Source organism: Chelmon rostratus, chromosome 19 (genome assembly GCF_017976325.1).
Source record: "Chelmon rostratus isolate fCheRos1 chromosome 19, fCheRos1.pri, whole genome shotgun sequence".
In the NCBI taxonomy this organism is placed as follows: Eukaryota; Metazoa; Chordata; class Actinopteri; order Chaetodontiformes; family Chaetodontidae; genus Chelmon; species Chelmon rostratus.
The window spans coordinates 4,982,315-5,052,745 of NC_055676.1; the positions used below are offsets into that span (position 1 = coordinate 4,982,315).

Sequence of the window (70,431 nt, forward strand, 5' to 3'; positions counted from 1 at the left end):
TCTCTCTTTGTTAGTTCATCCCCAATCCTATCCACCTTTATTCCTCCCCCATTCCAACCATCCATCTGTACTGTACATCCATCTGCGCTCCCTCCCTCCACCACTCTATTCATAAATCGCTCCATACATAGCCCCACTCCCATCCCCACTTTCCCTCCCTCATCTCACCCTTCCTTCCTGTACCCCTCTCGTGCCCACTCCCCGTTTTCTCCCCTAGTTCCCCTTTTCTTCATCCATCCATCCTGTCTGAATAATGCAGTGGCTCCGCAGCTGCACAGCCATTGTCCCTGCTACAGTGTTAATGTTGTGTCCTTGTCACAATTATTGGGTCACTAGCATCCATCACAGCTAATCATTGTCATACAGATACACGAACAAACAAAACACAGTACGGCGAACAAAGGCACGCGCATGTAGAGAACAAAGGCGCACATGGAGCCCAGAAACATGCTGCGGTTTATGACGCTCTTGTTAAATTAAATGACGCACTTTGAAAAGAAAATCACAACAGGCTTTAATTTTAGCCGCTGAAACGGATGCTACATGCAAAACGTGTGCAAGATATGAATGTGATAAATATGTTTGTGTGTGTATTCTTCTTGGCTAAACTATGGGTCATAAAGCATAAGCATCTTAAAGGTGCTTTTTGTTATTGTGTGACCAATAGCACCCCAACTATTAAAATGTCCTTCCAAATCACTGTTATGCTTTAACAGTCAGCTGTTCACCACAAAATCAGTAAATTGTCAGTTCAGCTAGATCATCTGCAACCGTCTTATTATCATGAGAATTGAAGATAAATCCTCACTTTGGGTTTAAGTCACCTCTGTGGTTTGGCTTTGCTTCAGCTCCACGGATCAAGAGAAGGAGGGGGGGTGCTTGTGATGGAGGATGGGCCTTTTGCGGGATTATTTGTTTGATTTTCATCAAACAAACACTTTGCAGTGAAGGACTCAGTGTGTGGGTCTGGACTGCCACACTGAAGAATCTGTGGGTGCGGGGCTGAATGATGGGGGCTAATGTGGATTAGGTTAAACAAACCCATTATAACATGAAAGGTTGTTGATAGCTGGTGTGGGAGTATCAGACATCTCCTCTTAGAGACCAGGGGCTTTAGGGTATTTGTGTGTGTGCGCGTGTGCATGTGTGTATGTGTGTGTGTGTGCTGTGAATGAATCAATAGTGATGAGAACCGGCTGGTTTCTTTTACCTATTTAATTATCCTCCATCAAACAAACATGATAGCACCTTGAGGTCACTTAGACTGCAGTCCTTTACATATACACACACCGTTAGACACACACACACACACTTTAACAGAGAAAGAGAGAGAGTACACAAAAGTACAGTGTCACTTTCATAGAAAATAAGAGAGACTCAAGGTCACCAAAGCTGAGAAATAACACAAATGTATTCAGAAAAGAGCAAAGAAAGCAGCAGGTTCTTTAATTAACCCTGTTCTCTGACCCTTAAAGTTGAGCTGAAATGAAAAATGTCTTTTTAACCCTTTTTGAGCACATCCCTTGTCAGATTCTAACAATATATGGCAAAGAAATACACAGAATCCACCTCTTTGTATTCTTCGATCAAAATCCAATTCCCAGTAAAACAAACTATGACACGTTCTTTCTCAATCTTCAGTTTTTAGCAGCACAGAGGTAAGATACCTTAGTTAGCGAGCCAGTAACAGCACGGTTTGTCAGTGTGTGTTTGACCGTTCCCCTCCATCTGTGGGCCGGATGAGGGGTATGTCTGCCTGCTGTGGTAACAGGGGGGATGAAGGTGTTGAAGGAGGCGAGTAGTCCGACTCTTAATCCCTGTAATTCTCTGTGTTTGTTAAGGCAGTCCCACACATGAGGCCAGTCAAGTAAGATAGCAGTGTTTGATTTCTCTCGTTTCATCCTGTGCTAATAACCAGTTTTAACATCATTGGTTAAGGAATTGCAAGCATGTGCTGATCTCGCGGCACGGGGTGTCAGCTCAAGCACCATGAGGCATAAAGCTTTGTTTATGTCTGTTACAAAGCAACTGAGCAGTTGTCGTCTGCTGTCACCGTCTGACTCGGCATAAATAATAAAGTCTTCCTGGTTGAAATCAAAATATTTATACTGATGATGACTTGCCAGCAAGGAACCGAAGCACGGCGCCTGGATGCTGCAGCTGGGAAGGAGCAACATGGCTGCGGTCACTGTCTGACAGGCAGCTGTGAGAAGTGTGTGTGTGTGTGTGTCTCACTCACTCACTCACACTTTCTGGCATGATTACATAACAGGAGATCTGCAGTGAAATCCGTCTGCATTGTGCATGTGTGTGTGCAGCATGCGAACGCAGCTGAGAGCAGGTTTGTGCATGGTGAGCCCCGTTGCATATGTGTGACCTAGAAACGTCGAGCGGTCTCTCATGGCTTCATTAAGGCATAAACCGAAAGTTCAGAATCTATAACCTTCAAATTATCGTCCTACTCGCTCTGTGCCACTGTGTGAGCCTTTTTGTGTGTGCTGTTGTTGTTTTGTTTTGTTTCATTTTCCTGATAAATTGTCAGACCAAGCTTGTCACGGTTTTCTTCATCACTTTCTCCACTAACTTTTTTTTTTTTTTTGTCATTCTCCCTTATAGAGTTGCAGGATCTGAAAGCATTTTTCCAAACTCTGAATTCCCTTTTCAAAACGTTTTTGTTTGCTTGTTTCTCAACACAGAAACACACGCCTCCACTGCTTCATTTAAACATCAGGGCATCAGTTTTAATTATTTCATTATTATTAGTATGGAACGTGGCTATTTTACAATATCCACAAGCCTAAAATGCAACATTCATTGCATCATTTGACACCTGTTGCACACACAGAACATCCAGCACAGACAGCTGGAGTCAAGGTGGAATATGTCAGACTGGGGACTGAATCCAATAAATGTGCAGAACGTGCTGACATGAGGAAATCTGACAGTGATGCACCGTGACACGTCTTGACATCTGTTTTGACATCGCCAGTGTGCAGGCTTACAGAGAATAATGGCTGCTGGTGTCTTAAAATCTGTCAAACGCAACAAGTCCTCCAAATTAAATAACAAAACACTATATTTGAGAAGTATTTATGCTGTTTTGGTTAGGTTTGGTGAGGTAGGTAGAAGCACCAAAACAACTTGGTTAGTGTTATGGAAACTTCATGGTTTGGTTAAAATTACTTCTTCATGAAGGTTTGGGGACCTTTGTCGACATGGTTACAATAAAGACCGCTTGGCCGGAGTCATGGCATTCCAGCATTAGCTGTTGGCAGGAAACTGGAAAGGAGCAGTGGTTTCACGAGTTTAAGTCCGAAGACCTTTCCGTCCACGTGGCTTCCTCCCTCTGTGGCTCTAAAACACCACAGCACTTCCTCCTTGGCTCCCAACCGACAAGGCTCATGCTTCCTCAGGCTGCTAGAGGCCCTTGTCACTGAAACATACTGGATTGGGAATTTGTTAGTCATATGCCGGCAGTGTGCGCTGCCCTTCATGTCAGCGTTGCTTCAGAGGAGAAGCTCAGTCGGGGAGCAACAAACAAATTCAGAACGCTTCGTTGCCGCAATTAAAATCAAGAAACTGACTGCGAGACGGTTGCTGAATTCACCCAAAACCGATGCAGAGCAGAGGTTTGGTATTGCACAGAGAGGGGAGACAGTTCGGAGAGGTCAGGACCAACACGTCCCATCATCCAAAACTGACTCACAATCTGAAAGTAAACCGATTAAAACTGTTTTATCACATTTCTAAATGTTAGTGGTGCACGTTTTTATGGAGCCACGCTTTTAATTTCTGACACATTTGATGCTTTTTTTTTTCTTTTTCTTTTTTGGACTGAAGATTCAACCATGAGAGTTTTGTCGCTTTTCAAGCTTCAGAAGTGCACCGATGCCAGTCACCAAATGTTGTCTGTGCAGGAAATGAACAGGACTTTTGCGGCTGGGACGCCACAGTGGATGCCTGGAATAACACCTGCTCTTTTGCAACTCTATAATAGAGATAAGGAAGGCAGTACAGGAGAGTTATCAGTTCCAGGACCACTGCAGCATTCCGCTGCCTCTCTCTCCCTCGCCCTTCACTTATTTTTTTCTCCTTTGCCGAGTCCCGCCTCATCACCTCTCTTTCTCTCTTCCCACTCCTCTGGCGTTCTCTCATCTTCCTCCCCCCTGCTGCATCCTCTCCCCCTCTCTACCTCGCTTCCCCTCCTCCCCACATGTCTGTCTGTTCGAAACTGGAGCAACGTCTTAATCGAGGCTCGGAGACGTGACGGGAATTTCTAAGCAGCCCCGGCTCTGCGGTACAGACACAAACACACACACACACACATTCTGCTTGGCAGCCAATTAACAGCCTGCGATCCAGAGCCAAAGGAATAGCTGCATGTTGATGAGCTGGCGGCTCGACGTGTGTGTGTGTGTCTATGTGTGTGTTTGTGGTGAGCCGGTGGCCGTCAGAACCACTTACACAGATAGAAGGATATCTCTTTTATGTGTTCAGGGGAAAGAAGGGGATTATGGCGCATTAAAAAACATCTCTGTGAGGGACAAACTAAGACAGGAACAAGGAAGTGGGACTTTGTGCCTGAGATTCTCTTTGTTTGTGTGTGTGTGTGTGTGTGTTTGATGCTTACCCGGCAGCATCTATATATACGCGTGTGTTTGTGCGTGCGAGCAGCATTAGGGGAACAATGCGGATGATTTACATGAAGCTGAGTCTTGCTTTCTCCTCCCCATCCTCCTCCTCATCCTTCCTCACCTTTCGTTCTCCTCCTCCTCCTCGCTTCTACCATGCCTTCACTTCGGGGAGTTCATCCAAAGGTGAACGCCTGACAAAAAAGTGCATCTCTCCCCTCCTCAAAAAAAAAAAAAAAAAAAAAACTCATATATTCTCTTTATGTGTCAAAAATATTGACACCAGCCCTGACACAATATCCCCGAGCAGCAAAGCACCGTGTTTGCCAGTCCAGGTTTCATCATCCATCTTTTTCGTCTTTTTTTTTAAAGACAGAACATGTTGAAAAGAAGACTTTGGGTTTAAATCCAGCCTTCTGCGTTGTTGTTGGTGCCCTACTTCCCTGCACAGTCTCCCATATCAATCTTTGCTGCACACTCTCAGGATAAATAAATCCGCAAAACTTTCAGAGGAAAGGCATAAACTACTATTAACATGTGACTAATTAAAATTCAGCTCCATCACAATTACAGCACACTGTTGTCACACAACATTACAAGACAGCTAAACATCCATTGAGAATGGCTCTTCTGTGCAGTGCTATTTTTTTTCTTTTTAATTGAAATCTCTTTTAAAACATATAACAAGTGTTATTGTGTCTTTGTGTAACTTAGTTTTACACCCATGCATTCAAATTAGGTAATTCACATTATGCTCTTTTTCGATGTAACCTGGACAGCACACTGTACAGTCAGTGCAGTGTGATCACTTCATGCATAATACTAAACCACTGTCACAAAAATAAAAATAGAGTGAACGAGCTACATAATTAATTGAACATTCATGTATGTAAAGTCATGTGTAGCGATGCACAGTGAAGCTTTTTTGATGTGTGTTCGCAAATTCATTTTTGTATTTTTTCCAAACTAGGATGACAACTGGTGGCAGTGTGCTGAGATCGCATGAAAGTTGTTTGGGGGCATCATTTTGTTGGTCAATATTTGTGGAAGGAAATTCTGCCATCTAGTGGAGAGAAGTGTTAATGACAGCGGAGGATGATAGAAACGAAGTGCAGAGCTCAAGAACCTTGGATGGTCTCATGCTGAGTTGTTATTCCTTCAGATGAAAACGAAGTTAAAAGACTAAACATCCACTGAAGAAGCTGTCTCTCATGGATTCAGGTCTTAGCTCAGATGTAGCTGTTGGTGGGTGAGTGTGTAGTCAGCCTTTCACCAAATTTCTGTTGTCATTGGTGGATTTATGACAGGAAGAAGAAAAGATCTTGTCCCTACGGAAAAGATGATTTACAGATCCCTCTTACTGTCTCCTGCATTCCTGAAATTCACTTTTTCTTTGTTCTTCCCACCAGTGAAACACAATGACGAACCTCTTATAATCTTCCATCTCTAAACCACTTTTGAGAGTGTGTAATTTTTGTACACACACATATAGACACACATTCAAACTTAAAAATACACAATATAATGCTGATTCTGACAATGACATAGAGATGAGCAAACGACATGATTAGATTATCTTTACAAATAATCATCTAACAGAAACGTTCCTGAGGGACACTCAGGAAAGAAACAGCATAATGCCTGAAACAGTGTATATTTCAAAAAGTATGTTTTCTTAACTGCTTATCTGAAACCAACACACATATACTTAATTTGTGCTGATGACTCTTTGCTTAACATTATTTCACACAGCAAACTTCCTGATCAAACAGGAAACTTCCAGTGACGTCTGCTCTCCAGAGTAACAGCTCCACCCAGTGGAAAGTTGTGGTAACGACTGGAAAGTTCCTGAAGATTCTGGAGCTCCTCCAGTCAGAATATAAAAGCTGGGCCAGTCCCACTGCTGAGACAGAAAACAACACAGAACAGACACTTCAACAGTGTTTCATCTCACAACAAGAGGACTCGACACTGAACAGGGTGAAGATGCTGTGCTCTCATGGATTCCAGTCTGCCCTCAGTCCATTCATGGACGTCTACTGGCCTGTACGCAGTCTGTGGCCAGAGGTCAAACCTCTGCTCCACCAGCAGGATCTGCTGCAGAGAAACCTGCAGGAGCTCTGCAGCAGTCTGGAGCTGATGGACAAACTTCAGCACGGGATCCCAAGGGAGACACAGCCTTTCCAAACCGGCCAGGCCGTACGACCGCTCTCCTACCAGCTGGAGAAAGAGGGAGAGCTCTTTGGCCTGACCCTGGACGCTGCAGGCTTTTCCCCAGAGGAGCTGTCTGTCAGGCAGGTGGGCAGGAAGCTGAGAGTCAGCGGGAAGACGGAGAAGAAGCAGGAGGACGAGAAAGGCTTCTGCTCTTACAGACGGCAGGAGTTCAGACGGGAGTTTGAGCTCCCAGAATGGCTGAACCCTGAAGACGTCGCCTGCTACCTGGCTCCAGACGGGAAGCTCCACATCCAGGAGGCCAAAGCTCCGCCTGCTGAGGAGGCGGACAGAGAGCTGACTGTCGAGAGGAGCTCGGAGGAGAAAACACAGCAGCAGAGTGTGTGTTCACAGACAGAAGACAGCAGCACAGAGACAGACAGCAGCGCACAGGACACACCTGAAAACATGGACTCAGCTTCATCTCCTAACCATGTAGCTTAAATATGTGTTTCATGCATGTTTTAAACAGTGATCATATAAGCTTCTGTATTTGTATGTATATAAATATGATAAATAAATATGTATTAAATTGAAATCATGCTTGTTTTATTCTTATTTAACATAAAATAAATCTGTTTATACTATACACTATAGGTGCTATGAATAATAATAGACCCGACATGACTTGTAGTATTGGCTGATTGTGAAAGTTTGTCTCAGCTCTCCACTGGATAGAGCTGTTACTCACGAAATTTCTGTAGCTACAGAATACAGACAGTTAGCAAATCTTTACCGAAGTCAAATCAATATGTGGAGAAAATTCTATCTTACATCACTCATCACCAGTCAGTACATCAGCACATCTAATAACGTGACAGCATTTCAGATGATATTAATACCTCACTGAAAGCGGTAACAGGAAACAGGAAATGTCAAACAGGAAAATAAGAATGAATGTTGACTGAAATCATACTGCAAAATGTAACCTCTCAAATCATCCTTGGAAATTTTTACTTTGACATAACAGGATGAACTAAATGGAGACTCCTTTTGAAGAGGATGTGAAACGTTTGGAATTTAAAACTTGAATCTCTCAAGCATATAAAACACAACAGGAAATAAAGTGGAAGTTATTACAGTAAATATAATCGTAAATCTCAACATGAAGGTGAATAGATCAAAGTTATAGAAAAATTGTCTTGTCACCAAAAACATAATGAATGTAATTTATAAGTAATTTTTAAAGTAATTGAATGACAATTAAAAAAAACATTGTACGTTTCAATACATTCATTGATCATTTTTAAACAAATACAAAAGCTCATTTTACCATTATTTAAAACATGCATGAAACACATATTTAAGCTACATTGTTAGAAGATGAAGATGAGTCCATGTTTTCAGGTGTGTCCTGTGTGCTGCTGTCTGTCATCTGCATCTCCAGTTTGTCCATCAGCTCCAGACTGCTGCAGAGCTCCTGCAGGTTTCTCTGCAGCAGATCCTGCTGGTGGAGCAGAGGTTTCACCTCTGGCCACAGACTGCGTACGGGCCAGTAGATGTCCATGAATGGACTGAAGGCAGACTTTCATTTCTTTCATGTTGCTTTGAAAACTGATACGTTTTAACTGCCATGGTTATGCTGTAGCTGACAAATGCTGACACAAGGTCTTTAACTCTTTATTTGCCCACTGTAGCCGACTATTCATGCAAATTTACAGCAAGTCCTCACCCATTCACAATGAAAGCATTAAATCTACTTCTTTCACAGAAGAGGAGCCTCTGAAGCCTTTTAAGTGGGACTGACTGTGTGAACCCAAATGCAGAAACAGGAGCTGAGACAAGGAGCAAGTGCAACGAGGAATCTATCAACACAACACATAATAGATGGGCAGCAGAGTCCCTTGGCCAGGCGAGAGCAGAGGCTGAGGTGCCGAACGCTGTTTTCCATTCGTCACCTTCACAATTGCAGACGAGGTGCTCTGCGTTGCGCCAACACCTGGGTTGCAACAGTAGTAAAGTCACCTTTGTGAATTTTTTCCACATACTGATTTCAATTCAGTAAAGCTTTGCTAACTGTCTGTATTCTGTAGCTACAATGTTCTTTTCACTTTCTATTTCACAGCTCTATCAGGTGGAGATCGCTGGCAAACTCTCACAATTATCCAATACTCTGAGTCATGTTGGACTAATGAAGTTATTTATAGCACCAAAGTAGAAATTGATGAAACTTCTCTTTATTTTCTTTTAAATAAACATATAAATAAATGTATATGTTAATTTTCTTCCCCGTACCAAAATATGTGCAAAGGAATTTAAGTTTGAAAAATGAAAGAAAACCATGATTTCAATTTAAAGCATATTTATTTATTATACTCATTCAAGTACAAAAGCTCATTTTACCATTATTTAAAACATGCATGAAACACATATTTAAGAGACATTGTTAGAACTTGAAGCTGAGTCCATGTTTTCAGGTGTGTCCTGTGTGCTGCTGTCTGTCTCTGTGCTGATGTCTTCTGTCTGTGAACACACACTCTGCTGCTGTGTTTTCTCCTCCGAGCTCCTCTCGACAGTCAGCTCTCTGTCCGCCTCCTCAGCAGGCGGAGCTTTGGCCTCCTGGATGTGGAGCTTCCCGTCTGGAGCCAGGTAGCAGGCGACGTCTTCAGGGTTCAGCCATTCGGGGAGCTCAAACTCCCGTCTGAACTCCTGCCGTTTGTAAGAGCAGAAGCCTTTCTCGTCCTCCTGCTTCTTCTCCGTCTTCCCGCTGACTCTCAGCTTCCTGCCCACCTGCCTGACAGACAGCTCCTCTGGGGAAAAGCCTGCAGCGTCCAGGGTCAGGCCAAAGGGCTCTCCCTCTTTCTCCAGCTGGTAGGAGAGCGGTCGTACGGCCGGGCCGGGCGTCTCCAGTTTGTCCATCAGCTCCAGACTGCTGCGGAGCTCCTGCAGGTTTCTCTGCAGCAGATGCTGCTGGTGGAGCAGAGGTTTGACCTCTGGCCACAGACTGCGTACAGGCCAGTAGACGTCCATGAATGGACTGAAGGCAGACTGGAATCCATGAGAGCACAGCATCTTCATCCTGTTCAGTGTCGAGTCCTCTTGTTGTGAGATGAAACACTGTTGAAGTGTCTGTTCTGTGTTGTTTTCTGTCTCAGCAGTGGGACTGGCCCAGCTTTTATATTCTGACTGGAGGAGCTCCAGAATCTTCATGAACTTTCCAGTCGTTACCACAACTCTCCACTGGGTGGAGCTGTTACTCTGGAGAGCAGATGTCACTGAGCCCTTCCTGTGTTTTCAGGAACTCTCCTGCATTTGCAGCGGTTTAGCACTAGATGTCATTCAAACTCATTAAATTAAAATATCCATTTAACCCAAATATTGACTTACGCCCAATGCTGTCTCCTTTTGCTTGATGCTAGTTTGGCTTTTATTTGGTCTTTTCATTTAAGTACAAAGACAGAAACACTACTTCTAGAATGAGGAGAACTCACAGCCATCACAGTACCACTAATTCTAGTACTACTGTTCAAAGCAGCTTGCATGCAGTAGTTATATTGAATTAGAATTGCATTAAAAATTAGTTCACCTTATCTCCATCTCTCCATTTCCTTATTAGTGCTCAGCAGGTCAGTAACCATCGTCTTATGGTCCTTAGCTTATCCTCTTCTGCAACCACATTACTCTGAAGCCACTGTCTGCCTATTCCTACCTAAATCAATGACAGAGACCAGACAAGAATAGGCTTTAATACAATCAAGAGAAGAGAAGAGAAGAGAAGAGAAGAGAAGAGAAGAGAAGAGAAGTACTTGTTTTCAAAGCATATTTCACCTTTGTAATTTTAAAACTACTGTTCATAATTAACTGTTTTAAAAGTCTTCAGTGAGGACACAGCGGCGCTCTCTTTTTGTTGGTGTCTTTCTGCAACAGCTTTCATTCTCTCTGGAGGAGATCCATCTCCTGGAGTCTCATTTCCCTTCTCCTCCTGGTCTGCCAGCAGGTTAAATGAAGACACTTCTTGTATTTTCCCTTGTAACCTTGTCTTGGCTACTACAGATGCATGTAGTTAATATATATGCTCTTGCCTTGCTAATGGTTAGAAAATGAATAATTTCCCTTTACAACATCTGCCTCCAAAAATTGCATAGCCCCCCGTGCACCCTGTAGAAACAGCCAAATAACTAAAAGCATATTGCATAAGTAGAAATTCACATCAGCTATCTTTGTTAGAGAACACATGCACAAACACAAACCAGTGCACTTTACTGCTGCAGCCAAGGCTGACGTAGAGTATCGAACACTCTGTCTAATATCTTTTTTTATTGCTACACACACACCTGTCGATTTCGATCGTGTACTGTAGCATGACGCAGCTACCTGCCCGATTGGATACAAAGGTCTGACTTTAAATGTGCTTGCAAGACTGGTGGATTCTGGGCTGCATCATTCTGACCCGATATCTGCCCCCTTGAAGAGATATTATGATTGGAGGATTTCTATCTTACTTCTCATTCTTGTTGTAACAAGAACATGATTTGATTTAGATATTAAATTTATAACAGACAGGGTTTATAAAAGCAGAAACCAAACAAATGGTTGTGTTCGTCTCCAATAGCAACCACATCCCTTACAATGTAAACACAACATCTTTCAATTAGTAGTTTGCTGGATAACATTACCCAAGTCAGTCATATTCATTTTTTCACGACATAAAATCGATAATATATAATAGACAAAAACCATCATTGCAGAGTTTTGTCTTTATTAACAACTAGGAAAAGAAAAGTAATCTCTCAGCCCACCTTTAAACTCAGCAACATGTTGTGCAATAACAAAAATGAATTCACTTTTATTGTTCCAAAAACAGACAACACAATTCTTCTGTACACTGCACCCTCCTTAGCTAACCACTGTAAAAGTCAAGCATTGCTAGGAATAATCATCATTATTTAAGTTAAAAATCAGTTTCATCAAGATCAGTTGCATTTAAAAATTGTGAGAAATTTAAATATGTATTCTTAGTCTGATCTGCTGACTTAAAAAAAAAACATGATTTAAAGAAGCGAGAACAGAAATGAACATTCACCAGTGAACGTCTCACAAACATGCCTAGACTAATCTTTTCAATCGTTTTGAAACAGCATGCACAATATCATAATTTCTTTCAAAGGTAGTAAAATAAAACTTTTACATTGAAAGGGTACAAATACATACCTGTATCAGTTTTAAAAAGTACCATGTACGCGCCCTTACGGTGTAATGCCCTCATAATAACAGCAGCCTTTGAGGTAGATCAGTCTCCTCCTCAGTGTTACGTCACTCTTTGAAGCTTTGGAGAAGAGGTACAGTGCATTACATGTGACCGTCACAGGGTCCCGCCAGCTTAACATGAAGATACAGTCACGAAGATACACGTTTTCCAAATTAGTGTGGTGGTACTCCACGAATCCTATTTGGTTGGCAAATGAGCCTCAGCATTGACCTGGCAGATTCTGGAGCTGCTTCCATAGTGTCAGCATCTCTTTAGGACTCCGTCTATGAACGAGCAGGACAGACTTGTAAGAACAGGGATTGCCCCTGTCTGTCCCTGGGAGATCAAATGTTAAAAAACCTGGGTGGTGGCTGGGAGAGAGCCCGAGTCTGTGCAGGCACATGCCCAGATACACATCATCTATTGGGAAGAGGCGCACCCTCTCAGACACCTCTTTCAACCGTAATGCAAGTGAACCGGAATACACCACCCCTCCTCCACCAGCGTACGGTGGGTAGCCACCTTTGTAGAAACGTTCTGGTATGTAGTACTTAGTGGATGGCTCACGGTTTGGCATTGCATTGTTGATTACATCCCCCACAAACAAATTGAAATCTATGTCAGATTCATTTGTATAGGCTCTCCACAGGTTGTGCTCCTCCCACTGCCTGTGCAGGTAATCCAGCAGGGCACCTGTTCGAACAAAGACATCATCATCCCCTTTGAACACAAAGAGAGCAGTGGGGCAGTATTGCTGGAGCCAGTGCCAGAACAGCAGGTCCTTTAGGGTCAAGTTGAAGAAAGTGTCTCTGAAATCCCACTGCAGGATGTCCCCGTATTTCTGGTTCTCAAGCTCCAGGAGGTTTTTGAGGTCTGGGTGAGGACCTGTGCTTGAATCCTGTCTTCCAAGTAGAAACACTGTGCGCACTAATCCGCCTTTCTTATTGAATTCCCCCTTCACCAGCCCACTGCGTCCCCACGTTTCACGGATAGCCTGCCTGTTTTCGAAGTTTCCCACTTGAGATTTGATGGCCATGATGAGCATGGGAGAATCCAGCCCAAAGCTGCCATTGTTCCTCCTGCACATACCAGGCTGATTGATAAGGAGGGGATACTCCCTGCAGTGCATTGACCAGATAAATGCCTTCATTTGTTCTGGCAAGCTGTTTAAATCATGCATACGAGGGACTGTGCACTTGCGTGACACGCAGTCGGAAAGGCACTCATCTTCGATTTCTGTTAAAAGCTTTACTTTTGTCGTACTCATCGTCCCTGTCATGTTTCCTCGCAGTATCGGATTGTGCTGGCGGTCCCAAGCATGCTGCAGCTGGTTCCACAGTGCGCTGTCCTCCAGACGGAGGTTCCAGAAAGGGCCAAGAGGATGAGAGGCCAACACGGAAGAGTTAGGAGAACTCCCCGGGGCAATATAGTGGATGATTATTTTTGGAGGAGTGTAGGAGATGGTGACGAATATAGACACCATGACATAAATCAGAAGGTGGCCGGTCATCATGCAAGGCAGCAGGCACATGCACAGCAGTCTCCCGTTGCATTTGCAGCATCTGCCCATTGCCTGTAGTGTACAAGTCAGACACACCTAAAGAAAATAACACATACAGGAGATATGATTTTGTTTGTTTGTTTGTTTAGATAATCATAACAGAAAAAAATCCCTCCTCCACTCCCCTGCCCCCACAGACCTTAGACCACTGCAGTGGCATTAGTCTACCTAGGAGATTTTTTGATACAAACACACACACACAAACACACACATATATATAAAGCTAACACTGCAGGCAGCCCTCTGGAGATTATGTCTCCTTGGTGATGGTCCAGTGAGGATTATTTTCTGCACTTGTCTACACACTCAGAGCATCATCCGGCACCTACCTGCCAGTAGGCACACAGCCCCTGTAGACACAGTGTGGAACATGTCATATGCAACAAAGTGCATTTACTCCCTCTTTCCTTAGCTCTTAAAGGTTAGGTAAACACAGCCATGTCATTTTGCCCTTGGCATCAATAAAGTATTCAATCAGGGCTTCACCTACATCAATCATTTTTCTGTTCTTCCTGTTTTTTTTTTCCTTTTTCTTTTTAATAGTCCAATTCCACTTCCTGTAAATTACTGACTGTCAGATTCGGGAAATAGCCTCATAGCAATACGTCTGCAGCATGCTGTTTCTCTATAGCCTAAACAGCATTAACTTGTAATAATTGCTATAGAGTCTGCTAACAGTCATTCTTACAATTGACCCTGACTAATCTAGGCAATGAATAAAAGACAAAGCATCAAGTTACTTACAGGTGTGTTGGTTGGTTTAGCCGATGGAGATAACAGACACAGTGACTTGAGCTCTCCACTTTTTGTTTTGTTGTTTTCATCCGGCTCAGTTATAGGTTGGTTATGCCGTGGCACATCTGGAGCGCATCATTTATGTGCATAATAATGAAGGATAAAGAGAAGCATCCCTTAAATCTGAAACAGGCGTTCTCGCGACGCAGTAACAGCCGCAGCTGAGCAACAGGTCCCAGGTGGCTGTGCGCATAGAGCATGCGCCTCTTTGGGTCCGGCGCGCGAGGAGGAAAATACTGACAGGTTTGACGTACTACCTGTGCTGACACGCGCTGTTTTGCACTCAGGAAGCAACTTCACCGGACTTTGATTTCTCCACAGAGCGACGTTTTAATTTGCATGCAGGTGCTGCAGGTGCATATGTCTGCGTATTTGCATGATGTGCCAAAATACTTGAAAGGAAAGGTTGACCCAACCGCAACCGCCTGGTCATTTATCTCAAAGTCAACACGGTTTAATAGTTCACTATTCATATAGGAACAACAAAAGCACTCATCCTAATAATCCATGCTATGTAGAAAGTGTCATTTTACATATTTGTAGTTTTGAATGAATGAATAAATAAAGAAATTACTATAAGCATACTTAGGCTAATTGAAACAATAAGAACATATATATGTAAAACATTTCAGTAGAAATATGTTTATCCTTAATATATGCTTCCCAGTTCAGTGAGTACTGACTATACTGTATATATACATATATGTACATATAAATGAATGCCATCACTGTAATATTTGCATAGGCTTTAAGAGTTTATGCTGACCTTACATAGCATCATAGTTTATCTTTAATGTCATATGCTTTTACTGTATTTTAAATTATACATAACACACAAATGTGAGCGCATAAACCACATATAGTCAGTTTTGAAATGGGAAGCATTATAAAAGTACGTGCTCGTTCTACGTTATTCTTCTGTATATGAGATTTGTCTGTTCTCTAGTATTCTATTCTAATTGACGAGCTACAGTGTTATGCAATTGCAAAGGGACAACACAGGTACTCACTGATAAGCATCACTGACATACCTTCGTACGTAACAACATATGACGGACGCGACTTCGAGCCAATAGTATACAGGCCTGGCAACAGGTTATCGGCTGAACCCCGGGGCTCAGCCAATAGAAAACGAGAGAAGGCGGGGTATGATGGCGTCGCGTTGCTGTTTATGTTTTGCATGAAGCTATACACGTTTGGTTGAGCTTTGAATGAGGGGCCATCATCCCGGCGGCTCGGAGGTGGAAAATACAGTCAAAAGTCGCCCTGGATGCATTTTAAATGAACAAACAGGCTTTCCGGAGAGGTACCCGAGTGACCGTTCGTCCTTTCCTCTACTCGTTGGGTAAGTGTGTTTTTAACAATGAAACTGCTTTGAATTGTTAGCGACAAAACATGCAACGGACCTGTTTATTTGTCTGTGACACAAAGTAGCAAGCTTGCTAGCGGATTTTTTCGTACTCTTTTTTTCTTTTTTTTTTGGAGGCGAGGGGAGGAGGAGAGAGGGGGGTTATTATCAGTCATTTCGAGACAAAAGAAACGTGAATGTTTTCACTGTACGTGTGGATCACAGCAAATGACATCCCGCAGTGAAACCGGCTCGCTTTTTGTGGCTAGCCGAAGTCTAACTGTTAAATCCACGGGATGTTTGGTCTGAATTGCCGTTTGAAGCGTTATCTTATTCTTCAAACCGTGTGTGTGTGTGTGTGCGTGTGTGTGTGTGTGCGCGCGCCCGTGTTACGTGTGTGGTTTCGGAGAAGTAACCCAAACAGACAGTTTATCACAGAAAGAAAAGGCGAGGTGTTGTAGACAAAATAAGGTCGCTTATTTTGCCCACAATGCCCCTGATAGTCGTGGTCAGCGTTTCGAGGAGACGTTTACGTTGTGGCCACATCAGCACGTTTTATGATTTTTGTTCCTTACATTAAGACTTTCTGTTCAGTTTGAAAGGTTCCCACATACGACAAGGTCTTGGCCCTGGGATCCCCACACCCCTAATTAGCAAAGGTTTTTGTTGTTGTAGGAGTTAATTCCCCCTCCTCTGTGTATCCACCTTTACCACAAGGAATAACCACAATCCTGAAGTTAAGTGGTCCTTTATTTTGCTAAATAATCACTTCTCAGTTACCACAATTAAGGACCAACCTACCTCTTTCTTTTTCTTGCACGCTATGTTTTTCCCAGCCTTTTCTTATTTTGCCATCATAGCCTGCTCCCTGAAGCAGTTATTTGTGTGGTGCATGCTGGCCCGAAGAGCATGCCTGGATGTTTTGACAGTATTGAGCAACTGCAGGTACTCCGATTAAGACTGTTGTTAATTATTTTCAGGAATGATCCGCCTCGGTCTGAAAGCCATTCATACTCTTACACTATTAGTAATCAGTCCAAGGGTTAAGCCTGTGAAATTAATTCTTAGAAGGAGCTCGGACTTTCAGAGTAATACTCAGAGGACAGTGATCCCTTCCTCCCTGGTGGCTGAATGGAAAAAATCTGCATCACTGAGCGGTTTTACCTGTATTTATTGAAGTCTCATTGATCAAGAATCCACTGCACTAATCTTCACACAACCGCAGCGTGTCTATTCTGAGAGGACTGGCTCCGCAGTAAAAGATCAGTGTTCAGATTTGATTTAATAATTAAATTAGAGTATTCTCTGTAGATATTTTCTGGATTTGCTCCGTCTGAGCATGTGTGTTTCCTCCATGTGCTGGCGAATGGATCCTGGCAGTAAAGTGAGAGCACTGATTTAGGAGGAGAAGGTTACATATGCAAGTTAGTGCTCATGTCAATGCAAAGAACTAACTCTTCAGTGTGTGTTGTGGCCATCGAATTCCACATTTCACCAGCTTACAGCAACTTTTCTGTCCAATCATGAATTTTAACACGGTGAATTTCTCACCTGCTAGACTGGTTGGACAGTCTGAGGAAATGATCTGTGAAACTTAAAAGGGTTTGACCTGACAAGACTTTAAGACCATGCTCCTGAGCAGGGTTTAACACACTGCTCAGCTTTCGTATGCGTGGGTAAACGCTGGTTTTGATAATAGGATAGGTTTACTTTAGGATTAGCATAGCTTCACAGTAAAGAAAGATGCTTGAACGTGACTAAATTGGTGACACGAGAGCATCCACGCCCTCACTGTTTGGAATAATTATGCAAATGTACACAGTCATGAATACAATTCATGTTTATAAGTGATTTGTGCAGAGCGATAGCTGTATGAACAGAATCCTTGAAGTTAAGTACCTGACCTGTGACCTGTGTGTTGCCACTTATAAAAACAAGTTTTTGTAAATAAAGGATAAGTCTGCTCACTTAAACCATCACTAAAGTTGTCAGAAATCTAGAGAAAAGTAGACCTTTCTGAATTCAACACTGACCTATAAATGTGACATTTAAACAAGATTACATGACCAAAATTACTATTGAAATTATCAAAGTCATACCCATTATACTATTTGAATATATGCCATTGTGTATAAGTTTTAAATTGGTCCAAATTCTGAATGTAAGAAATTGTTGCCCAAGTGACCCGTCATGCACCCCGTGGGACATAAATGAGTTAAAGTGGTTTTGCGAGATGGCAAATCTGTTTGTGCAAAAGCTTAATTTTGTTATCACAATCAAAAACCAGTAAACAGTATTGAACAAGTGCTCAGCAAAGTGTGCACCAGCAGAGGAGTACATTCATCAGAGTTCGACCAACAGAGATACAAGTGCCAAGTATGCAGCAGAATCAGTCTCCCAGCCGGGCTGATACATACAATACTGTACATGGTGGGAGCGTTAGCAGCAGCAGGGGATTATGGTAGATATGATGGTTATGACTCTGGACAGAAAAACTCTTTGTGAATCTGTATGTGTGGGCATAATTAATGTCACCATTTCAGAAGGAAGGGTTATGCAATGAGTTGTTCATCAGACTTTTCATCTTCTGAACAGTCCTATTCTTTGTGTTCACAAATGTTGATGTGTGCCTTCCCTGTTGTTTCTTAGGTTTCTTCAGATGTACGCCTCTCCACTCCCTATGCTGCTGTGTGCTCTCCATCTGATATAAGACTCCTCAAGACTGATGCCTTAGTTCTGGCTTGACATTAATTAAAAAATACATACATATATTCTTTGTCTATAGTTTTTTTTTTTAATTTCCAGTAGGAATTCATACAACAACCCATCGCCCACACCACCCTCCTTTCCCTCTCCCCTTTTCACTTTACAGCAGATTACAAGGGGCATCAAAACACACACAGGGCACACGAACACACACACACATACATACGCAGGCCACCATGTCCTCCATCCTTCCCTTCACTCCCCCGGTGGTAAAACGCCTCCTGGGGTGGAAGAAGAGTCCAGCCGGGAGTGGAGGAGCAGGGGGAGGAATTGGAGGAGTAGGGGAGCAGAACGGAGGGGGGCAGGAGGAGAAATGGTGTGAAAAGGCTGTGAAGAGCTTGGTGAAGAAGCTGAAGAAGACTGGGCAGCTGGATGAGCTGGAGAAAGCCATCAGCACGCAGAACAGCAACACAAAATGTGTCACCATACCCAGGTGAGATGAGGACTCACGCATATCCTCTATTTCTCTGTCTTCCTGGCTCCGTCTTGTAAATGCACACACAACATGGTTATTGTCACAGGGAATAGTAACAAAACACACACTGAGACACACACATCTGCAGTCTCGATGCACTGGTACACCACAATACCACCAATACAGATCAGCACAGCGAGGTGTGTCAACACACATGAAAGGAAAAAGGAGGGTATCAGGCACCCACAGGCTTGCCGAAAGAAAAGTCTCTGTTGTGCAACAACAGGCCCACTTCCCCATTCTGTTGTTCCATAGGTTAGCAGGGCAGCAGAAGTGAAACCTGATTGGAGGAAGCAGATGTCCAACACATGATGGCAACAGAACTTGTCTTTACATTGAGCCTCGTCAGGATTCTGAACTAGATGCAGAAAACATGTTTGCGCATTCATATTGTGTGTAGGTGACTGTGCGTGTGACAGGCTCTGATTGCGGCTACGCTGTGGCCTTTTGCAGCTACAGAGTTCTGAACCGCCAGACCTGGTTTCAGTATCGCAGTTCATCTCATCACACAATTAGATAGATTGACATAGCTTGTTAGATGGTGCTGCTTAGATTATGATCGCAGGAATTCAACGAAACAAAATGAAGTTGAATGACTTGAGAGTTTATAATAGATCAGACAATTGGTGACAACATAATTTTTAGGTATTTAAAATGTGTAGAGATGCACCAATACAATGCAGCATCAATTATCTGTGTCCTTCTGCAAGTTAAGTTTGTTTAGATACTTTGGTTTTTGTTCTTAGGCGTAATAAACATCTACCATGCTACGGAAAATGCAGATTGCAACTTGTACCAGATGCTGGTGTGTCTAACTGTTGGCACACATGTCAATACCTCCTGACAACAGCATGAATTTGTTTGGATCGGTACTTGACATTGGTTGCTCCACTTAATAAAGTGCTTGGTGCCTGAATCAGCTCAAGAGAAAACTGCTACTGGTGTACCTCTGCTTGTTTGCAAAGAACTGGGAAGCTTGCATTTATCAGGCAGGCTTACAATTTTGTAAAGAAAATGCTTAAGTAAGGAAACAAAGAAACAAGGCGTACTGAATGGCTGATTTCCATTTTAGCATGTCATTATATGTTTGCCTTGGGCTTTGGTGCGCTCCTCATCCCCCTCAATCACACAGACTGCTTTATATATGATGAAGGTTGAGAGGAGAGGGTGTGTGCTATTAACACAGTATTGGAAGTAAGACCTAAGACAAAGCTGTATTAAAAAAACAACAACATTGAAACAAATGATTGATACTTATAAATACAAGCACTACACAGCTGTGTTTGATGTAGGATGTATGATAAACTGTTTAAAGTGAAAAGTGTCTTCTCATGTCTCCTCAAGTCTTTGTAAAGGTACCACTGTCTATTGTATCTGCACATCTCTCTCTGAAAACAGAACACCTCGACCTCCTTCATGTTTTTTCCCTGGAGAAAGTCGTTTGATAGACATGAAAATAGATTTTGTTTGTATAAATGTGTGTTCTTTCTGAGAGAACCCTTGTGCACCCAAACCAGCTAATACAGCAGATACTTAGCCTGAATGATCACAGGTCATGTGTCTTTTGGTATAGATTTCTCCTGTGTCGCATGACTCGGTACACGAGCCAAGTCACCAGACCAGGTGAAACCTTATCATGACAAAGTTGGCAAAGTCAGGGGAGCCCCATGAGAAGCATGTGATTAACGTCAATCAAACCACTGAGGATCAGCAGAAAGGAGAGATAACTGTGTTGCTCTGTGAAGATTTTATTTGGGTCCCTTCTCAAATTTTCTGTCTAATATATCCTCTTACTTCTGTCTCTCTTAGTTTTCTTTGTAATTATAAACTATCAATAATAGAATTTGTCCATGCAGAAAAACAAGCTTCTCCTGTGCAACACTCCACAACCATGTCAGCCACAAATCAGCTCACCTGCAGCTGAGGGGGATTTAGTGCCTTGCTCAAAGACATTTTAACAGGGCGGCTTGTTTTTAAAACTGTATCTTGAACTTGGGTCCTTCATTGAAGAATGGTATTCCTCACCACTGCGCTGCTTCCTCAGGATAATTTCTGACAGATCATGACTTAATCTATACCAGGTATTACAATGCAATCTGGGTAAATCTACTGAACAGGTGAGAGGCTGTAGAGGTGGCAAGGAAAATAAACATGTCCAGGTTAGCAGCGGTGCTGATGGACTGTGTGTGTTTACTTTTCCTTTTATCATGGAAGGGTTCATCGACTATGAATCTAGTAATATCCAGGTGGGTGGATAGTTTCTCAGCAGTGCCGCTCTCTATGGATTGCTGGCTGACGTCAGGCAGATCTACTCACATTGCAGCCTTAATGCATGCTGAGATTTACACCCTGCATTGACTTATGTGTCTTAATATAGTTATAGTTATAGAACTGAACCAGTGTTTGCATCAGTGCTGGCTCAGGTCAGAGCAGCTCAGTGGAGCTTCTCATCAGAGTAGCTAGTACTGCAAGTGTGAGTGTTGTGAAATTCAACAAGCAAAGTACGAAGCAGGGCATTGCTAGATTGACACAAAAGCTCAAGTGAGTAAATTATAGAGTAAATAAGTAAATATATGCTGTGTTTAGAATTGCATAGTAACGTACTATTCATACTTAGTATGATGTCAAATTGAGTATGTGGTGTGAACTGCATAATATGTGAAAAATGCCTGGATCTATACTAGATTAGCAAGAGTTTCTGAGTATGCAGGATGTGCATGCTGCACATACTCAACTGCCCCACAATGCACTGCTCTTCAGACTACGCAGTGTTGGAGATTGTGACCCAGGCTGAAAGCTGATAACATGTCATTTTAATAGGTTTTAATATTTATTTCAGGCAAGAAAGTAACCATTTAGTTTTGCAGTATGTGGTCACTCCAAATGATGCCTGTTTGCAAATTTGCTGCAAAGTTTTCAGAGATGCGAGGGAGCCTCTGGCTGGGTGAGACCGGCCGTCCGTCATGTGACTTGCTTGAATATACTTCAGTGTGGACAGTCTGCTGGTAATGGCATTCATTTAGCAGACAGCTTGCAGCACATGCTAATTGAGTGTGTAGGAGGAAATACATTACCATGCAATTTTGAATACAGCCATAAAGTAGATATTGATCCAAGATGACTGCAGCGTACATCACCACATACAGCCTATGTGGTTGTACAGTATGCTGACTAGTTGTATCTGAAACTAGTCTCATTGTTGAGGAAATAGTGGGAAGTTACAGAAGTGCTGTAAATGTAACAAGTGGGTCAAAAGGGAAAAGAAAACAGAAAAAGTTCAGAAGTAGAACTATGTGAGGCTGAATTGTGTGATGCCAGGGTTGTCTCTGTTTCTTCACTCTGAGGAATGTAGGCGAGATAGTAGCTTCTGAAGTGGAACTGATAAAGTGATGGGGGTTCTTGTTCAAGATTTACTTAAACACCGCTTCTGTCTTCAATCTTGGAAGAATAAATTTGGATTTTTCTATCTCAGACATTAGTCATATTTCCTACTTGTTTTGCGTTGCTTCTTATGTATCATATTGACGGTGACTTGGTTGAAATGGGTACATGTTGGGGGCGACCCTGCCATCAAATCTTAGGTCCAGATGCACTGCTTGACAGACTAAGTAGTTTTTGGTAGATAATACTTCAAGGCCTTTGATGAATTGCTCACTTCCCTTTGAACACAGTGCAGTAAGGTTGATAAAGTCCAAGATAATTTGCTGAGGCTCTTGCAGTTGTTGTGTCAGAGTGGTGTCTGGTTGTCCAGAGATAGCAAGTGCAGGACTTTATAGATTTAGAGTGAGTATTGATGGAAATGTGAATGACCTTAGAAAGAGATAAAGGTTTCATGGTTTTAAAAAGGGCATTTTATCCGCTCTGAGGGAAAATGCCCTCATGATGTTTTACAAATACTTCAGTTCAACTCATTCCTGGACTCTTTCTAGCTTTGATCTGGAAGGACTTGTAGGTGAGTGGGTTAGATCAAGAGTCTTGTTCACAAAGAGGTACCGACACTTAAGGGATTGTACTGGTGACCTTTAAGTGAGAAGGGAAGAAGGCAAGACGATAGTTGTGTCTGGAGATAGTCTACATGGGGCTTGTACTTGTAGAAGTCTTTGAATAGGTGTCGTGATAGCAGGTCTTAGATCTGGCAGGTCATTTTCTCTGATCAGACAACAGAATCTCCTCTCCTCTCATAAGAGCTAGAGGTCTTTGCGGGTTAGTACCCAAACCTGATAAAGACGTGGAATTTTACTACCGGACCTGAACTGAACCTGTCTTATATCTGAAAATTAGGACCTGAGCCCATATAGAACCAAGCAATATCGGACACAGACTCAATCAGCACGGATTTCACTGATCGCTATTAACAAATTAACGTTAATTCACAAGTTGTCAGAGCAAAACTTTACCCAATGTAAAGCTAGTAGCCTTCTCCCCTGTGCCTAACCATGATGCACAATCCATCCTCCTTGCCAAGTAAGTCGGTGAAATACTTTACATCTAGGTTTTCTGCTATTATTCATTTGCTAATTGAAACAGCATGACTAATCTAGGTACTATTTCAACTTAAAAATCCACTTGCTGTCATGGTGACGGATCATAAACACAACTCGTTTAGAATCTGCTTTGCAGTTTTGTTGTGATTCAGGATACACACGATGCAGCGTTTAAGATTGCAAAGTTAGGGCACATTTGGAATGTGAGCAGAAAAAATGCATTTCAAAATACAAAACGTTACATGTCATAACATGGCTTTTAACATTAAGCTAGCTAGCCAACTAACTTGGCTGGCCTTCATTATCCAGCAACTAATTTGGTCATCAGTTTTCCCTCGAACCCCTATTGTGTTGTATCTGGTTTTTCTGTCGTCACGTCTTGACACATGTTGTGTATTCTATTGGATTTCTTTATTTCCTCATTCACATGTCATTGTTGCATATATTTCCTGTTTCACACTTGTCCAACACACATGTCTTCGGAATAATATGCAGAAATGTGAATCATGTGTTATGTGTTGTTCAGATATTATGTGCAATCAGGCATTGCAGGAGTTTACCCTTTAAGGCCTGTTAAAGTAGAATGATCAGACGTGTGTTCTTTCTCATGTTCTACCATGCCAGTATGATCACATGTGTGACCAAGGAATCAGAAGATGATTTCATGTGGTATCACCTCTCATCTAAAAGTTTTAACAGGCAGCCACAATTCAATCCTGTCTCCCCCTGCATCACCTGTTTACACCACATCACTGTCACTCCAGTATGGATTCGTCACATGATCACATATCATCTAGTTAGTGTCTCTTATTGAAAAAAATGGTGAAGGAGGATTGTATTATTTTCCTCCTTCGTGCCAATAAGAGACAAACTGTACATGTTTGTGATTTCATCCTACTAATTTGGAATGAAACGCCTCATGTTTGCCATCTGTTTGCTTTTATTTTTATCCTTTTTGCACTTGTCCTGTGTGTGTGTTTGTGTGTCTGTAGTAATTGCTCAGATCTATGGGGTCTAGGCTCAGGCCACACGATAGAGCAGTGGGACTCTTCAGGCATGTACGGATACCCTGACCAGAGCAGGTGAATATACCCACACTCACTCAAACACACAATGAGTCAACAGTTGCTGTACATCTCCTCATTCCTGCAGATGTCATGCAGGAAAAATGCCGCCAAATGTTGCTTTAATGTTCATCTGTCTTTCTATAATCTGTAGTGTCACTGCAGTCTGGCTTGTGTGGCCATTTCTGTTTATTAAAATCATTGAAAGACTGAATCTGTAATCCCGTCTCATAATACAACCTTAACACTGTCATTAGTGCAGTAATGCTATGCACTGTATAATACAGGCAATAAATAACTGAGCTGTATTTTAATGTGTAGCGTTGCAGTAGTTGAAATCTACTACATTAACCACACTTTAAGCAGCAGCATTGATTACTTATTAAAACACATGAATAAAGATTGAGTTTCACGGTTTAGTTTCCACAGAGATGCTTTGTCTGTAATAAAGATTAGCTTTTATGTAAAACGAGGTTCAACAATTATGGGCTCACTTTACAAAGATTAATGTGTTAGTTTGTTTTTGCAAGGCACTAGTTTCAGTGCAGCAGTTCCAGACATCACTCTGACTGTGCAGTGGCTCTTTCCAGCTGTGCTGATGAGTCTCATAAAATAAGGTTTAGTCATAAAACATCACCAGCCTCCTGAACTCCACTGGTTGGTGCATTGGTGTCCTATCTTGTTCTCTCCTGTTTGATTTTATTTGGATGTTGCCCACTACAGATAGGAGAGACTCCCTGCAAGTTTATAGTCTCCTGTCAGGACTTCGACACTGAGCTGTTAGCTATTCTCTCACCCAACCTTCTCAGGTCACTGGACGGGCGTCTCCAGGTGTCCCATCGTAAGGGCCTGCCCCACGTCATCTACTGCCGCCTTTGGAGATGGCCCGACCTTCACAGCCACCATGAACTGAGAGCCATTGATGCCTGCCAGTATGCCTTCAACCTCAAAAAGGATGAAGTGTGTGTCAATCCCTACCATTACCAGAGAGTGGAGACGCCTGGTAATGATCCTTGAGAATTGTGTGTCTGCGTGTGTGTGTGTGTGTGTGTGTCTGTGGCAGTTTTTACTGTGAGTACTGATGGCTCTGATCTTCATTGTGTCCTCTAACAAGTCTATAATATATAATAAGTCAAAAATGCATAGATTTTGTTTTATTATCACGTACAGTTTTGCAGTTTTTGTGGTGAAAACCAGTTTTGTCTCATGTTTAGGGATTTATTTCTCTGTTTTCGTGTGTGTGTAAGAGGAAGAGTGTTGTTGCAGGAGCACAGTTACCTAAAAAAGTGATTTTAGATATATGATTGTGAATAGTCTGGCAAATCATATTTGCCTCTGTGACACCTCCTTTTGTCTCCAGTGCTGCCTCCGGTGTTGGTGCCACGCCACACAGAGATTCTGACAGAGCTTCCACCTCTAGACGACTTTACAAACTCCATCCCTGAAAACACCAACTTCCCAGCTGGCATAGACCCTCCTAATAACTATATACCAGGTGTGTATGCAGGGCAGGAACTCGTTTTCAATTTTTTTTTTTCACACAAAGACCTCAGCCTTTCTTATTTTGTGCAGCAGTGTGTCATTTAAAACGTGTTTTTCACAGAGACTCCTCCGCCTGGCTACATCAGTGAAGATGGAGAGACCAGCGACCAGCAGATGAATCAAAGTATGGAAACAGGTAGACTAGTTGAGAGTTGTGCTAGTTTATGTACATAGAGCTGCGAATCTTATTGGTGGAAAAAACACGCCCTACAGGGGTCAGGAAATTAGTTTTCACAATGTCATATCATACTACTGACAAGCATGCATCATTGCAGCGGTGAACATAAACACTACAAACTGCATCAGTGACATTAAACAGCACAGTTTGCACAATCTGTACATCAAATGAAATCAGATTACAAACAGGTTTGTTTTTTCCCCAGGCTCACCAGCAGAAATGTCTCCAAGCACTCTGTCACCTGTCAGTCATGGCCTGGGTAAGACGGCTTTATCTCTATTTCTTTCTTCTTAAAGAAAACAAAAGAAAGAAGAAGTGTGAGAAATTGTTTCATTTGTTTGAGAGCCAAGGTACAGTGACATGCAAAAGTTTGGCACTTCAGGTCAAAATGTTTGGTACCATTGCTGTTTGTGTTGATTGAGAAGAATACGGACTGATCTCCAAAAGACATAAAGTTAAAGCTCAAACATTCTCTTCAACATTTTAAGCATGATTAGTGCATTATTTTTTGTTGTTGTAAAATTTTGGAGTGTAAAAAAAATTAAAGGAGCACCATGCAAAAGTTTGAGCACCCCAAGAGATTTAAGCTCACAGATAACTTTTACCAAGGTCTCAGACCTTAAACAGCTTGGTAATGCTATGACTTCTTCACTCTCAGGTTAGAAAGGTCAGGCGATGCAAATGTAAGAGCTTTATCGGCAGCCATGGGCTCCTCTAAGCAGCTGCCGAACAGGAAGAGGCTGTAGGAAGAAAGCAAAGCCTTTTCAGGTTTGTAATGTAGTTAGGAAATGGCAGTTTCCAGGAACAGTGGAGGTGAAGTTGAGGTCTAAAAGACCAAGAAAACAAAACGTAATTCATAGTCAGAAGTTCGCAAAGTAACATCTAAACAAGCCTGATGCATTTGGTAAACAAGACCTGTAGACTGATGAAGTTGAAACACAACTTTTTGGCTGCAATGAGCAAATTATGTTTGAAAAAGGCAGGGTGCAGTATTTCATGAAAAGAACACCTCGTGTGACTAAGTACTGGCCATGCAGGGTGCCCAAAGTTTTGCTTTGGGCCCTTTTCCTTTTTTGTTATTTTGAAAGTATTTTGAAACTTTGGAAGTTGGGTCATCTTTTACTCTCTTAGCCATGTAACAATAACAGAAATTTTGACCAAGTGCACCCAAACTTTTGCATGCCACTGTAGTTCTAATGGTGTCATAGCCTGGAATCTTGAAAGGGTGTCCAGAAACTGAGGCTCAGACAAGCTCATTAAAAAAAAAAAAAAAAAAAAATAGAAGCGGTTAAGGATTCTAAAAGATGACCCTGTTCTCATCCTCCATTTCTTTTCAGACCTTCAGCCGGTCACCTACAGTGAACCAGCTTTCTGGTGCTCGATAGCTTACTATGAGCTAAACCAGCGGGTGGGAGAGACGTTCCACGCCTCTCAGCCATCTCTAACGGTTGATGGCTTCACCGACCCCTCCAACTCTGAACGCTTCTGTCTAGGGCTTCTCAGCAATGTCAACAGGAACGCAACTGTTGAAATGACAAGGAGACATATAGGTACAAGCACACTCATTTCTACACACAATAGCATACAGTAATCAGAACGCTGAGTTGTTTGAACAGAGACATTGTGGCCTTGTAGTTTCTGCATTAAGAGATTTTTTTAATTAATTTTATTATACACTGCTGAATAAACATACAATTTTCTATAGCACAAGACTGCTGATTTGTTCTTCATCATTTCTGTCTCCCTAACGTTTATCTTCACATTTTCTCACACTCTGCAGGTCGTGGTGTGAGGTTGTATTACATCGGAGGAGAGGTGTTCGCAGAGTGCCTCAGCGACAGTGCCATTTTTGTCCAGAGTCCCAACTGCAACCAGCGATACGGCTGGCACCCTGCCACAGTCTGCAAGATCCCACCAGGTTTATACGCCTGAATAGTGTTCCTCCCTTTGACTCTTGAGCCAGTTGGAGTCTATACAGCTGTCAAAAAGCTTCCATTCTGGATTGCTAATAAGATATATTTGCAGCGTTGACATTTACTGTCGTAAAAGGGATTGAGCTCCTTCTCAGACTTTTATCTGGCAGCGTAGATCCAAAGCAGGTTCAGGAATCAGTACCACAAAACAAAACTGTAGAACGTTTATTATGAAAATACTCCTGACTGAACATTACCTTTTTTTTTTTTACCTAATATTGATAACACGAAGCCTGAGGAGGAGCGCTAATGCCTTCCACAATGTGACAGTTTTTCTCCGACTCCCGCCCACGCGCACTGACTCATCTGTACCCATGTAACTTTGAACATTTCATTCCTGGCCAAATGAGCAGTGTGAACAGTATCATTACCGAGGCACAGAATCGAACAGAAAGGAAATAGGGATCTTGTAGACATTCAGGGGTCGGACTTGTCAGCCCTGTGGAGAATAATCACTAACATACAATACACCCACACCTCACAAAGCCTCTGCTTGGTGCTTTTAATTTGTGTTCGCAGACATGGCCAAGTAGAATCACCAGTTTTGAGGTTCTTGACACACGTTGTTATAAAGTAGTTCAGTAGTTAACTTTTGGGTTTATCGAACATATTTTGTAAAATTGAAACTTATCTGACTTCATCAGTGATAGAACAAGAAGTCCTGGAAGTAGTTTCACAGTCTGCTCTCCTCTATCAAGATGGAGAAAGCTCCTCCATGTCTGATCAGCTCTCTCTGATACTGATGACCAGCCTGTGCCTCACACATTTTTTATGTTTTTACTTTAGGCTGTAATCTGAAGATTTTTAACAACCAGGAGTTTGCTGCACTGCTGGCCCAGTCTGTCAATCAGGGTTTTGAGGCGGTCTACCAACTTACCAGGATGTGCACCATCAGAATGAGCTTCGTCAAGGGCTGGGGAGCGGAGTACAGGTACGTTTCGCTCTCAAGATCATCATTGTCCCTTTTACTAATATCCATAATGCTTGGAGGGTTGTAGGTGTTTGATCAGACCAGGGAATGACACAGTGAAATTCATTTGTGCGTCCTCGTGAAAGAGGTCAAGCGAGAAGCTGGGTGAATACTTGCAGGCTGTGCAGTGGCTGATGTCGGTTTAGTTTGTGGCAAAAAGGAAACAAAGAAGACAGCTTTGATGCTTTCCATTTGGCAGAGCAGTATTATATAACTTTCAAAACTTTCACCCGAATATTTAAGCATGGACTGGCTGAGGTCATGTGGGTCCAGTTAGAGCCCTGCAAAGCCTGCAGAGTCTCCAAATGCTGCTGAGTGCACACAGCAACTGTACCATCTGCCCTAAACACTGACTCACAAGATGATGTCATATGCCCCCAGCTTAATGGACTGAACTTAAGTAAAACTACAAATGTCATAGCAGTATCTTTGAGAAAAAGGCACAACTGCTGCAGCTAATATATGAGTGTCAATACTTGTACTGCAATCAATTCTGAAAAAGAGACTCAAGTTCCAAATCCCGACTCGGGAATGTTACCAAAAGGCTATATGGTCTAAAAAACACAGATTTCACTCTCAGATTTCCAATCACTACTTCCTGCGCACAGATAATGCTTGTCATGATAAAAACTGACACCATTTCATTTAACAAATGGGGAAAATGTATGGGACTTCATTCACACAAATTCGTAATTAAGGTGAAAATCTAGGGAGTGACAATGTACATTATGTACTGTAAAGAACTGCTGGAAAAGTAAAAGGTTTGCACATGCTGTCGTCTGTGCTGCATGCGTATAATCTCTATTATATTCCTCCTTTTGTTATAAAATGTCAGAGATTACAGGGCATTTGTCTGTACCTCTCTGTCTCTGTGGCCCTCCAACCATCCATCTAGCAAACATCTGTTCTGGTCTTGGCTCTGCTTTGTGTTGTACCCTCCCAGGAGCCAGACAGCAGTGTTTGTGGGGGTGTTTTGGCTTGTCCTCACTGACCAGGGTTAAGCCGCTGTGTAGCCTGTCTGGTTAACAGTCAGTGTCTCCGCTGTCTGTAGAGCCCTGGCCAAGCCTGGCAGGACCACAGAGTAGTCAGCTGTGTTTGATCATCTGGTCAGACCTTGGCAATGCAAGCTCCCATTCACTTTTCATTTATTGTTGTTGTAAATCACTTTTAAGAAAAGTGCTCCACCACTACTGCTACTACGACTTCTCCAGTTAGGCTACTACTGTTTCTATTAGATATTTAGTTACATTTGGTGATTCAAATCAAAATGGTCATCTTTGCAAAACACTCAGATAATAACTAGGGTAACAATGAGTATGGATGCTTCTTTGTCTTGCACAATCACATAAGTCCGAAAGAAAATACCACTCACTCACTCATCTGTAAACTGTACTAGTGAACATTATAATCAATAGGCCCATAACATATCACATACGATGACACTTTACGACTCACCTAGACCAAGCAGAACTCATTCGATGTTTTTCCCTCACCCTTACTCTGTATTTTATTCCTACAGACGTCAGACAGTAACCAGCACTCCCTGTTGGATTGAGCTGCATCTCAACGGCCCCCTCCAGTGGTTGGATAAGGTGCTGACCCAGATGGGTTCACCATCAGTGCGCTGCTCCAGCATGTCCTAAACAGGGTTCCACTACTGCCGACACAAAGTCAAACTGACATTTCATAATGTTTGAGCAGTATGTCCTATGGGAGACCACCATGCAGTCTTAAACTGATGTACTAACAACATTATGAAAACATAACAAAAACAAAGAAAAAAAAAAGGATTACACAATGGACCTGGAGGATGAGGGAATGACATCACTGATGGACAATAGTGGAATGTTAACAGTGACGTCAGAGTGGGCCTGATCACCTCAGGCTCTGTTGGATCAACATTGACATTCCAGTAATCGTGGACCTACTAATTGAAATCACCCTGCAATATCAAAATGACAAGAGCGTGATGTCACAATGGACCAGTCTGCAGTCGTGTTTTTTGGTATTTGAAGCGAGGTGACCCAGAAACACAAAGCAGGACAGAGCTTTGCTGTCCTGTTCAGTGACTCAAGAACAGCTGTTCCGGGGATTGAGCACGTGACCTTGTCGTTACAGGACGGTCACCCCAACCACTAGACCGCCTCGCCGCTTCACTACCTACCTACCACAGCACAACTTTGATTCAGCGTCAAGATTTCTGTTTACACAAGGTTGGCCAACAGTAGTACTGCCACTCCAGGCTCATGCTCAACCAAAGTCAGCTTCACGCCTGGACATTCATTTTTTTCTTGGTTTTGGTGACCAAACTTCCATTTTTATCTGAGATCCACTTTTCCTGCTTTTTCCTAATCAGTCCTGTGTTATCGTGATCACCGGCCTGACTACGCTGGGCCGGCAGTCTTTAGCCCTTAAAGGGGCGACCACTGGGAGGCCAAGTTGATGTCTATAATTAATATTATTTACCCCGTCTTCACACGTTCACTTGTGCACACACAGATACTGTAACACAAGGCTTTGCTGTTCATACACCACTCAACTTGCTATTCTAATACCTTTGCTTTGACATAATGACAAATCATTTCTTCTGTGGTGTTTCATGTTGATTGGTCCCATTCAGCCATGAGCTTGCAGTGGGGCAGACGTTTTTGAGTGTACATCAGAGCTGAAACAAATAAGTATGTCCTTTGTTCTTCTGTAAGGAGTTTTTATTCTAAAGTGTGATCAGTGGCTAACCAGCACAAATAACTGAAATGAGTAAGGTAAAGGTTTTGTCAGTGCGAGAGCATAGAACATGTCACCCCACTGGAACTTCACACAAGTTATGAGCTTGTTTTCAGACAGTAGCAAAGGCTTAAGGAGTTAGCCCCAGTTAACGGTTTGCCCCTCCTGGTTTTTGATGGCAAGCAATTTGCAGTGTCTGTCATGCAAGCTTTTGCTCTCTCTCTCTCTCTCTCTCTCTCTCTCTCTCTCTCTCTCTCTCTCCTTTATTCTTGTCCTTAAATCTTCACAATGACATCATCTTGCTTATGAAGGAGAGTTGCGTGTTGGACCTGGAGATATACAGGATTAGGACTCTGTGTAAATGCAGTTCAAGAGTCTAAGCCTCAATGTCGCCCCCTGCTGTCTCACAGACAAAAATATAAACTCCCATTGCTTTCACTGATGTAGACATTGCGCAAGTCTCTTCATTATATGCTTGAACTGATGCACAGTTTCCCCATTATTGACATTTTATGATAGGAAGACGAAGATAAGAAGTCCCGCAGTGTGGGACTTTAAAAAAAATGGCTTCTGTACCATACTTGCACTGCCCCCAATTATGCACCCTTCATATAGCTACGAGAAAGTTGCCTTTGATGTAAAATACAGCAAGATATGCTTTGAAATGTACAGATAGGAATGTTGAAAAGCCCAATAGCAGAAAAAGACAATTACAAAAATTATAACTAATATTCACTATGAAGATTTGTTGTCCTTATATTGTCTTGAATTGGCGTATTAAAGAGCCTCCATTTGACCTGAATGAGATTTCTTGCCAGCTGTTACCTACCTATTAGTATTTTAGAGTCCAAATCTTTTCAACTCAAAGTGTTAAAGCTTTAAGTATTTGACAAGCTAGTTGTATGACACAGCTATTATTTTCTTTACACATTCTTTTAGCTACCTTTTTGTATTTCCATGTATTTTTTCTATATGAATATATTTAAAACTGTCAGAGCTTTCTTCCTTTTTATTAGAATTCAGTATTTTTTTAGAATATGCCCTCTGTTTGAGATGATAACAGCTTGACGATGATTCATGAAGTATGTAGCATAGGATATAATATTTTCACTGGATTTACCACTGAAAACAGTACTTGGTTCAAATAATGTGCTGAATAACTGACAGGACAAGTCACCATAATTACCATCCGCCTTTCTTCAAACCCTAATTTGGCTACAAAAATGGTAAAACAGGCTGGTGAATCCGTTGTTGCTGTTGATAAAGGTAGTTCCTGCCTTACTGTTGCTAATCTTTCAGCTTTATGGACATGACCCAAATAATGATAGTCCTGTCCCAAAGATTGAATGCACGGATTTACAGTATGCCCCGTACACTGCAGATCTACTGTGTTCTAAACCGAATCGCTGATCCAGTTTTCCATTGTTAGATTTTATTGGCTTAAGCGTTATATTAAAATTTTCCAGTGTCTTTTTGGGGTTTGGTAATTCAAATTATTTGTTAAAAATCAACATGTTTCTGTTTAATTTTTTTTTTTCAGTACACGATGGTCATTAGAAAATAAATCAGTTTAAATAGCGAGAATTCTTAATTTTTGGAGATGTTAGGATTAAAACCAGCAGCTAGGCAATACAGTATTATTTTTCAGCATCAAAGCAGTTGGTATTCATTTGAAATGCTCTGAATTTGAAAGGTGAATTTGTTGAATTGTGTCTTATAGGACATTCCAGTCAGCAGTGTAAAAGCTGCTGCCAGTTTCAGCTCTGCAGACGTTTAATTCTCATGTCTCCTGATGTATGGTTGCACAGTGTTAATTTAGAGTGAGTGTGTTTACATGCGCATGATATTCTCTCCAAGTGTATTCCTCCCAAATGTTACAGCGAAGCAGAATGTTACCACAAAAAATGGGATTGTAAGTGAGACGTGTAAATATGTCAGTTGGACTAGGTGCATACTTGCCTCACAATCCTGGCTCATACTGTCACATTCCAGATGGCTTGTTTTCTGCAAACTGACCAAAACCAGACAGTTGTCTTAGATTTGTGCACAGCAATGCCGATGTGCATGTAAACACATTCACATGTTCTGTCTGATTGCTGACAATGCAACATGTGGAGGATGTGTACATTTAAAAAATGCTGTAGAACACCAAACGTAGATTTAATGAATATTTAGTTATATAATGGCTGAGACAAGAAGTCCAGAAATCCTGATGTTTCATCGTATATCGTCAGCATCCTGCGGAAACTTTAGAATTCAGGATTTGCATTTTGATACACACTTGATAGATGACATTCTCTCCTACAGGGTGATGTACTTTTAACGCTTGGACCAAACCAAAAGATTTTTCAAAAAAATCAAAGTACAGTGTCCTGCAGTTTTTATGTTGGTTTGACCCCGACAAATCTCAAGCTGTACTTTTTTTTAGTAAAACCATTTTCATCATTCATCGAGCATTTGCCTGGGTCAAATGTTTGTAGTACTCATTTATAACCAGACTGGAACCAGCCAAATGCAGGTCTGTCTGTCTGTCTGTCTGTCTGTCTGTCCTGTCTTTTTGCTGGTCTGTCGTTTCTTTCTCATTTATTAGGGAAAAAGTTGACTTGCTGAGGCCAGAACACATGCTAAAATATGGTCGGTTGTTGTATCATTGCTATCCCATTTGTTCTATACAGTGACATCAAATAGTTTGGACCCTATACTCAAAACATTTCCCCATCTTCTGCATGTTGCCACGGTCCAGCAAAAGCCTTTGTATCTTCTTTTTTTTTCTTTTTTTAATGAGTGCCACCCAACACTGTACCCCCAAAACCAACTAGTATTTCTCACTTCCTGAGAAGTCTGTTTTGGGGATGTAAGATGAGACCAAATTAGGTTTTATGTAGGCTTAATCTACACATTTTGAGGGTCCACATTCCTATTTACAGATTACATATTGTTTTTTTGTTTGTTTGTTTGTTTGTTTTCTCATTGTGATGACAATTGTGTATCCCCAACTATGCCTCTTTCTGATTAATTCCTGAAGAAGGTGGCTTTTTGGAGAAAGTGAATCTTCTACATGTCACTTGTGATGTTATTGTATAGTTGTACTTTTATTTTACCATACATGCTGTTCCTTATTCTTGCTATCAACAGAGCATATTCCATTAGACAACAAGCTGTTAGGGTTTCTGTCTTCTTCAAACACTGATGATGATCTTCGTAGGCTTTCCAACTATTCTACATATACAGACAACTTCTTACAGTGTACACTAATAAAGCTGTTTTAATTCAACTGAAAACTCTGTCTCGCAGTTTCTGAGTCTGTAATTAAATGTTATGACACCCTCTGTGCACAATCTATGCAACTGCCATTGCAGCCCAACCTGTAGTATTTGGGTAGTTTGCAAGTCTTGGAAAGATGGTTGTTTTTTGGTTTTTTTGCAGGTATATATATTTATCTGGAAGCAGAGATTCGGACTACATTTCTCACTATCTTTCTCACATCATTTATGACTGACAGTTTACCTCTAAATCTTTCATGTATTTGACATACAAGTTTATATGGGAAAATATTTCTTGCTCTCATTTTCTTATGGGAAAATACTTCCGTGAATATAAATAAAAAATTGGTCCTTCATTCTTCATTCAGTCTTTTTTTCAGTCAGAGAATTTAGATTTTCTCCCCAATGGACCTGATGAAATTTGAAAAACACTGGCCCTAAAATATGTCTCAAATGTGTCTTTGTCACTGTTAATGTTTTGTTTATTGTTGTCTTAGATCTACCAATGGCATGGTTGCAATGGGCGGGGCTTATCAGTTAATTCGGCCAGCAGGAACTATGTGTGGCCATTAGATGGTAACCTAATTGCGGGCATTTTTAACTGACATTTGAGTTAAGCTAGCTGGGAGCCTTTGCTAGAACCTTGAATGCCTACCTGAAAGAAGTTGTTAAACGGAATACGTCAAAACTGTTAACTTTTTCGGACTGAGTCCAACAGTAAAACTCGCCATTTGGGCTGACAGCTTGTTGGGAGCTTGTTAACCGCTAACCTTTCATATGAGGTAAGCCCCAAACAAACCTGTTGGCCAACCTTTTCTCACTCTAACATTCTCCATAACCATAACTGTAATCCACATGAACAGCAGGTACACAGCACAGTTTTAAACTGTTTTCAATTAAACTGCTACAAACTTGCACTGTGCTCTTAATAGGTTCATGCACAAGCTGTAAATTTACTCCACTGCACATTGGTAGCCCCAGTTTATGCCTTACATATTAGCATTTGCTGCAACTGCAACAGTCAAGCAACTACATCAAGCTACATCAAATGTGTTGAATTGCTTCAAGTGCTACACGACAAATGCACAAGTTAGGAATTATAACTACGGCTTATCTTTCGTTTTATCCCCAAAAAAGACATCAACATTCATGTGCGGGCGCACTCTGTAGTCGTGGTGCAGATGTAACACACTTTAGTAGCCAGTAGAGGGAGGTAGAGGTTCATTAATGAAAGACCACCGAGTGAGAAGCCGTGTATAGTTTACATCATTATTAATCGGCGAGCGTGTGTTCATTTAGAAATTAGTTTGAACGAAGAACATGCAGTTAAACTACAGTCATTTAAAACCCACGTGTCAGCCAACACACAATTCAGATTAGAGCATGTTGTGATGTATCTGTGAGACATCAGGTTACTCTGGTGTGTGGAAAACACACCTTTTGAACCCATAGCATACCATAGCGTTTTGTCATACCCATTTTTGTTGAATGTGGTATCTACTTTGTTTTTGTTTTTGTCAAGAGACGTGTATCCCCGTTTGCATCAAGATCCTTTCGTTCTAATTAGACACATCATAGCCTGGATTTAGGGTTTTGTTGGTCAAAACCTGAACGGGTTAAGTTTTCATATATATATATATATGTATATAATTAAATTACATTGCTAAGCACACATTAAGAAAATAAACAATTGGAGTCTGATTAATCCAGTCTTGCTGTAATTTTTCCTCTAAGATTCACAATTATGTTTTTCATTTTCCTTCTACACACATACACACACACAGAGAGAGAGACACGCGCACACACACACACACACACACAAAGACACTGCATCACAAGCCTGAAACAGTAATTGATAAATAACAAATAAATAAAATGTTAATTTCTCCCTCTGAATTATTTAGAATTGTTTACTGTCAGTGAGTGAAACCTCTAACCCCTCCCTTCTGTGCACAGTACAGCATGCCACTTAGCGAAATGACGGCCCTACAGTTAAACATCCCAGACACATTAAAACACATTAAAAACCATTGCAGTTAAAAGGTTTGGTGGAGTTGGAGTGACTAGTCTGTGATAGTGAAGAGACTGTGTCTGTTTGTGTGTTTGTGTGTATGTGTGTGTGTGTATATATGTCTCCATCATGATGTAAATGTACCAAATTTAGTAAAATGGCGAATTGCCATTTGTGTGGATCACTTGATATGTGCGTGTGTGTGTGTGTGTGTTATTCTGCTTATCTGTCTGGACATGCTCCTGCATTTACATATTTTAGGCATACACATTTTATTTGTATGACCACGTACAAACACTTGGCACCTACTGAATTTTCCCATCTGCATTTTTGTCAGTGTATGCAAAGTGTGTTTTTGCCTGCCGGAGTGAGTACTCTTTCTAAGTGACCCGCTTGTGCTCCATTACCAGAGCATCATTAAGCTGTTGTTGTTGATGCTCGCCCTCCTTCCTTATGGTTTGGCCTTGGATCTCATCCGTTCCCCGGAGCCCTATTACAGTACAGAGCAGTAAGCATTTCCCAAACAAATTAATACCATATCCTGAGTGTACCTAAACTTTCTGGAAGTGTAATATAGACTGGTAATGGTGGCAGTCATTTTTATCTCTTGTGGTTGCAGAACGGATTTCAGCTTATGTTTATGTTTCTGAATGGTTTATAGACACAAGCACATTCATTCCTGTGACTGTGGCGTCTGCTTTATGGGCTGGATATCGATTGGACGTGCTGTAACCATGCTGTCTCGTGCAGCCACTGCAAATGCAAAATGCTTTCCAATAACTATGAGAGTAATTCAGGTTGGTAAATTACACTCAGCAGCATATGTATTGCAACAGTGAGCTTACACCAGCCTGTTAGTCTACAGTGTATTATGGATTTCATATGACCATGAGGTTGGCTGCTCCAGGAGAGTGATGGAGGTTCAGATTTCTTTGCTGGTAAGCATCCGCTCCTGAAGAAGAGAATTTTACTGTCAATATCATGTCACATTAAGAGTAGATTATTAGAGTGTAATTATGGGCTTTCATTGGTCTCTGTGTTAAAGAAATGAGAGTACAACAATTCAAGAAGATATATTATTTTGCTGTTTTGTCATACATTCAAACACATACAGATAAGTAAATGTTTGAGCTTTTTTGCTAAACTGTTCTGCTCATCTGAAATGCACATTTCAGTAGAGACATAGAACCTTTGCCTGACTTGTAATGTGTTGATGCCTATTATCTATTATCCACCCCTCTGTCTTCATGTTGCTGTCTATACATAAAGTAAAATCCCACCTGTCACACACGGGGAGGATTTTTAGATACAAGTTTAACTTTCCTTGCCTACCATTTTCGATTGCTGGTGACATAGCAGTGTAGGTCCTGATATTCGACCGAAGCACTGACCCCAGACTGTCATCTATCATTAACATGACTTTTGTTTCTGACGTTGTTTTTGTGCTGTCTGACGTCCTGGGGTAAGGTTCCTCTCAGGCTTCCTTACATTTCACCTACCTGACCCCTCGATTCTAAACCTTAGACATGGTGTGTGTGTTTGTGTGTTTGTGTGTTTGTGTGCGTGTGTGTGTGTGTATGTGTATGTGTGTGTGTGTGTGTGTGTGTGTTTCTTTCCTGGACAAACCCTTTTTACCTCTTGGCTTTGGGTTTTAGAAAGACATTATGTGTGTGTGTTTGTTTGGGGGCCATAGGACCTGAAGAGGGGTAATCATGTATAAGTTATATCAACTAATTAAGACTGGGCCCTAACCTATGGCTGACCCCAGGGAAATAACAATGCACCATCAAAAAGCCTTTGTACCAGTGTACCTGTGGCCTCTTGGCCACACTAGAGTGTTGGATGTCTTGTGTGTGTGTTCTGGCTGGCTAGTAGTGCAGGGCTACCTTGGTCTGGTAACTGGAGCACGAGGAGAGAAGAAACGAGAGAGCAAAGAGAAAAGGACAGCGAGAGAGTGAAGGAGAAAAGAGAAGGGGTGAAAGAAAGAAAGTGCCTCTTCTGTGAAAGAAAGTAAGAGAGGCACAAGCCTAGGCCATGTAATTAGGCCTAAATGAGTTTTCCACTGACTCAGTGGGTTGAGGCGATGCAGCGCTGGGACAAAGATAGACTGGAGGTCAGGGAGTCATCGAGTCAGGGAGACGGGGCGTTGCTGTAGTCAAATGCTGTAGTCAAGAGAGGGGGCGCAGTAAGGGATGCTGGAACTGTATGCCTCCTTAGATCAGGGTTTTTCCCTGAAAATGCACCATACCAGTTTTATCACTGTTGCTGCTTTAGAGCTGTGCAAAGAAAGATTCTAAGTCAATAAAGCATCCATTTTACCAAGCTTCACTATTTAGAGCTGCATTGGAGAAAAGCTTCCCATAATTCTCTTGATTAAAGGCTCTGCACACCCATGGTGCACCCACAGAAGTGATTTCACTTGTAGCTGAATGGGAGCAACTTCAGGAGTGTGGAAGTAGTTTGGTTACAAAAGACCAGATGTACAGCAAACCACAGTAATATATAAGAAGTGCCAGAAGACTGGAACAACAACCGCAAACAGCCGGTTGAGTACAAGGAGGGCCAGAAAATCCCACAAGGAGAGCTCAACAGCTATTGTGAGTTCTAAACCAAAAATATGTGTCAGGAGTTTGTCAAGTCGTCAATAATATTGTTATTGCAGAAATACCCTGAAATATCAGGATATTATTTTAGGTATCCCCCAACAGTGGGCAAACATCAAGGCGCAATGCTTTTTATTCAAAGTAGACCTTTTACATTATAGATATTTTGGCATGTCATGGTAGGGAAAGCGCTGGTGTAATTCATAAAACTAGTGGTGGCCAAAAAATCAACAAGATGTAATTATTTATTTGATTTGAGCATTCTCAGTACACAAGCATGACAGGCGTTGCCTTGTGCTTCAGCAAGGGACTTTTCTAAAATCCACTGTCCATCTGTTTGGTGACTTTGAAAAAGTCGCTCTTAAATAATTTGAAAGAATAATTACACATGTGTATGGAATATTTTATTTATATTGAACTGTGTTTTGCATGTTGGCGACCAGTTCAACATACACAAGTCTCAACATGCTTGCATCTTAATGTTATTACTACAGTGTGATGTTTCTGGATTGTATTCAACAATTGCATTATGGTATTATCCTTTTATTCCGTCTTGTATTAATTCACAATTACAAGAAAGAACTAGACAATTCTGGGGCCGCCGAAATTTTGACAGTGGCACGAGGGGGCTGCTGGTGTTATCTATACCACTGTTTCTCAAGCCTGGTCCTGGAGTACCACTGCCCTGCATGTTTTAGATGTATCCCTGCTCCAGCACACCTGATTCAGATGAATGTCTCGTTATCAGGAGAGCAGGGCCCAGTAACGAGCAGCAGAGCAGGGCAGCTGGTGCAAAATCCCTCTTTGTTTAAATTTGGTGGGGGCTAACCCTTTAAAATTGAAATCAGAGGCGAGAAGAGACGTTTGGCTACAAAAGGATCCAAAAATTATGTGTCTCCTATTCACCGTTTGGAGTTAATGGCAATTAAAAAAAAAAAATTTCAGGCGATTTCTCACTGCCTCTCGCACTCTACCTGATGACATCACCCACTCTAGGGGCAGAAATTCTGAGCATAAGAGATATCAAAAAGTGAGCTGAGGTTCATTTTGAGCCGACAAAATTATCTACGTTTTAAAGTTTAAAAGTATGGTGAGGCAGCGGAAACTTGGAAAAGGCTGAAATTTGAGGAAATTTCCCATTAATTTCTCATGGGAAATTTTTCGCAGTTTTTTGCGAAAAACTTTGCGAATTATTAACAATCCTGCCATAAGTACATAGCACACCATTCCCGATTGATATGCAGTTTGCGAGGGTTTTCTCAAAGCTGCGGGACTAGTTACTCGCTGAAATTCTGGCGGAATATGAAAAATAATAAGAAAAAGCGCGAGAGATTACAATAGTGGCTCGTGCATTGCCTCGTGCCACTGAAAAGAAAGATAGCAGCTGTCAGACATGTGGCAGCTCCCACTGTTGAGTTGGCTCATAGAACCTTGTTGATCCAAAAGGGAATGTATGGGGCTGAGGTCAGGGCAAGTTATTCAGCACAAAACCTGGATTGTATTTATTTCTACTGTGTTCAACCTTTGGGGAATCTGTGTAATACAATTAGTTCATCCAACTGTTAAAATCTGTATGATGTGCATCTCCACAATGTACTTGGTAGAGTTTCCCTTCCCATGATTAATGTCAATTCCAACAACAGTTGGACTCCTAAAGATTCCTTCCCAGTTTCATACAGTACAAGGTGCTTTTTGTATGTACACTGGGTAGCAGAGGCTGAAACTCCAGCTGTTTGAGTAGTTGTGTATCTGTGTGTGTTTGTGAGTGTGTGTGTGTGTGTGTGTATGCAGTGTTTCTCACAGGATTTTTCCAGCCGTAGGGTACAAGTTTTAGTTTGCACAGCCAGAAGATATTTGGCGCATATTTTGTACACAGTTGTAGAAAAAACGCTTCCAGACCCACCCAGACATCCTATGTCCTTTGGTTAGTTGCCCCTTGTGTATTTCCATATTTTCTTTTCTCACCTGTGCTACTGTCGTCCTGTCTAATAATGAATACAAGAAGTAAAGTTCAAAATACCCGCCTCCCCCCTACTTCTTAATTTTATCCAACTAACCTTAGCTTCATCGTGACATCATCAGCCTTTCTTTTCCTTCTTTAAACCCTCCCAGCTGTAAGTGTACAGAGATTTACAGTGATCACATGTTGGTGTGGGTTTGTCAAGATTGGCCGAAAATGATGATCAAATAATTATTGTAAAATAAATTCACAAGTTGAAATATATGTGAATTTCTGTTAGACATTTAATTACTGACATGATTGAGGCTGACATTCATGTCCAATGGGAAGTGAACAATGACCTGCACAGGAATGAGAAAAGCTCGGGAGAGTTTAATATTCTGTGGATGAATGCGATGCTCACTAGCCAATCAGATCAGATTAGGGCATACAAAAGCCTGCGCCGTATCCAGATCACCACTCAAGTCTGCTGCTAAACATAGAAACTCACTACGGTAGTTTCAGGTTTTTTTGAACCGTCTCATCCGTCTCCCCCAGAACAACAATAATGACAGGGAAAGTCATGCTTGGGGGAAATTGGTGAAGATTATTGATGTGCCTAATAGGAAGTTTTGACAGCAAATTGAGGTAACCATTATGATGAACTGATCACTGTTTGTATGTGTGAGTTGGCACGGTGTGGGGTTTATTATTTTCAGATAATAGAGTTTGGTGGTCTTTAAGTAGTCTAAGACAGCTGATCCTTTTGATATATAAATTCTATCTCTCTGACTTTGCAGTTAGCTAAATAACAGACTTTTCATAAAGACAAAGAGGGAACCAATTACATACTGTACATACTGTACCTTTGCTCCTCCCCCGACTCTAACTACTTGTAGAACTAGCAACTTTATTGCATTTCTGGAGATTTTTATTTGCTGAATGCATATTGGGTTAACACTGGTGTATGTATTCCAACTGTGGTAATTATACCTATAAAGCAGATTAGTGCTGCATTGCTAATGAGGTTTGTCTCACAATAGCAAAAAGCCCTGAGTATTGCCATTAAAGCCAGCAAAATGCCAAAAAAAATAGTCAAAAGGGAAAACCTGCCACCTTCATTTCCATAGTCTCTCTTTCTGTCATTAACAACACATTTGATAGACATAACTTTGAGCTTAGCTGATAAAAACACCTCAATACCATGTGCAGTGCTGGGGCTTGCTGCTCCTTGGATTTGGAAAGATCATCGACCCTTGGGCCTGTTTTCACAATGCAGTGGGCAAACTGAAAAATGCACATCTGTCAAGCTGAAAACAAGCCTGTGTGTCTCTACTTACAAATCATGTCATGATGTCATGAGACTCAACATAAAATGTTAAAGGGCCATAATCAATGGTTTAGGCCTGGAGGTGTTTCTGTTAGAGCTATTAAGTAAACCACAACTCGTCCACTTCAGTACCATTCAGCTGGACTACAGTCCCAAATGGGAAAGCTCCGACTAATCAACTATCCTCAAACCTGGGACAATAATGGCCATTTTTTATTCTTACTGGTCACCTGTGAGTTCTACATTATCCCAAAAATGATTCAACCAACCACAGGCCATTAAGATCAACCAGCAGGAAATGTGTTTGTGGTTGAAATAACATCATCGTTACCAGTTTGTGACCTGCACTCAGGTTGAGTTCAAAAGGTCACGATACACTGATAACAGCAGTGATTCTTGGGGAGATGGGGCCACAGAGAAGGTCAGTGGGTCATGAAGGAGGTCATACAGTATTCAGTTTGTACTTTATGTCAGCTCACTATGTATTTATGTACTATGTGAATTTTTGACACTTTTTGAGTAAAATGTTGCAAACAGTACTAATGGATGGACCGTAATAACTTCTGGTGATCCCTGATTTTTCATCTAGAGCCATTATCAGGTCAAAATGCTAATTTGTCCAATACTTCGATTTACGACCAAGTACCTGCAAGATTAATGACATTCTGTCATCCTCAGTTTTGCTTAGTGCAAATGATCAAATGTTGCATGCTGACAAGCTAAACTGAAATGGTGAACACGTATCATCAGCAGGTTACCATTATCAAATTTTTTTCATTTGGCTCAAAACACTGCTGTGCAGTACAGCAGTACAAATGTTTGCATTTGCACCTGGTATTTTTAATGTAGTAGGCATTGTGTACGCCGAAGTTTGCTTCGGTTTAGGCACCAAAACTACTTGTCTTTTCCTAAACTACTAGGTTTAGGAAAAGACGTTGAAAATGTTACTGTTACATACGTTATGTAAGTGACAATAGGTCAACTTTGATTTCTCACGGAACACAAACAGCGGTCTCCTGGGTGAATGTCCTGTTTTGGTTTTTTTTTTACCCATTTGACCTTCCTCCTCCTCCATATGCAGACTTTGCCACTTATACTACATCACCTGTCTTCCTCATTTGGTCATATTACAGCTACTAGAGGTTGCCACCTAACAATAAAGGGAAATATGTCTCGTAATAACTAAGCTGCACAGACGAACTATACAGCCATTTGGATGGACTGCATTTACACCTGCAGCAACCTAATATCCAAGCACAATGTAAGCCAGACTACCTGCAGATGTGGTCAGGCAGATCCGATCACAGTCCTATCCTGACGCATTTACACCTTGCATTAAAGTGCGTTTTTCCTTATCTGGACAATGTGTGTGGACCAGTTATCTGGGACCAGTCTTGATTGTTTTTCAGATCAATTACAAGCATCCATTCAATATTTAAGAATTATTACACTATCAATTGTTACCATAACATCAGCTAGTGAAAGCTGGTAAATAAAAATGCATGTCAGTACATTAGATGTACAGTAATTTGAGGATGCTCATGGTAAATGCAATGATATGTCAAATGAAGATTGTGGAAGTCAGTGGCACTTGTGTACCGAACTTGATCCTTGTCAAAGAGCATCTTGGCTGCTAGATGCAGTCACCACATATACTTTCAGGTGTAGTAGTTTCCTTTACATCCCTTTACATGCATCCCACTCCCTGACTTCCAAAGGTGAGGTGAAGATGTGAGTTGTTTCAGTTATTTTTGTTATTTAACTGTAAAGTGATTCACCCATAACGTATGCATATGTGTGTATGTCACTTGTCTGTTCTTGTCTATGTGTCATTATGCTGTCTTTCAGTGTGTGAAATCTTCACTGTTTTCACATCTTACCTTGTTACTCTTCTTTGTAAAGAGATCCTGCAGCATGCACACACATCCACGCACACGTATATTCACACCTCTCCTTTCTTATCATCACACACACCTCCACCCCCCTATTATCCGTTCCCTCCTTCCTCTTACATGTGCTACATGCCGGGGTGTGTGTGGGGTTATGAAAACAGTTAGGCTTAATAATTGATGTTCTGCATTTCAATCAATTTCACCACAGTGTTAGGCTAATTAAGGTTAGCTCCATCCTCCCAGGGGCTGTGTGTGTGTGTATGTGTGTGTGTGTGTGTGCGTGTGTGAGAGAGAAAGAAAGAGAGTGTGTGAGAGAGACGGTATGTGTGTGTTTTCCTGCTCCTGAGGGCTCCACGCTCCATTTTATATCAGAATACATGGGAATTCTCTATTTCAGGAACAAGAGATGAGAGATAGTCTCTCTCTCACTCTCTCTTCCTCTTTTTTTCTCTTTTTCTTTTTCTCATCCTCTCTTTCTCTTCCTCTCTCTCCCTCATTCTTTCTCTTGCTCTCGCGCTCTGTTCCTCCCCCCTCTCTCTCCCCAGGCAGGATCCTAAATGCAATTAACACAGCCGCTTTACTGCCTGCTAATTATTAACACACACATACATGCACACACCCACCTCACACACGTACAGTACACACACACACACACACACACACACACAGAGCGGAAATTATTATTTTATGCTGGACTAATTTAAAGTTCATTGACAATTGTTTTAATTAATTAAATAAGAAAAGTACACACTTTAAAAAACGTCAGGCTGCCAGGCGGGCACTGCAGGCGTTTGCATATGAAGGTAATAATTATCCTCTGTGTGTGTGTGTGTGTGTGTGTGTGTGTGTGTGTGTGTGTGTGTTTTAACTCCTACACCTACACAACATCGTTTTTGTGTGTATCTGTGTGCATAGTTCAGCCAGCCATCCAACCTTAAGGTGTGTGTAAGTGTGTGTCTGTGTGTGTTAATGAGTCTTTAAACCCTCTCTGCCAGTATTTAACATTAAGAGGAATAACTAAAGAGTCCAATTAAGAAGCACAGGCTGCTTTATGTGCGGCAGATTTGTTTCTATTATTAAATAGTTACGGGTGGGCCATGCTTCCCAGAGGAGGCGGGACCTCACCTACTGTAGATCAGTTTAATTTGTTTCTGTATCAGTGATAAATTTGGTAAACTGCGAGTACAAATAGTTGCATGCACATTCTGTTTAGTGGTGCTGGGTCGACCTCTGCACGTGATCGCTTCCACACTTGGCTGCTGTACTCTGATGGGATATTCATCAAACCACCTGGCTTTCGAGTGACAGACGTGAAAGTACATGTACCTTCTATGATAACTGCTTTCCTTCTGGGTAATTTATGCGTCTTGTGTATTTTATCTATTATCAACATTTTCCTGTTTCAGTATATGTTTTATACAATCATTTCTGTTCGTTTCTCTTTCTGTTTTAGAGCTTGTGACAGAGACTTGCTTTCTCTTCTAGGGGAGTATCTGATCAGTTCAGCACCGCTCTGATAGGCCTTTTTTTACAGATATTTTGACATGTCACAGTAGGAAAAGAACAGGTGTAAATGCTAAAATTGATGGTGGCTCGATGTCATTCAGCTGCTTAATGGAACCATCGTTAGCAGAATTATTTTCACCTGTGCTTTCCCTGTTATGACAAGTCATAGTGTCTGCGGTGAAAAACCCGATTGCTCCAGTCTGGAAACTGATTGATTTTTAATTATGTACTATCATAACCATCTGTGTGATTACTGTGTGTACTACTGTAGGTCGCTTGTTCTACACTGTGGTGTTAACAATGCCTGAAAAAGACATTTGTGAAAATGAAACATTGCAATATGAAGTTTATTGGGAATTCAAAGTAGAGTGTGAAGAGCTTGACTCCCTGACAGTATATCAGGCTATGTAGGTAAACTCCGTTCTAAATTTAATGCACAGTTTCTTTCTTTCTTTTAAATAAAAGAGAATATTCCCCCCAAATTGTTTTGTATCAGCTAATTTTTTGATCGGCTGTTATTCATTTACGCACTGTGCTTCCAACACTGTCTGCTTACAAAGTTAGAGTTTAACCTCTTGTCTGTGATTCTCTTCCTTTTCTAGGCCCCTTTTGATTGCACATTATTCGGAACAACAGTTGTAATAACTACAATGTCGGTGAAGTAGGCATGGAGAAACACTGAACAAAGAGACCTACTGCACAGAGGTAAGAAGATAGAGATTTGAGATGATTGGATGTGTGTTGTGGAGAATTGATCTAGTTCTGTTTTGTGTTTGAAGAGAATGGAACCCATGTGTGGCCTCAAGTAGACTAGACACCAGGTGTGTTTGTTTAGTGATGCCAAAGAAATATGAAACAAGGAGAACCAAACAAAAGAGACAAAAAGACTGTAATCTAACTAAAAGATGAAAGAGAGCGAATGAACAGGGAAAGAGCTCACATGAGCATGTGTATGCTTGCATGTGGTGGACTCAGGTGTTAAAGTACACTCCCATTACACTTAGAAGTTGTCAGACACAAGGCCAGAGACGCAGAGCCACCGTCCTCCCACCTCCTGACTTCCTCTTCTCTGCTCGTCTCATTTCATGCTCTTTCATTAGCTCCTCTTGTATTCAAAAAACCCTTTCAGGCCTCACTTCCCCATGTTCCCTTTTGCATTTTTCTTTTTATATATTCACTATAAGTAATTAGAATAAATTCTCATTGTAAAGCACTGTCACTGTTTTTCCTGTAGCTAAATGGACTGTGGCATTTTGTTCTATATCTATCAATCATGCTCACTGTTGCTAGAAGGAGTTTGGTGTCACAAAATAAAGAGACATTTAAATATAACAGGCTCAGTTTTCACTGATCCTCTAGTGATTGCTATGGATATGTTTTAGGAGATATTTATCTTGGCAAGATTAATGGAAAATGCACGGAAATTAAGACAGAAAACAGAACAGTGTCCAGCATAATAAGACATTTCTGTCATGGAAATTGAAGGTTTCAAATGCTGTCTGTCTGAATTTGTGACATTATTATGATTTGTCTTTGTCATCCTGGTGGTGGTACGTCGGTAGTGTCCTGTAAGCCCATATATGCTGTGCTCCATATGCACTTAAAAAAAAAAAAAAAAAAGAAACAGTTATGGGAGAAATTGGCTTTTTCTATGACAGCTTCCATGTTTCTCCATCATATTAAAAAGAATCTAAAGTTAGATATCACCTGTTCCACTGAAGATAGAATGACATACAGTATTATATTTAGTTAAACGAAACAGCAGTCACTTATAGACACAAAATTAATTCATACTTATTTTTTATTGATGTTCTGTCTTAATGTATGTTGTTTTCTTTATTTAGGAAAAATATTAGCTAGCACCTGATTTACGTTCTACCATTTACATTTCCAGAATTTGCATTTGCATACACGCAAGCGTCTGTCATCCTTTTTATCTTTGTTCTGTATTTCCTTCTTTTGTCACTCTCTGTATTTCTATTTCTTGTTTCCCCCTCCATCTGTTTTTACCATTTCCCTCTCATCATCTCTCCATTTCACCTCACCCTTTATAGATACTACTATATTTCCTATTAGTTCACCTCTTATTTCCTCATTTTGGCTGTCACTAAACACAGGGGCGCTGCAGCATGGCAGCAGGAAGACATGGGGTCCGGGGGTGGGGTTAAGACCTCAGGCCTGAGGGCACACAGCCATATTGTCAGCTTTTTTGTTCCTCTGTTATTCTCCTCTAGCCTGACCACCTTTTGTGGGGATGTGTGTGCGTGTGTATTCGAATGAATGCATGAATATGTGAAAGTGTCACACACGGGGGTGTATTTGTGCACATGCTTGTGCGCATTTGTATGAATGAATGAGTGTGTGTATGTGTGTGTGTGAATGGAGGCCCCTGGCCAGGCCATACGTTATTGATGCTCCCGCCTCGGGGTACGTCGGGGGAAATGGATGCGTGCGTGTGTGTGGGAGTGTGCTTGTGCACGTTTGTGTGTGTGTACAGGGGGTCACGTTGTGTCGTCAAACGGCGGCTGGTGAAAGATGGCCAGCGCTGATATGATCAGTCATCTGTTGATCAAGATGTACTGCTGCCGCCTCGTCGCAGTTTCTCTCTTTGAATTTCACTGTTAACTCGCTCTCCTTCACTTCTCTCTCTCTTTCTCACTCTTTGTCTCTTTCCCTGTCTTTGTCTCCCTCCCCATGTCGCTTTTCATTTGTCTTTGAATTTCCTTTGTGCTTTCTTTTTTCTCCTCATTGTACATACAGCATTTGTTCAAAGCTGTAATGAACGTTTGAATAAGGAAATAGAATTAAGAATAACAGAAAATGTGAAAGAAATAAGCTAACACTGCAACAACCTGAAAGATACACCTGATATACTCCCTGTTTTCTCTTTCTCCCTTTTCCTCTGTTCTTTCTTCCTTTCTCTTATCTCAACATCTAAGTATTCTTCTTTGCACGATTTCTGTCTCTGTGTATGTTTCAGTCTCCCTGCATTTCTCTGTTTTTTGATCCCTCTGTCACTCACTGTAACACAGTCTGGGCATTGTATCATGTGTCTGATGTGACTTTGTGGGTTGACAGTATTGATGTCCACGTGTGTTTTGTGTCTACGTGCCTTCTTCTCTGCATTTTTTCCCCCCTCTCACGCCGCTCAATATTGTTCTTCTCTGTTGCCTACCTCCTCTCGGGCCTCTGTGTCTTTCACCCCAGTCTTTCTCTTCCTTTCATTAAAGTGTCATATTACATTTGCGCACACACAAACACACACACACACACACATACACGGCCAGGAAACAGTAACACACAATCACACTTGCATACTCTGTAACTCACGCAGATGTTCGAATGCACATACACATGGTCAAATATCGAGAAACAGACCCAAACTGTACAACGGAGACACACATGCACGTATAAGCACACACACACACACACACACTGCGGTAAGTAGGTAATGTGCTTTAGAAACAGTGGTTAACTGTAAAACACCAGTCTAAAGTGCTCTGCTCTGCGGTGAATATCTAATGGGCTTCAGAGAGTTTGTTTTTTTAACCTTAAGGTGCTGTTGTTTTCTGTGGTTAAAAGATAATGGGGTTTTACTGTGTGGTTAAGGCGTGTGTGTGTGTGTGTGTGTGTGTGTTACATGCTATGAGATTAGTGCCAGCAATAATACAGTAATTTCATTTGAGATGCAGAAATTAAAAACTTACATGCTCATAACGGGTTGCGAATTAATAGATCTGTGAAGTGAATCTGTAAGACATCATATAAGAAGTCTGCTGTGGATTAAGCTTTTCACTAAAATTCAGATTTAGCAAAAACAGACAAGAACATACCCAAAATCATATTACATCACTCTCTCGTGTTTTGCATTTTTCTATGAATATACGTTAGCGACTTAGCTTATTGTGTAACGCCTGCGAGCAATAAGATGTTACTAACTAAACAGGCATCTTGTCTTGAAAAGGGTGTAGTTTGTTTCCCCTGAGTGAATGTGTTTATCTGTTTGTGTATGTGACATAATAGCGACCTGTTCAGGGTGTTTGCCCACCCCTCTCACACTGCATGTTGGGATACGCTCTCTGCTGTGCCTGAAATATCTCCTTCGTTCATGCATTCATTTCTCCCTATATAAGGGACACTCAGGAGTTACTTAGTAGTGAGTAATAAATGTACATTTTGGACACATCAACATAATTTCATATCATCATCACTGGCAGGTGCAGAGTCGCTCATTGGTGATCCTTGCATCTGTAAAAAACAGAGCATTTAATTGTGGGACTGTTTCCAGGAAGTTGTGTGCACACCATGGGCACTCCTTTTTTCATTTCATTGTGGAGGGTGCACTATGTAGTAAATGAGGAACGGTTTTAGACACATCTCTTGACCAGGCAGGATGGATTTCATGTGTAAAAACACTTGCATACAAGACGAGCTGCTGGATGCTTCATTCACCAGGCACACAAAATGTTGACATGAAGTTCAGTACAAGTCTGGTAATGACAATCCCACTGCCATGGTGTGATCTTTAAGTGGTCATACAGTCCACAGTAGAAACACTGAGGGTAAATATATGTAACATGTAATTAAAGCATCATGTTTTTCTAAAAGGAGTTTGCTACTTGTACGAGCTGTTTGAAGTTACGGTGATGTGTTGTGAATGCTCCGACCCCAAACTGGCAAGTGTCTTGTCTCAAAGAGCGCAATCTCAAATGATACAACTGAATGTGAAAAATAGTTAAAAGACTTATCTTCTTCCATTTTGATTTATTTATTTATTGCGTTTGGTTTAAAATTTCCCGAAAGATGTGTAACTTGTGAAACTGTTATACTGTACATACTGGTGCACTCTATATCACATATACAGTTGTACATGCTGTCATTCATCTGTGCGTGTGCGTGTGCGTGTCTGTGTGGTATATACCGGACATCTATGCATATGTCTTCTTAAATCACTCACCATTATGTTGGTGTTGTTTTCTGTGGGAAACATAATGTCTTTACAATGTGTGGTTAGAGTCGAGACCAGCACAGTTCAGCATGCACCGACCCCAACTGATACATAATGTAACAGCACTGACCACACTGATGTATTAGTGGACTAAATGACTGTATTAATGGTGCTCAACGCAGGGAGGGAGGGATGCACTAAGAGGCCTGAAAAGTGCTTTAAATGAAGGTGTGGAACAGTGATTGGCTATGATAGGGTGAGTGTGTGCATATGTCTGCGTGAGTTTTGGGATTTCTGTACTTGTGAGGGCCAAACGTCTAGATGGATCAGGAAATCTATCACAAATGAGACTTCTTTAAAGGAAAATACTGCACTGCCAAAATATATCTTAGGACAGTGTTTTGTGCCTTTGTTTGAACATATATTTGTTAAGAACTAAGAGCCACATGGATGTTTTCCAAAGGTTTAATGTCTGAGTGGACAGCAAAACATTTGTCTTTTATGTGTAAATATGCTTGTGTTAACTGTTGTCTCTCCAACTTTAGTGCCTGCAAATACGTTGTGCTATAAAACTGGTTACTTAAAGTCTTGTACAATTTACAAATATGTTTTCTTCCATGCTTCTTGTGTTAGTCCTTGCTGCGGTGCATGCTGCACAGGGAGCAGGTTTGAGTAACTATGGCCATGTGTATTGCGTGTGCTTGCATGTGGGATTGTGTGTGTGTCAGTGTGTGTGCGTTCCACTGTCTGTTATCCTGACATGTCTGTCTGCTTCATGTCATTGTATTTGTCCCCTAGACGAGTAACATTATCTAGAACTCTCTACCCCCATTTTCTCTCCCTCCCTTCCTTTCTTCCTTCCTCAATTCCTTACCCCTCCCTCCTTACCTTCCCTAGTCCCCAATTCTGTAACATTCATCCATCCTTCATCCCCTTCTGTCTGTAGTTCTCCAGTGTCTGGCCTGAGTTGTAAACAACTGTCATATCTGGCCTTCTTAAATAGCCTTCACAGTTGTGCCAGTGCACGCACACACACACACATACACACAAGCACAAGCATATCTCATCAATGTTTCAAGAGGGAGGGCTGATATCAGCTAGCTATACCCCATACCTAGTCCTCACTTATTTACATCCGGCTGCCCCTGCGCCACTGAAACCTCAACAGCAACATCAATGATTCATCAGCCAATGTTTTAGCAAAATGCATGCCTCTTCTGTCAATAGGGTGGAGGAGAGGAGGAGGGAAATGATGGGTGGGTGGAAAGAAGATGAGGAGACATGATGAGGAAGAAGAGAGAGAGAAGGGAAAAGGACTTAAGATGCGAGTTGAAAGAATGAGAAAAGTAAGGACAGTGATGTAGATAACAGGAAACAGGACAGGAGATTAAAAAAAGAAGAAAGCAGGATGAGGAGGAGAGAGATTGAGAAAGAGATAGATGAGGAAAGAGAAGGAAGAAAGGGAAGGTGCAAGGTGACAAAGCGTGAAGATGCGATGGAGGATAAAAGGGAAGAGGACTTAGGAAAGGAAGGAAAAGAGGAGGGGTACGCAACAGGGAAGAATAAAGCGAGGAAAGGGGAGAGAAATAGGAAGAAAGGCAAAACTGAAAGAAGGGAGGGAGGAGAAAAAGGACTGACTGACATGAGAAAGCATGAAAGAGGGATGGGAGGCAGAAAAACAGGAGCAGAGGAAAGGCAGAGACAGGAAGAAAAGAGCAAAAGTTAAGAAAGTGAAAAGGAGAAAAACTGTCTAAAGGAGAAAAGAAGAGAAAGAGATGGAGAAAAAGAGATGGAGAGTAAAGGGCAGGTAAGGGAGAAAAGTGGAGGAAGTGAGAAAAGAGAGGCAAAACAAGGCTGGAGACAAGACTGACAGTGATGAGGAGAATAAAGGAGAGTCAGGAGATAACAAAAAAGACGAAGATGAGCAAACAGGAGATAACAATGTATCCCTCTCATCCCTCTTCTTCCTCCCACCTTCTCTTCTTTTCCTCTGCTTTTTTTTCTTTTCAGTATCCAACACTTGATCCCTCTTTTATGGATGAAACACAGTCTTCTTTTTTCTTATTTTTGTCAGAAATCAATGACATTCTGCAGACACACACGGACACGAGAGTCCGATATGTCTTTTACTCTTTAGATTTCTGTAGAATATGACCCCACGTTCCTCCTGGGGCTTTGTAGGAGTTCACGGACATTTAAACATTGATTTTAAAAATGTACCTGCGTTCTGAGATTGCGGCATGTGTGGTTTTGTGGTGTACAGTTACATAAGACACAAGATAGAAAGAATCTGAAGCCAAATGGGCAGGAAGGACTTTGCCATATGTATGCAGGGAACACAGTGACCATTTACCTTTGATTATATCTCTAGTCCACTTCCCCTTTTTATTTTGAATCCATTATTCAAAAACAAGCCGTATTAGTTACACGTTATTAACATAATTTAATTTGTCTCACCAGTGCAAACTTTATCCAAATAGCACAAATTGTATTTAGAGCTGGAACACTTTGTCTTTTGTGGATGACCTAACCTTGTTGTATTGTTCTAGAAATACATTCAATAAAATAGATATAGCTGCGATAAATGTTAGACATTTCTGTGTCAGCAGTCCATACTCACTGAATTACAGTTGGTGAATTTCAGCACAAACTTAAATTTGATGGTAAAATTAGATGCATGTGTTTGGTTTTATAATAGTCAGAAATGCTTTTCATTTGAAAATTAAATTAGCTTAAAATGCTTTCCTGAAATGAATCACCTTAATAACCTTAGTTTATTATTAAATGACTTTTTTATGGAGTCATACAGTCTTTACTGTCTTTGGTTTTATGGCATTACTGATAAAAAAAAGTTTTGGAAGGTTTGTCTTACATTTGTTTGGGGTTTTACCTGATATAAAGCAATCAAATTGATGTCTAAAATAATGGATTGTTTTTCACTCTTCTGTATTTTGTGATGTGTGCACACATTTTCTGTAATGGGTCTAGTAACATCTGTTAAAATCTTGATATTGATTATAACCACATCACCCAGCCCTATGGTGAATAGCTATCATAGTAATTGTTTTATTTGGAATTGCATTTTTTTTTTATTTAGAAATGTCAAAATGTTTTCTGGTAATGCACAAACATACTGTTTCATAGGTATGATTGACTGGTCTGCAAGTGAATGTCAGGATCATCAGCTGTAAAAAAAAACAAAAAAAACAAAAGGGATGGACAGACAAACACAGAGGGGACAGAGAGAGAAAGACAGAAACAGAGCAGTGGCGGGGTAGTTGGCCTTGACTTTGAGGCAGAGTTGTTTCAGGCTAACAAGGACGAGACACTGCTACTGTGTTTCTCTCTCGCTTTCTCCGTCTCTCTTTTTCTGTCATTTGGCGCCCAGGGTGAAATTATGATAATAAGAGAAAGGAAAAGCTATTACAGTGGCTGCTCTCTCATTATGTAAATGATATTAAACGTCCCTCTGTGTGTGCTATGTGTGTGTTCCTGGTGTGTACGCAAGCGGTTGAGCGGCCAGGTGCACATGCAGGCCAACATGTTTGTGCACAATGTCATGTTTGTGCCTGTGTGTGTGCACGTTTGTTTGGCTGTTTGTGCCTGTTTATAATGTCTTTCTCCAAATGTGTGTGAGCGTGTGTCCTGGGGCTATGGGTGCTAATCTCCACACAGTGATTACGAGGTGTCAAACTTCCCCACATTGATTATGACGTGTTAATTACACACCGCGCTTCCACCTGCTCTGACGACACAACACACACATTAAAAGGTGCACTGTGTTATTGTGTGCACGGCATTTGGGCACGTGCAAAAGATCTTTGACAGAGAAACTGTGCACATGCCAGAGTGAGTGTGGATTACTGATAATTATGATATTTAAGTGATAATATTTGTATTTAAAATCTAGTCGAATCAATTTCTCCTCACTGTTCCCAGTTTGTCTGCACACAGTCATTGCAGATCGTGGTTTCCAGACTTGCATGCTCTTTTTTCGCCGTTCATACATGTACATTATGACGACTTAAAATCTAAAGCTCTGAAGGCTGCAGTGGTCTTCGCACGCAACCTAAACATACTGTCTTTTTTTTTGTTGTTGCGTATTGGGGCTAAAACCATAGGTTTTCTGATTTTGGCACTAAAGATCATGTGTTCAAAATCAAAATGGCTTTCCCTCTCGGGTGTATAAATCTGCTCTTTCACTGTTACCTTTTGCACGATTTGTTTTGCAGGCGAGTGTTTTCATATTCAAGTGTGACTGTCATCTGACACATGTTAATGCATAAAGTCATCCACCTACCCTTTTTCATGCTAAAACCACTGATTGATTGTTAAACATGATTACAAATGGCAGTTACTGAAAGTCAGCTGTGAAAATTCAAGAAAAAAGTTGTTGATGGCCAACTGACTTTTGATTTTTGTTTAGATTTTTTTTATACTTTCTGACATGAATCGGGAAAAAGTGCCAATGGCAACCCTTTTGTCAGTCAAACTGTTAAATTGTTATTAAGTGACATAAAAAAAAAGGTAATCATGTGCAAACAGCTCTTGAAATTGTTTATATTGTATTTGACAAGCACTATCACATCATCGAGCCAGTAATAAAATGCAGAATTGCAATGATAATCAATAGTCATTGTTTCACCTGATTTCACATATAGTGGATTGCCAAATCACAGAGGGAGCTATTCAGAAACACTAATTACACTATTGTTTATGTGATTATGAAATTTTCTGACAAATATTGACGATCTGCTGAACCTCTTTATTCTTTCCATGTCACTTTCTGTCCTCTCTCTCTTTCTGTCTTTTTTATATTTGTGCTCGATTGCATATGCACTTTAATATGTTACTGCTTGTGTGTGTGCGCGTGTGCATGTGCGTGCGTGCGTGCGTGCGCTTGGTGGTCTTTCCTGCGCTACTCCATTGCTTGTTTATATGCTTCATACCACAGGTCCTCGGGGGTTTATAAATATTGATCGTTACAAAGGATGGATAGATGCTTGATAGCCTGTCCAGGCCCTGGGAATACACACACACACACACACACACACACACTCCTAAATCCCCCTTTCCGAGTAGCCTCAGCCCAATACAATCTCTGTCTAACGTGTTTTTTTGATTCATAAAACAAAAGCAGTATTTTTAAATGAAAATACATGTAATACCTCCATGAACAGTCTTTTTGTATTGCTTTATGTTGTTATGTTGTATGTGCTTCTACTGTAGCTCAACTCTACAAACTTTTTTTTTTTTGCATTTTATATGCATAGATGGATTTTCTGCAGCAAAAAAATAAAAGCTCAGAAAGAAGTAACCTTGATTATGAGATATTTTATTAATGACAGGAAAGTGTTAATAATGCTATATTAACGTGATTACAGCTGTATGAATATATGATGTCAGTTACATCTATGTGCCACAGGTTTACTTCACTTCTAACAGAATGAATTAGCGCAGTATGCAGTATGTCTACAACTAAAGCTGTGTTTTGTTTGGCTCCTGGTTCACATCATCTATTTGAGCACTAACAATACATGTGCATGAACAAATCATTGGTCAGTACTTCTTTTTCAAAACAAGTGAGCCAACAGTTAGACTAACGTTGTCAGAAAAGTTGACGATAGCCTTCCGGCAACATCTAAACTGTGAATTCCTGTCAATGTAAAGTTTCTTGAAGCACTCAAACAGCACAAACAGATATTGTGTGAAATCTTTTAGATGCATCTAAATCATCATGAATCAATTTATACACGGGCTTCTCTGCACTTTCTCTAAACCTGCATTTCAAAGACTGACAAATCTGAAGTGCAGTGGAAACACTTGAGATGAATCACATTTTATATTTCTGCTCTTTAGTGAATGCTGCCACTTGTACTTTTCATCTCTACAATCTCTTTTTTGCGTCACTGCAACATTCAATATTTTTTATACAATTTTTGAAACTCTTCACAACAAAACAGAGACTTTTGTAGATGTAATTTTATATTCTCCAGCATTGTGGGGATGTATATGGATGGTGCTGCACATGTTCAAAGAGACAGTGACAGGATGGCCCCTCAGAGCGCACAATAGATTGAGATGATTGGATTCAGGCTTGGCTAAAAGTGCAGCAAGACCACTTGAAGAGGCCAAGTGTCTGAAGCAGAATAATGAGACAGCGAGATCAGACGCTGTATTACCACGATCCCATCTGCACTGCCAGATACTTCTGAACACTCCATAAACCTTACATACTTTTTTTAAAAGGCCCCCTGTGCGAGGCAGGGAATGAAAGCGAGGGGAAGAAAGAGGGAACGATGAGATGGAAAGATAAGACAAGCTGTATTCCCGGTACACAAGTGACAATACTAGACACTTGTAAACACTCCACAGTTCCCACAAATCCCCCCTCACGCATGCTGAATTATCCTCTGTGTCCATTTGACCTGATCCTTTACAACTACATTAGCGAGGTGTTATACTCTACGAACTGTGAAGTTTATCAATACACTGGGAGGAATCCCTAATGCACTCAGGTGTGCGGTGTGGATATGATGGATGATGATAACTTTCTTGAACTTGCTTGATATTGTGTTTACTATCAACAATCTCTACAACTTAAGAAGCTGACCAGTCGCAGTTCCCGCAGTCTTCACCTGGTAGCCTCATGTAGTTGGAACACATACACAAATCTTTGAGTAGGTGCATGTTATCTGTGGTGTCGCTGTCTAGGCTCTGTCGCTGCACGGTCACCTCAACTTTAACTGTCTGTGTATGTGTGGTGTAAAAAGCAGGTTGCTGCTCTATCCCTTTGGTCAAGTACTGTTTTTAAGGGGAATCTTACTCCTACAGCTTAGTGGCACTTTACACAATAGCGTGAGTCCAACTTGACATCCCCCTGTGCACAAAGCAAGGTCCATGTTTAAATGGTTTTCCCAGTTTGGTGTTGAAGATCTTGACTAGCCTGAACCTCTGGGATGAAATGGAACACCAACTGTGAGGCAGGCCTCGTCACACAACCAGTACACCAAACCCCATTTATAACCTCTTGAGGCTGAATGGGAGCAAATCCCTTTAGCCAGGTTCCATAATCTTGTGGAAATCCCACAAAGAAGCGTTGAGACTGTTGTCGCAGCATGTTAATTCCCTCAGGTTCCCAGAGAGATGTTCAGCTATTACCTATGGGTGCAGTGTTTCGGTGTCCACATACATTTGCCTGTGTGGTGTACATCTTTGTATGTACACATATGTAAGAGAGAGAAACAAACAGTAATCTGTGTGTGCATGTGTGTGCGTGTGTGTATGTGCCCCAGCTCATTTCACAGGGTGTGTGTTAGTGTCTAATTCCCAGTGACAGATAACTGGTTGGAGCAGCACAGTGTCAGCTCTGTTTAGGCAGGACAAGCCTCCTGGAAATTAGACTTAACTCATAACCACAGACGCCAATTGTCCTCCAACGCACACTCGCTAGTAACCACGCAGACACATCTATGTGGAGAAAACTGCACATGAATAGTTATGGATCAACAGTGGTACACAAACAAATGTGGTCATGCACATACAAATGCTGATGATATTCTTACACAGAAACCCATGTACAGTAGTGGCACACACAGACTCTCATAAACATTTCACAACACACAGGCACAAACACACACACACACACACACACACTGTTCGAGAAAACAACTTATTCAGTACCTGTCACCTCTGCTTAATAAATAAGAATCTGGTTTTGTGTGTGTGTGCGGGAGGATATGTTTAAAGTGTGTGTTCATTTGAGTGTGTGTTTGTGAGAGAGAGAAATAGAGATGGGGGTGAGCGGAGGAGCGGAGCTGTCTAGATTAACCATCTAGTCGGTGTGGTCAGGCCCCTTAATGAAAACCAATAGAGATTCACTCTGCTTTAATGAACAACACACACACCTCACAGTCTCAATTTACACCTGCAATAAGGCCCTGTCACTCACCTTGCATCTGTGTGTGTGTGTGACTGAGACTGGAGGAAGAGTGTGAACAGGAGGCCCGTCTCTCTTTCTCTGTTTCTCTCTTTCTGTCACCATTCCCTTCTGTCTGTTTCTCTCTCTTTTTCAATATATATATATGTTTAATTTCCATTCCTCTCTGCCAGAGATGTTGAGTATTCACGTGTGTGTTGTGTGTGTGTTGTATGTGACCTTGCAGAGTCAATCTGGTTAGGTGACACCCCTGATCTGGCTTCTACAACCAGTAAGCAACCCTGGCAATCAGAAGCCACCAAATTAATTACCATGTGTGGGTGTTTGTCATTGATCTTGAGAGGTTACACACACACACACACTTTACTGTACCGCATCAAGTGTAAACTGTGGGACAACTGACTCACTCTCTTTCTCTTCTATGTCTCTTTGTCACCTCATTCCTTGTCACTTCTTTCTGTTTTTGGTTTCTAAGGCCAAACACATGTGATCATTTTGTCCATTTTGGAATTGATCCAGACTAAAATGTTGACCGGGCCATTATGGGCGGGCCTCCATTAAAGTCAGCTTCCTTTTATTACCTTTAATTGCCTTGAATTTACCCTGCTCTTGATCTCGCCTGGAAAGTCCTGGGTGTTATCAAATTTGGTTGATCTTTTTGTTGGCAGACCTCTAGCGTGTCAACACAGTGACAGGTCAAATTATCACTGTGTTTAATGTTAGGGGGGAAATTACACCGACAAATGAACCAAATAACATCTAACGTCCTAATGTTTCTGTCTCCGTTTCATTTAATTCCAGTTTCCCATGTTGCCAAAGCATGACATACATCAACAAAAATAATAGTATCACCAAAGTACTTTTCCGTGCCTAACTTTGTGACTGAGTGACTGGATTGAAGTAAAATAATCAGTGAAGCATAGTGCCTCCTCCTGTTATTTTGTTATAGTATAAAATGAGACATAAAGCCTCTTTACCAAGAAAACAATTACTCAAACATTTATCTAGAACCACTGCACTCTTATAGGAGGTAAACTCAGATTGTAACTCTGAGCTCTGATTTTAATGCAAAAGATCAAAATCGGAGATCATGTTAATAATCAAATAACATATTCTCATGATGATTTGTGTCTTTGTCTTTTGTAGCACACTACACTCAGATTTGTGTGTGTGTGTGTGTGTGTGAGAGAGAGAGAGAATGATAAAGACCATTCTGTGATTGAATGAGTTGACAGTGTTTGGCTTCAGTGAGTCAAAAGCTTCTTTGCACTGGCGGCCACAACCTCACCAGATGTTACTTATTAGATGATCAGACTCCAGCAGGGCAGCGGCACAATCATGTATTTGTAGTAGTACACTGCATTAACAAATCTGCCTGCTGGGATTTAACTTTTTTTTTAATTTTCCTAAAAATAAAAAAAATACAGGAAATGGAAGAGAAAATATTTGTCAAGTGAGGCTTAAATGGAGATGACTGATTTATGACACAACATAAGGTGCAATCACAGACACACGCATATGAAAATGAGTCGAGGGGCTACATGCAGCATGCTTCTTTTTTGCAGCAGAACACAGCTAGTATTTTCCTTTATTTTGAACAACACCAGCACTGCTAACACCACGAGGCGTGCGAAATCTGTAAGGCAACCTTTTGGTGCATTTGAAAAAAAAAGAAAACAGTGGACACAAGGTATTCAGATCCAGCGGGTAGTGAGAGGCGAAAGTGGCCTTTGTCGGTAAGCTGAGGTAAAATAACGGTAACAGATCACAGTGTGTTATCTGAACAGGTATTTGACCTGTCTGACCTGACTGTGCTACGACTAGACTGGCAACATGATCTCAGCCTGACCGGGGCGGAGAGCCATGACTGACTAATTCAGCAGCACACACACACAAGGCTGGATAGGATGCTTCCTCTGTGTGTGCGTGTGCAGTAGGGGTCACAAAATTAGATGGGCACATGACATTACGTTACTTTTCCACCATGGTTTGGTATGGACTCATATGGAGTGCATGGGAAAACATGGGTGGGTGCATTTGAATGAGAGAGATTTTCTTGCCATCATTTGAAGAGCAAGAGTAAACACAGATAGAGGAGGGAGTTTGAGTGGCACTAATGAATTTGAAATGTGACCCCAACACCATCTCTCCTTCAGTATCAGTTTTATACAAACAAATAACACACACAAACACACGCACACACAATACTGCTCTTACTGTAATTCTGCTGCTACAGTACTACTAGAGTTTTCATTCTAATGTTACCATGAATTCTGCTATCACTGTTACTTCTGAACATCTGCTGACAATCCTACTGTTACTACAACTGCTTATACTACTGCTCTCATGTACTATTGCTACTAAAATTACTAATACTATTACAACTGCTGTGACTGAGTGAATCCTACTACTACTACTACTACTATTACTGTATTACCTACTGCTCCCACTACTACTGTTACAACCTAACTACTACTATTGCTACTAATACTACAACTTCAATAAAAACTACTCTTATTAACTAATTCTCTCACTATTTGACTCCCAAGTGTCTTGTGTCCTTAAAAAGTGAAGACATCCTACCAAGAGTGTGTTTCAAGAGTTTTACAGAATTCAGTGTCAGTATCATGAAACCAAAGAGAACAAGCCAGACGCTCAATTCTAGAAATGTGTTAAAGATTTATGAGATAAATGGTAGTTAACAAATAAAAGACTAAGAATTTGGGTTTTTGCAGTTGTCTGGAGTTTTTTTTTTTGTCGCTTGTCATCGTTTGCATTTGGTTTCAAGGTTGTATTTTTAACTTTTTTCTCTTGACGAATGACAAAATGAATCTTACATTAGATATCATCTTCGTCTGGGTTACAACAGCAACAAAAAACATACACACACACACACGTGTGTGACTTTTACTTGCTTCTCGGGTACGCGGCCAGACAGGTGAAACGCACACCAGAAAACACATCACCTGAGCCACCTCAGATACATACTATTACCTTGCACTCTGTTACCGTACCTTCACACAGTGTAACCTTTCTTAATAATTACCTCAGCTTACACAGATACATTGAAAGCTCAGGTGACGATTACCTGTGCAGCAGTTCCCTTTTAACAGCACAGGCTAGTATTCATCTCTGAATCCAAGCCTTTTACTGTCAAATTTCTAAATGAAACAGGATGACATACATAGAAGACAAACTAATACATTTACACACAATAAAGTCTATTAGTGATTTGCTAAAAGATGCGTTTAGTTTCTGTAATAATCATTCATAACTCTAACAAGCCCTTACATCCCCTGTGACAGTCGCCTGCAGAGTAAAAACAACCGACACAAATTCAAAATGTCAAGGTGTCCCTTTTTAACAACTCTGGCACATTTATTGTGACATACCCACTAGGAAATGCAACTAATGCCATCAAGGTCTAATTATGAGCCAGGTCTGACTGCGCTCCAGGCGTCATCCATCATACTCTGTGCTGATACTGTCTCTGCCCATATAAACGCTTCTAATCATGCTCTGTCTCATGTGCCATTTGTCATCTTCTATGGCTGGCTGGGTTTGTACTAATCACTAGTATTACAACCATATCAGTACACCTAAGCAGCCCCTAATAGACTCATCCTGCATAGGCTCGTTGTTTTATTATTTTTTTGCAGACATTTCCCCCCAAATGTGGGTATTCTGAAAGGAGGAGATTGGTCTAAACTGATTTACACCCAGCGTCAGCCATATACATTAATAACTGTTTCTTCTCAAATATAAAGAATGAGATTTAGTTTATAAGGATTAGGGGTGTGAAATATATTTTACAATTTCATCTGTACATTTACCATACACTATGCCTTGGAAACTACTGAATTTTGGCAGCTTCCTCAGGATCTGAGTATATAAGCATCCTGTTTCGTGGCTGAAGATGGAAATACCTCAAGCATTCTCACTGCACTTTTTCTAAATGAAATGTACAAGCAAACACACAAACAAAAACACAGACACTGCACAGAAATGGCACAGTAATGAATGTTAAGTTTTCTGGTACGTTTCTGCATTACAATGAAGGCTTAACTGTCTCACACGGGACCATGAATATTGCCTTTTAATTCAGCAAACATAATGTAAAGCAGATCTGAGGATGATGGAGGTTGGGAATATAGTGAGTGTGAAGGGGAGGCCTATCGGCCTCAGGGGCCAAACTCTGCTTTCAAAAGGTCTGTCTTTTTCTCTCCTTTTGCCTTCTTTTTTATTAAGTCTCTGTTCCACAACTTGGACATCCTTTATTCACCCTCTTTTTTCATGTGTCCTCATCTCTCTGTTTCTCACTCTGTCTCCTCTGCCTCTTCCCATCCAACCTCCTCTCTTCTTTCATGGCTCCCAAATGCCTCGGGCTGGTCCCTTGGTCTGATGGCTCCCAGCAGGAGGGAGGACTCAGGATGCATGAGCACTGGGAACACACAGAATGCTAAATAATAAGATGTTGTAGTCACCGGACTGGTCTGGGTAATACAGTTAACATTCAAATGTTTCAATTTCAGAAAACAGCCAATTACTTGTTTGTAAAGTTTTTTTAATCTCAGCCATTAATCTCATTAATCAGAATTTTGCTTATGAGTTAAATAGAAAAAATATACTGTACAGGGAGCTGGTTTTCACGTTTGTGCTGCAGCCAATGCTGCAATGGAGGAAAGTAAACATACATAGTCAAAACCAGGCCGTATGGTCTTTTGCTTCTTTTTAATAAGTGATCTATATTACTGTGTGTGTATCCAATGTACCAAATTTGAGAGAAAATCATAAGTAGAGTCTTTACAAGATTTCATCCAATGATTCAACTTACCACATACAAACATGTTTTGGGGAATATCTTAAGTCCAGGTATTCAGATCTTTCACACAAGTAAAAGTAACAATGTAATAATGAAAAAACACAACAGCAAAAAGACAAAATAAATATGAACGATTTAAAATAGACAGCCAAATGTTAAGAATAATTTTTCAATGGTAGAGGCGTTTTTTTAGTGTGTGTGTCTATACCATTTGTTGTTTATGTTGATGGTCTTTGCACTGAGGCTTTGTGCTCATTGTAAATCACTCAACTTTCACTGGTTATGAAGCCCAGCCGCAGTAAATGACTGAAATATAAAATGAACACTGTGTGTTTATCTCACCCCCCTCAGTCCTGAGCCTTCACTGCACTGCATTGTAAAGTAATAAAGCAGTGCGCAGTTTTCACAGAGAGCTAGTAATTATGGGAGCGCTGTGATGAGAAGGTTTTCTCTAGATAGACTAGATTGGCCATTCATTACCAGCCCTACACACACACACACACACAAACACACACCAGCTGCAGAGAGACAATGGAGCACAGGCTGATTCAATCTGGGCTTGTACTTACAGACAACAATGAGATAATCAAGTAGAGCATTACACCGCACAGTGCGGGGCTATGTGTGTGTGTCCCTGTCTCATAGCTTTTTATGCACAAAATACACAATGCATGCCATTCTGTTCAATGTCCTCTGTCATATTGTGTAAGTCTGCCTGTTTCTCAGTGTTAGGTGAACTTACCAGTGTACACAAAACCACCACAGGGAGAAGAAAAAGAGAAAATCTCACCATTAGTTCTCTGTGCAACAAACTCCGCTTTACTTCTCTGTAGGGAAAGCAAGCTCAGGAAAATAACTGGAGTGGAAGAGCGAGGAGGGTGAAGAGTACAGAAGTGTTAAGAGACCAAACAAGGAAGCAGGGCAAAGAAGACGAAAAGAGGCGCAGGTGGTAAATGTGAGAAGGAGAAAGAAAAGGCAGGCCGTTTATAGTTGTGAGAGGAGCAGGTTTTACCGTATGAGGGACACTGTCTATATTTCTGTTACCCTCTTCTTCTCAACAGTACTTGGTCTCTCTGTGCTTCTCAATTGATATGTGCTTGATTCCCAACAACCCCCTCCGGCGCCCGCTGGGGAGCCTTTTTAGATTTTACGCTTGGATATATCTGTTTAACTCCCCGTTTACCCCTCTGACAACACGATGACACACGCACACACACACACACACACACACAGATGTGCAGAGCTGCCGGCGGAGAATGTGAGGGAGAGGGCTGCTACCCCACAGTCCTCTGGGAATGGGACATAATACAATACAATAAAAGAAAGACAGTGGAGAGAAGAGGAGATGTTTTTATTGTGGCGTAAGACACCCTGTGTGTGTGTGTGTGTGTGTGTGGTTAAATGGACGGAGCACAGACACAGTGGGACTCATTTATCAGAGCATGTTTGCAGGAGCAGGAGCTGAGGAAGAGCCAGGCCTACAAAAAATAAGACTTACTTTGAGGATGACATGTGGTGGACAGGGAGGGGTAACTTATGGATGGAACTTGTTGTTTCCTGCTCATGAACACACCTGTTCTGTCCACAAGTATGTCGAATAATTTAACAGCTTGATCTAGTCTTGTGTCGTAATAGTCTATTCAGTTGTATTCTAATCCTTTACGCAGGCCCATTTATTCATAAGCGTCCCGAGGTGTGTGTGTTTCAGGGGTGGTGTTATGCTAATGAGTCTTTGGATGGTTAACAAAATGCCTCTGGGGAGGAGGAGGGGGGTGCAGCTACATGACCGTGACTGACAGCGAGCAGTGTGACCGATAAATTAATCGAGTTTATCCACGCTATACACTTCCAATCGTTGCTATATTAGTGACACAAACAGTAACAGCAATGAACAACAAGGAATGAGGAAGGCAAAGGGCCATGGAGAGCAAAACCAAGGCTGATATTAGTTAGATTGTAAACAAGCGACAGTTAATGTGCACATTTATGGGACCTGCAAAGAAAAATGGGACATGAGATGAATCCATAAAACGTAAGAGCCCATTAGAATAAAATGGCAGTTTTAAAAAAACACCTGTTCACTAATGTGCTTTAAAGAGATTTAAAACATTAAAGTACTTTTGTGAGTCTGAACACTTTGCAACTATTTTTCCTTTCTCCCCTTTTGTTGCTGCATTTGCCGCATCTTTCACTACCATTAACATGTGCTCCTTCTTTTCCTCCTATGCTCCCTCCCTCTATCCTTTATGCCTTACCCGTTTTTTTCTCTTTCTCCCTGACATTTTGCAGACAATAGTTCCCAAGCTGTCGGCCCTCTTTCATTCAGTCATTCCTCAGCGGCGTTCTTCCTTGCTTCGGTCTGTTTTTTTTCTTGACGTCTTTCTTTGCATCTTACCTTCCGTCTTCAGCAGACCCGTACACAGCTCTGAATTAGTCTTACAATTTATGCATGGCGTATTTGATTAAAGACATTATGCTAAAATGATTTACATTAATTAATTAAGCGGTTAAATATTACAGCATTATTTAATGCATTATGTAATTTCTTCGAGAAATAACTTCTCTCACCCAGAAGCAAACAGATACGTAACTAAATAGATGTCAGGCCTAATTGATCTATAATGCCTTTTATTCTCCTGAAGCAGGCGTGACCGTCAGAACATAACTATCGATCCCCCTCATCTCTCTCATCCTCACCCTCTCTCTCCTCCTCTCCCCTCTCTTGAACTCTTGACCACGACCTCTCGAGGTCAGAGGTCAAGGTTGGGGGTCAGCTTGGTGACAGCGAAGAGTCGCAAGACCCGCCCGCCTCTTTTTCCCCGTTTAAGCAGGTGGAAAGAATGTGATTGTGGCGTTAGATTGATTGTTGTTGCATGCCTGAGAGCTGCGGTGTGTGTGCGTGCGTGTGTGGGTGTGTCTGTGTGTGTCGGGAACAACAATGCATTTCAATAGGTCTAATGTGAAAGCTGTCAATACTGCTGATCCAAACCACAACGCTTCATAGGAGGTTATTGCCCTTTGGCTGTTGGACGTGTGTGTATGTGTGTGTGTACAGATGTGTGCATTTGAACTTCTCTGTGTACGGATATGTTACCTGCTTGTGTGTGTGTGTGTGTGTGTGTGTGTGTGTGTGTGTGTGTGTGTGTGTGTGTGTGTGTGTGTTAACTGACAGATTTTGGCTCCTACACCGCTGCCAGAGGGAAGTAAAGGAACCATGTATTGACTGGTTCAGTCATGACTGTCAGCTGTCTCCTATTACATATATTCTTATATTGTGCATTATTTATTGCTTTGTTGGTTCCTTTTTCAAACTTTTTTGACACCTGCAGTGACTCTAAAATATTTCTGTTATAATTGTGTTCAATATTCACGGCGACAGAAGGAAATTGTCCCCCTGTGAGAAATATTCATATTTCCAATGTCTCTCTAAAAACGACTGTGATAGAAGCTAAACTTTTGTAGATGTAAATGTAGATGAATTGTAGTTTATTTGCAATCATGTATTCTGAGCTTCAGCTTATTTGTTTTTGTCCACAGTTTAGGTTAGATGTGATTTTCAGTAGCGATTTATTTAATGTTTGTGTCATTACTTTGCCCCAGTTGTGTTTTTACCTTGATAAATTGTCCTTGCTGTTGCATCGTAATGCAACGTCTCATATTCACCGTTTGATTTAAAAAATCAGCTCTCTATATATTACACACGGGATATTACACAATTATTACTGGGCGATGGCACTCTTGTGGTTGTATAATATTGTGCGTACGTGTGTTTGTGTATGTGTGTTGGCATGCATGTTAACATGTCTACAGTCGTTTCTGTAATATGTGTTGTGTGTGTTGTGAAATTAGGTGTTATTGAGCTCCTCTGGCTGGAGTGTCCCTGCGGTGCCTCTTCTCACTGCTGGAGAAACAGCACACTGCACTAACACACACACACACACACACACACACTGTGTCTGTGCATGCATGCACACACACAAACACACACTTAAGTCCCTGTGGTGATTATCAGATCCCCTCAGATCCTCTTGAAGCCTCAGACTGAAGTGGATTTCACTTTGCTTTTTATTTACTGGCTATGGAAGGCCTGGCGACAGGCGTGTAAAGAGAACTAAGACACACACATGTACACACATTGAGACTCCCTAAGTACAAAAAATATGAAATTTGCTGACCTGCCATATTCTCAGATTGAGTATTACAATTGAAGTTTCTTTTAAATTAGTCAACAGTTTTTTATTTTAGGTAATTTGATGCTTTGCAAAGCAACTTTACCTAACACATTTTTTTTATTATTATATTGTAATAACTGCTGAGATGTTGAGATTGAAGCTTTTAACTTGTTTCTGTTGTGACATACAATCTAAGCTGTTCTCAATGAGCTAAATGCCTACATTTAAAGATATACACTCAGGCTTTTTGTAGCATATTTTAAAAGGGAGCACAGCTGTCTCTCTTCACCTTTCACCCTAGAACACATCTTTGGCATTTTAGTACTGCAGTGTTACTTTATGTTACTCATCAGCTGACATACTGAATGCAAATACAGTTGTGATTAGCAGATGTTGGCCAACATCTGCCCGACCAGTGTATTGGTCACACTCTATTTTCTCTGTAATTGTAATTGAAAGTAAATAAGGAAATGACCTCTGTGTCCTGAATGAGCTGTGGTGCTGCCCGCATAGCACTGCACATGAGAAGGGTACCTGTCTGATTTATGAGAGAAAATAAGACTTGAATTCTTGCTCTGTGGTTGAACATCATTGCTTTCGCTATTAAATCACCTGGCAGTGTCTCTGGAAAACAGCCTTTATTTTAGCTTGAAAGGCATCACCAAAGTACGAGTTACAAGACAGCTCGACAAAAGCCACGTCGTTATGATTCTTGTCTCGTATGAGTGTGTGCCTTCTCACAGTACACTGTGTACTGATGTACTGTATAAACACTAAGAAATGTAGGTGTGTTTCTGCATGTGAGATTTTAAACCTGTAATAGTTTTGAAACAGTTGGATCTAAATAATATTACTTATGTATGTGTTTGTGTATTTCTACTTGTACTTGCCCATGCACATAGCTGTGTGACTCTGAATGTGCCTCTAAGTGATCATATTTGTCCTCGGAATGTTGTTGAATGTTAACCAGGTCCATCTGATTTCCCACAGACAGGCAGGTATGAAGATATTATGGGATTTGTGCAGGTACAGCACCGCCCCCCACCCCCACCCTCACCCCCGTCTGTGTGCGTAGGGATATTATGGAGATCAGAGGCAGGCTGGGAGCCTCCAAGGCTATTAGCTCATCTGTATTGTATTGAGACGAGGGTATGTACACATCTGCTGATGACACCAGGGAATTGAGCATTGTGTGTGCGTGCTTGATCTCAAACACACGTTCATTTGTGTGTACATGTACAGTATGCTTGCTTGTCTGACTCCAATATTATTATAATTTGACAACTGTGTTCTTGCAGGCAAATTGCTCAGCTGTGGTAAAACAACTGATAAAAATATATACACATAATATATATATGGCATACAATTTGTTTATGTTCTTTTTTTCTCGGAGGAGCAAGCTTTGATCTATCAAGGGAGTTATTGCTATCAAAATGTAAAACATTTGAATATGTGAATCGTGAAATGAACAGCAAATATGTGAGGTGCAGCATGAAGCGGTGAAAGATGGGGAAATATTGCACAAATCACTCCATCTGTGCCCAAGTCTGATACTGCTCATTTTGCATACAGGCCTCTTTTGTATTTTATCATATCAGTGCATCCTTGTACCTGTGAGAATTAGTAGTAAAATCGTATATAGACATTTCATTACATTTTCTTCGCTCATAAAAAATTGGCTCTGTTCAAGTGTCTGCCGGGTTAAGTCGAGTGGCTTATTTGAAACCCATCTTCAAATGCATTTTTCCCCAAATACGTTGCCTCTTGATCAGCCTGCTTTTCTGTTGCATTAGCATGAGCTGCATTGTACCACAGGGATTTTTCTCTTTCTCTCTCGCTCTCTCCCTCTCGACCCGGTGGATCTGGGTCAATTGATGAATACAAATGTCACCTAATGTCCCATCAACAGGACAAAAAAGTGGTGAAGACGAAGAGAGTGAGAGAGAAGGTAAAACGAAAAGAATCCTGCTTCTCCTCTTTCTGCCGACGTTAGCAGCTTTCAACCTGCTTTGATTGATATGGCATCAGAAGTTACTCGATTAAACGGCGTTTCACACTGCATAGATTCCTACTTAAAAGTCTCAAGACCTCTAAAT

General features: G+C 41.2%; 4 protein-coding genes across 5 annotated transcripts; 2 read left to right on the plus strand and 2 right to left on the minus strand.

Moving 5' to 3' along the window:
* Window positions 1-6,561: 6,561 nt before the first annotated feature.
* Window positions 6,562-7,286, plus strand: LOC121623385 (heat shock protein 30-like). Its single transcript, XM_041960657.1, has one exon. It carries the CDS (start codon window positions 6,618-6,620, stop codon window positions 7,284-7,286), a length of 669 nt encoding a protein of 222 aa, XP_041816591.1. The 5' UTR covers window positions 6,562-6,617.
* A 1,905-nt stretch (window positions 7,287-9,191) lies between these two features.
* On the minus strand, window positions 9,192-9,906 carry LOC121623297 (heat shock protein 30-like). Its single transcript, XM_041960541.1, has one exon. The coding sequence runs from the start codon at window positions 9,858-9,860 to the stop codon at window positions 9,216-9,218; it is 645 nt and encodes a 214-aa protein (XP_041816475.1). The 5' UTR covers window positions 9,861-9,906; the 3' UTR covers window positions 9,192-9,215.
* A 1,757-nt stretch (window positions 9,907-11,663) lies between these two features.
* LOC121623219 (N-acetyllactosaminide beta-1,3-N-acetylglucosaminyltransferase 2) lies at window positions 11,664-14,489 on the minus strand. Its single transcript, XM_041960429.1, has 2 exons — window positions 14,336-14,489; window positions 11,664-13,627 (listed from the first exon to the last, which is right to left on the minus strand). The coding sequence occupies exon 2, from the start codon at window positions 13,598-13,600 to the stop codon at window positions 12,251-12,253; it is 1,350 nt and encodes a 449-aa protein (XP_041816363.1). The 5' UTR covers window positions 13,601-13,627; window positions 14,336-14,489; the 3' UTR covers window positions 11,664-12,250.
* A 1,109-nt stretch (window positions 14,490-15,598) lies between these two features.
* Window positions 15,599-35,183, plus strand: smad2 (SMAD family member 2). 2 transcript variants are annotated; one of them, XM_041959669.1, is made up of 11 exons: window positions 15,599-15,731; window positions 18,384-18,933; window positions 24,452-24,541; window positions 25,333-25,526; window positions 25,884-26,018; window positions 26,127-26,201; window positions 26,449-26,502; window positions 27,581-27,793; window positions 28,024-28,161; window positions 29,003-29,147; window positions 30,706-35,183. In XM_041959669.1, the coding sequence occupies exons 2-11, from the start codon at window positions 18,677-18,679 to the stop codon at window positions 30,827-30,829; spliced, it is 1,425 nt and encodes a 474-aa protein (XP_041815603.1). In that variant the 5' UTR covers window positions 15,599-15,731; window positions 18,384-18,676; the 3' UTR covers window positions 30,830-35,183. The 2 variants fall into 2 exon arrangements, with proteins under 2 accessions (XP_041815603.1, XP_041815604.1); XM_041959670.1 differs by having other exon boundaries at window positions 26,127-26,189.
* Window positions 35,184-70,431: the final 35,248 nt, after the last annotated feature.

Coding starts and splice junctions, on each gene's coding strand:
- smad2 (XM_041959669.1), top strand. CDS start 18,677: ATGTCCTCCATCCTTCCCTTCACTCCCCCGGTGGTAAAACGCCTCCTG. Junction 26,019..26,126: donor TCCTAATAACTATATACCAG/GTGTGTATGCAG, acceptor TGTTTTTCACAG/AGACTCCTCCGCCTGGCTAC. Junction 26,202..26,448: donor GAATCAAAGTATGGAAACAG/GTAGACTAGTTG, acceptor TTTTTTCCCCAG/GCTCACCAGCAGAAATGTCT.
- LOC121623385 (XM_041960657.1), top strand. CDS start 6,618: ATGCTGTGCTCTCATGGATTCCAGTCTGCCCTCAGTCCATTCATGGAC.
- LOC121623219 (XM_041960429.1), bottom strand. CDS start 13,600: ATGGGCAGATGCTGCAAATGCAACGGGAGACTGCTGTGCATGTGCCTG.
- LOC121623297 (XM_041960541.1), bottom strand. CDS start 9,860: ATGAAGATGCTGTGCTCTCATGGATTCCAGTCTGCCTTCAGTCCATTC.